The 72,089-nt window shown below is 38.4% G+C and overlaps 1 protein-coding gene across 1 annotated transcript; it reads left to right on the top strand.

Annotated features, from left to right (window-relative positions):
* The first annotated feature begins 27,763 nt into the window (after positions 1–27,763).
* Positions 27,764–35,203, top strand: ATMND1 (Mnd1 family protein). Its single transcript, XM_028220390.2, has 11 exons — positions 27,764–27,901; positions 29,176–29,256; positions 30,531–30,647; positions 30,852–30,890; positions 31,002–31,109; positions 31,214–31,276; positions 31,369–31,420; positions 31,569–31,613; positions 31,719–31,798; positions 34,416–34,508; positions 34,653–35,203. The coding sequence occupies exons 1-10, from the start codon at positions 27,899–27,901 to the stop codon at positions 34,485–34,487; spliced, it is 660 nt and encodes a 219-aa protein (XP_028076191.1). The 5' UTR covers positions 27,764–27,898; the 3' UTR covers positions 34,488–34,508; positions 34,653–35,203.
* Positions 35,204–72,089: the final 36,886 nt, after the last annotated feature.

Genomic DNA, 72,089 nt, shown 5'->3' with positions numbered 1-72,089 from the left:
GAAGCCCTCGACTCCCTCTATCTTTTTAATAAAGCAACTTGAGTTGAAACACTCTCTAAACAGATCAATCCTAAGAGAAAAGGTGAGTAGGGAGAGAGAGAGGTCGAACCTGGGGTTTTGAATCAAAAGAACATGAAAAGGACTGATCAAATCCCGCTGCTGTGTATTTAAACTGGACAGGCTCGCTCGAGCGAAGACTTGGTCGCTCGAGCGACCAGACACAGAGAAACTACGCTCGAGCCAAGGAAGCCTTGCTCGAGCCAACAACTCAAATGCTCGCTCGAGCGAAAGAAAGCTCGGTCGAGCGAAGAACTCAAACCCTCAGGTCTGAACCCAGACACACGCTCGAGCGAAGGAACTATAGCTCGAGCGAAGGATGAACTAACTCGCTCGAGCGAAGAAAAGCTCGCTCGAGCCAAGAATGCACAGCTACAGGTCCAAATCAAACACTACCTCTCGCTCGAGCGAACAACTCCTCGCTCGAGCGAAGAACCAAAAACCTGGACAGCAACTCTTGGTTTCTAAACCCAACCAACCTGAAACAAACCTGCCCAACACATCCTATAATTCCAAAAGAGAAAATAAGGAATAACAACAACAACCATATACAATGACAAAATCTACGGAACAGTCCGGATACAATAATTAAATGGGAAAAGACCAGGGTCGCTATAACCTCCCCCCCTTCAAAGAATTTCGTCCCCGAAATTAAGCATGAATTTTTGAAAACAGATTTTTCTCAATTTCCCAATGATATAATATAACCATAATAAACAACTTGACCCAATACTGGTCACTTCATCCTTTTATCAAGAGGTATCCCACAATATATATAAGATAATATATATTTCAACCTGCACCACTATTATGCATTATTCCCTTCAATGTTAACAATTTCCATAACATATTCAATTGCATGATTTATATAACACATCCAACAATGTAACCAACATATACAATGTTACACTAATCTTCTATAATGAAACAAGTTTCAAGATACAATTAATTACCATAACATACTCAATGTTTTACAACTTAAGACATATGTAAAGCTCTTAAGTTCAACAATATAACAGAATCTAGTTGTAAGATTACAAATCAACAAACATGTCCGGATATTTCTCGCGGACTTCCAATTCACGTTCCCAAGTGGCTTCCTCCACTCCGTGGTGTTTCCACAAAACTTTGACTAAAGGGATGGTTTTGCCTCGCAAAACTTGATCCCGCCTATCCAATACCCGAACCGGTCTTTCCTCATACGAAATATCCACATCAACCACTAAATCTGTCCAATCCAACACATGTGATGGATCCGGCTCATACTTCCGAAGCATACTCACATGAAACACGTCATGTACTCCGGACAACTGCGGCGGCAAGGCTAAACGATAAGCAGCCTCGCCAATCCTCTCAAGGATCTCAAACGGACCAATAAACCGAGGGGACAACTTCCCACTCTTCCCAAACCTCATCAAACCTCGTCTAGGTGATATCTTCAGAAAGACATGATCACTCACCTCAAACACCAAAGCTCTCCTCCTACGGTCGGCATACGATTTCTGACGACTCTGTGCTGTAACAAGCCTCTTACGGATAAGCTCAACTTTCTCCGTCGTTTCCCTCACCAACTCCGGACCCAACAGAGGTGCATCACCCACCTCAGCCCAACAAACCGGAGATCTACACGGTCGGCCATACAAGGCCTCAAATGGTGCCATACCGATACTAGATTGGAAACTGTTATTGTAGGCAAACTCCACCAACGGCAAGTGCCTCTCCCACGATCCACTAAAGTCTAGAACACAACCCCGAAGCATATCCTCAAGGATTTGAATAGTACGCTCGGACTGTCCGTCAGTCTGAGGATGATAAGCCGTGCTAAAGGTCAACTTAGTGCCTAAGGCGCTCTGCAAACTCTGCCACAACCTGGCAGTAAAACGAGGATCTCTATCTGAGACGATCGTCACTGGGACCCCATGCAATCTCACTATGTCCCGAATATACAAGTCAGCAAGATGATCTACCGAATCTCTAACACGCATAGGAATAAAATGCGCCGACTTAGTCAACCGGTCCACAACTACCCAAATAGCATCACTACCCCGCTGAGCCCTCGGAAGACCCACAACGAAGTCCATAGTGACATGCTCCCACTTCCACTCGGCAATAGGCAAGGGTTGCAATAAACCCGCTGGCCTCTGATGTTCGGCCTTCACTTGTTGACAAGTAAGGCACTTAGATACGAAAGCTGCCACATCTCTCTTCATACCCCGCCACCAGAACTGGCGACCCAAATCCCGATACATCTTAGTGCCTCCCGGATGCACCGCAAGGCGTGAATGGTGGAACTCTCGGAGTACTTCCTCTCGGCAAGACTTCGGCACAAACAGACGGTCTCGGTATCTCACACTCTGGTCGGAATACACCGTCAAACCCTTCTCTACCTTCCCACCGGAAATCTTCTCACGGAGAGATTCTACCTCAAGGTCACCTCTCTGAGCCTCTAACACTCGAGTCACAAGTGTGGGCTGTGCAACAACAGAAAATAAGGCCGCAGCCTCTACGGATTCGCCCAGAAGTAAGTCAAACTCCCCAAGTGCACCCAACATCTCCCATTCTCGGATGGCTATACCAGCCATATCACCAATAGGTTTCCTGCTAAGGGCATCGGCCACCACATTGGCCTTTCCCGGATGATAATGCAACTCAAAATCATAATCCTCTATAAATTCCATCCACCTCCTCTGCCTCAAGTTTAAGTCTTTCTGTGTAAACAAATATTTCAGACTCTTATGATCCGAGAATACCTCAAATCTCTCACCATAAAGATAATGCCTCCAAATCTTCAAGGCAAATATCACAGCTGCTAACTCTAGATCATGCGTAGGGTAATTCTGCTCGTGAATTTTCAACTGACGTGAGCCATAGGCAACTACTTTCCCTTCTTGCATTAACACACAACCCAGACCCTCTCGTGAGGCGTCACAATAGACTGCATAACCCAACCCTCTCTCTGGAATAATCAAGACCGGAGCGGTGGTCAGTCTAACTTTCAACTCCTGGAACGACTTTTCACAAGTCTCACTCCATACAAATTTGACTCCCTTCCGAGTCAACCTAGTCAAAGGCGAAGCTAATCTGGAGAAATCTTTTACAAACCGACGGTAATAACCAGCTAATCCCAGAAAACTACGGATCTCAAAAACATTCTTAGGCTGTGCCCAATCCTGCACTGCCTCCACCTTGGATGTATCAACAGACACTCCTTCCCCAGAAACAACATGGCCTAAAAACTTGACCTCTTCTAGCCAGAACTCACACTTCCCAAACTTAGCATATAGCTTATGGGCTCTAAGTAACTCAAGCACCACCCTCAAATGTGCCTCGTGCTCCTCCTCAGAAGGCGAATAGATAAGGATGTCGTCCACAAAAACGACTACAAACCGATCCAAGAATTCCCGGAAGATCCGGTTCATCAAATCCATAAAAACTGCCGGTGCATTGGTGAGCCCGAATGGCATCACCAAAAACTCATAATGGCCATACCGTGTACGGAATGCCGTCTTCGGAATATCCTCTTCCCTGACCCTCAACTGGTGGTAACCCGATCTCAAGTCTATCTTAGAGAAACAACGGGAACCCTTCAACTGGTCAAACAAATCATCTATACGGGGCATAGGGTACTTATTCTTGACCGTAGCCCGATTCAACTTCCGGTAATCTATACAAAGTCTCAAAGCACCACCTTTCTTTTTAACGAAGAGAGCTGGTGCTCCCCACGAAGAAACACTAGGACGAATAAAACCCTTGTCTAGCAACTCCTGGAGCTGAGTCTTCAACTCAACTAGCTCGGCTGGGGCAAAACGATAAGGTGCCATGGAAATCGACGCCGTGCCGGGCACTAGGTCAATAGAGAACTCAATCTCCCGATGCGGTGGCAAACCAACAAGATCCTCGGGAAAGACATCCGAGTACTCACAAACCACCCTAGGCAACACAATCTGAGTCTCAACATCCTCATTAATCAAAAGGTTAGCTAGTAGCCCACTAAGCTCACTCCTTCCTCGCCGAACATACCCCGGTGGCAACACATCACCAACCCGGTCCCCCAGAAAATGAAAATACTCCCCGCTCACGGTACAACAAGTGACCCTCTGGCGGTAGCAATCAATAACTGCCCGGTATGACGATAACCAGTCCATACCCAAAATAACATCGAAACCCCTCATAGGCATAACTACAAAGGAAAATGGGATTCTATGATAATCAACCTCTATATCACAACCCCTAACGCCTTGTTTCAAAATCAATTCACCCCCAAGAGGTGACACTACACAAATAGGAGATGCTAGCTGTGCTAACTCCAACTCCAAAACAGATGCAAATGCAGCAGACACAAAGGAATGAGATGCACCCGTATCAATCAAAACATTAGCAACCGAGTTGCAAAACAAGAAGGTACCTCTCACAACTGATGGTGCTGGCACAAGATCCTGCGCGGCAACAGCATACACTCGCCCAGACGACCTCTGATCAACCTGCTCAACCCTAGGAGCATAAGGTTGCTGTACTGACTGGGACGATGAAGCCCCCTGATTGGCCCTCGAGGCCTGACCTGACGGAGCTGGCTGCTGACCCTGAATCGGCCTCATACCGGATGCACCAGGTGTGCCACCCAACTGCGGGCAATACCTCTTCATATGCCCCGGCTGACCACACTGATAACACGAGAGTGGCTGGCCTCTACCCTGACTCTGGCTCTGAGATCGAGCCGAAGATGATGCTGCTCTCTGAACTCCTCCCCTCTGAGGACAAACTGGAGACTTGTGGCCTAGCTGGCCACACTTAAAGCAGGTAATGTCTCCCTGACTGCCTTTCCCCGAACTAGCACTCGGTACAGGAAAAGTCGATCTAGAATAGCTACCCTGAGACTGCTGGGGATTAAAACCCTTCTGTCTCCTACCATCACTCTGACCATCCTGGCTCCTCTTGGAGCCCTTCTGCCCTTCCTCCTCCTCCTGCATCATGATCTCCATATGGGCTGCAGCATCAACCATACGCCCATAATCTCGAATCATAGTTCCCCCAACTCTCAGCTTGAGGCCACGCCTCAACTTCTTCTCAAACTCAATACAACGACGTTCCTCAGACGCCACCAACTCAGGTGCAAACCTGGACAAACTAGTAAATGCAGCCTCAAATTCGGCCACTGAAGAACTCGCCTGCTTAAGCTGACAAAACTGGTCTCGCAGCTTCTCCCTGACTGCCGGAGATAAAAACTTCTCCTGGAATACATTCACAAAAGCCTCCCATGTACCTCCTATACGCCCCTTAGTGAACTTCCACCACTGACCCGCATCTCCCTTCAACTGAAAAGATGCCAAGGTCACTTTCAACCCCTCGTCTTCGATGCCAAGCATCTCAAACGTCTTCGTTGTCTGTTCGAGCCACTCATCTGCCTTAAGCGGCTCTTTAGGATCACCCACAAATTCATCCGGATTAGACCGGAAGAACTCCCTCTTCAGAAAGGAAGGTCCTGCATCTGCAGCAACAACCTGAGCTTGATTCTCAGCTCTGAGAATGCCTACTGACTCCCTGAATGCCCCTGCTATCTCTCGGGCTAGAGCGCCCATAGCCTGCTGGCCTACTGGCTCAGCCACATTGGCCTGGCCAACTCCCTCCTGAACTGCCGGAATCTCCTCTGGCACAGGCACCTCCTGCCTACCCGGCCTACCACGCCTACCGCGTCCTCGTCCTCGTCCTGACATCCTAATAAAGGAAACAAAGACATTAGCACATTAATAAATGTGCCGAAACTAAACACTCGCGTCCTAATGCATTGGACAACAATAATTCATTCCACGTAAGCACATAATCACATAAGCACCTACGAATTTCATTCCCGGATAATGATAGTCCCAATGCGTTACTATAGTTCCGGTTGGAAGCAGCAGTGATCAAGTGCCTTTCCAACAAGACTACAAGAAACTCAAGGATCCAATCAACATCCTAGAAACTACATTCCATACCCACATAATCACATAAACATGTTATCACATAAGCATATAACATTACACTAAGTCTCTATCAAACGAGACGAACCCAATGTGATACTAATCACTTCCCACGTACCCAAAGTATTCAAACCCGGTACGCTCTGATACCAAGTTGTAACGCCCTAAAAATTAACCCATTATATATATATCATTGACATTCATTATTTAAAGAAGATAATCTATTAATTCATTCATCAGAGTATTACAAAATAAAGCATAACATATAACATCGAATAAAATGCCCTACAGGCTTACATCTTTCCAAGCCAACACTTGGATACCAAAAATATGAGTTCTAACTCAATACAATAAAAGCCCTAGGCTTGTATGTTTACATGTACTTATAATTTAAGACAGTTATCTAAAAGTAGTCTTCTTCAATCCAGAAGCCAAACCCTCCCAAGCTAATTCCTTGGAGGTAGTTTATCACCTGAACCTGAAAATGATGTTCCCATAAAGGGTGAGCCACAGCCCAGTAGAAATATACTAAACCACATATAAGCAATGAGTAAAGCAGTAGCATTTAACAGATGGTTAACCAAAATAATCAATTACAACATTTTACAGACTCTTGACATTATTGCCAAAGATACATTTTACTTTCCAGTTTCATCAACATGGCTCAGAACCTGGCCAAACTTATAACAGTGAAATCACCTATATCATATTCACAATCTTCCAATATTATCAACAAATGAGACTCAAGCTCAAATCAAACACTTCATACTTCCAGATTGATACACATTTTAGTGCTGTATCAATAAAACACTTCTATAAATAAGCACACATAAAAGTGATGCTAATGGAGTCCATCCCCTATCTCCTCCCAAACAAAAATCCGGTTTAGAGGTCCATCCCCTATCTTCCCCTAAACCGTGGAGTACATCCCCTATCTCCTCCCACACACAAACAATATATGCAAATGCAATGCTCAATCATTACACATATTTTCTGTATCAATGCCATAGTCAAAACTAATGACTTAACCAATGAGATTAGTTTCAGTTATTCCTAATCCACATGCAATATCTACAACAATCACGACTATCCTCCACCGATAGCCCAAAACAGTTATTTCTAAACTGAAAATAATTATGTCAACAATTCCATAGACAAACAATACCAATTATCCAATTACGCCATTTAATCAATGAATTCCATGAATTTAACCCTCTTTTCCCAATTCCATGAATTACTTATACAAATAAATTCAATAATACAACTAGGGTTTTTTTCAAAATTTACCAAAGTATCCCCAACATATTAAAATACCAAAACTTAGGACAAAACCTATAAAATGGAGTAGGAAATCCCTACCTCGAAGAGAGTAACCCGAATGGAGAAGATGGAGATGAATGCCCAAATACAAAAGTGCTCCAAATTGCCAAAAGTTCAGATTAAATGGAAGCCCTCGACTCCCTCTATCTTTTTAATAAAGCAACTTGAGTTGAAACACTCTCTAAACAGATCAATCCTAAGAGAAAAGGTGAGTAGGGAGAGAGAGAGGTCGAACCTGGGGTTTTGAATCAAAAGAACATGAAAAGGACTGATCAAATCCCGCTGCTGTGTATTTAAACTGGACAGGCTCGCTCGAGCGAAGACTTGGTCGCTCGAGCAACCAGACACAGAGAAACTACGCTCGAGCCAAGGAAGCCTTGCTCGAGCCAACAACTCAAATGCTCGCTCGAGCGAAAGAAAGCTCGGTCGAGCGAAGAACTCAAACCCTCAGGTCTGAACCCAGACACACGCTCGAGCGAAGGAACTATAGCTCGAGCGAAGGATGAACTAACTCGCTCGAGCGAAGAAAAGCTCGCTCGAGCCAAGAATGCACAGCTACAGGTCCAAATCAAACACTACCTCTCGCTCGAGCGAACAACTCCTCGCTCGAGCGAAGAACCAAAAACCTGGACAGCAACTCTTGGTTTCTAAACCCAACCAACCTGAAACAAACCTGCCCAACACATCCTATAATTCCAAAAGAGAAAATAAGGAATAACAACAACAACCATATACAATGACAAAATCTACGGAACAGTCCGGATACAATAATTAAATGGGAAAAGACCAGGGTCGCTATATGTAAGAAGGACAGAAATCACATAATCAGATTATCATTCTATCCAAATGTAACATGCATTGAGCATTTGTGTATTATCAGTACACACTCTTGCATATTTTTAAGGTATAGATTTAGTTTTAAAAAAAAAAAAAAACATCTAAGGGAAGATAGAGGTTGAGTATTCTTACTTCAATGAAGTAAGAAAAATTCCAAGTGTTGAGCCTTTCTTCCCCTCTCTTCTCTCCTTTCCCTCTTGCTTTCTCTCCCTCTTTCTCTCCACTCTTTCTTTTCTTTCACAGTCGTGTGTGTATTATGGCTGATGGTGAGATCCCTTATGTAGAGAATATGGGAGCAACTTTTTGTTTTATTTTATTATTTCCTTTCTTTAGCAACAAAAAAAAAAAAAATTCTATTTGCTTGGAATTGTTATCCTATGCCATGCTTACTTCTCTAGGGATGTGGAGTGTGACATTGGGTAAACAAGCATGCCTTGCATGCGGCAGAGCAGCCTAGGGAAAAAGAAGTGGTAGTCAGCCACTTTTCTTGCAATTTGACCCCCTTTTTTTTTTTTTTTTTGAATTGAATTGAAATTGATGCCAATACAATATTAGTATATATATATATAACCTTTTATTATTATTATTTTTATTTTTTTTATTTTTTTTTATACAAAAATAAAAATCAATTGAATATATATATATATAACCTAGTCACTTAGATATTTTGCTCCCTACTATTCGCTTACTAACTGTTTAACTCATTTAGTTTCCACAACTATATTTAGATAAAAAAAAAAAATTATCACAGAAAGATAAATAATTTTTATTTAAAGGAATCTAATATTGGTATCAACCATGATGCTATTAACATTATAATTTGATAATTTAATAATTACTGTTACCTGACTTAATATTATTATTAATCAAACTAATTAGTTGTCTAAAAATTCAGGTCCTTACAAGAAATCCCTACCTTTCGAAACAAAAATGATTTTTTTCAACACACTGACAGCATATATACACGACTCATCGCAGCTGCGGTCTAATTCTTCGCAAGTGCAACATTGCCGACACTATAGGTCGTGGGCGCGATCCTACAGATACATTAGTCGCGGCGTGACCATGGGGTTCACAAGCACAATCAAGTTATTCGTGGCCTAACACCATGGCCCACCGCGACAACGCACTTCTTCCTTGGGCCAAAAAACTGAAAGCCTCATTTGGTCCCCAGCGCGACCAACCTAACACAAAATCCCTAGGTTTCTACTCAACAGTCAACCCGAGGTACTACAAAGGTTCAATCGCCCAGAAATAGCCAAAGTCACTCAAATAACCCCATGTCCTGCCAAAAAAAATTCAAATGGGTCGGATTTCTCTAATCTTGACCACTACAGCCCAAGCCCAAGCTCGGGGGTTCGGGTTGAACGGGCCACCGACAAGACGTTTTTACATCCATAGTTGGAATCTTGAACTTATTTAATTTTGAGTAAATAATAAATTTAAATTTTAAATTTTATTAAAAGTACAAATTCTATCTTTATGTGTCAGAAATTACATTCCACTCTTTGAGTTTTCCAATCACATAATAAATGACACTATCTGTTAATTAATCATTAAATCAAATTAACAGAGTGTATGATGTAAGTAATAATTTTTTTCAAAAAATATCTATATTAATCTTTATGAAGTTAAACACTTTATTTTCTTTCTTATTTCTCTTTCTTTATTCCCTAATTTTCTCTCAATTAGTAATACCACCTTACATAATCACCTCACTACCTTCTCCCACTCTCTATCAGTACCATTGTCATTATTGTTTACAAGTACTTGATATGTCGCCTATGACAGTTAGAGATTGTTGTGGTGGTGCAGAGAGAGATATTTGGTGGTGGGTGAATAAAAAGAGAGTAGTTGTGGGGATATATTTTATGAGTACTAACACATGGACAAGGTGACGCCGACGTGTCAGCCGAGATGCCACGTGTCCTGGTCGTGACGCCGAGGTTATCTTAGATAAGCCGAGGTTATCTCCAAAGATATCGGAATCCGGGATAAGCGGATAAGGGACAAGAGTCCTAGAATGAGGAAGGACTTCAGCCTGGATAAAGATAAAGCTCTTAGGGAGTTTATCTTTATCTATTGGAGAGTCCAAGATAAACACTAACTAAAGTCCATTGAAGCTAGGCTTCTATTGGGACTAAGATTGTATTGGCTATAAAAGAAGGGCACCCCCATGGGTCTCAGATACGTAATTTATATTCTGAACAGTGAGTTAAGCACTTGATTTATCTTTGAGAGATAACTGACTTGATCGTCGGAGTACCCCCGGGTGGACGAACCACCGCCGGGATCTCTTCTTTCTATTGCAGGTCACTCAGGTGCCATCTATTCTGCCAGTGCTCTCCAGCTGAATACTGAGTTGGCAGTGTGGTCAGAAATTGACACACACAATTTGGCACCATCTGTGGGAAAGAAAGGAGAATAGATGGCCAATGACGAACAGAAGGATAAGGTTGGGGATGAAACCCCTGCTGGGAACGGTAAACACGTTGATCCTAATATGGAGAAAGATGGTTGCAATGAGGAGACTCAGAACTAGAATCACGGAAAGAAAGACGTCGGCCAGGATGGTGACATGCCAAAGAAACTAGATCGAAGTGGGTACTACAACGAGGACGACCTCCAGGTATGGAAAGATAGATGCCTGCGGAGAGGCGAAGAGGTGAAAGAGATGGCGAACAAATTGGCAAACCTGCAATAGATCGTCAATTTAATGATGCAAAACAACGTCATGCAGCCATCATTCCCGCTGCAAGACACGCCAATTCTAGCGGCCAATGCCCAGAAGGGAGGGCAGAAAACAATCCCTATAGCCCCCCAGCACACTGGGAGTGAAAGACACTCTCACCGGCTTTCAAAGGAGGTCGGGCGAGGAGAGTCGAGGAGGGAAGAATCTCGAAGGACACATCGCACCAAGGAGGCAAACCTCAAAGAACATCGGCATGTTCAAAGGCAGGCGCCGTGCTTCGACACAACTAATGAAGAAAGGTCGAAGAAGGCTCACAACAAATCTAAAAGTAATGCACCAAAAAGATTGAAATCAGGAGATAGCCGAGCTCCTGGGCGGACAAAGGAGGACTTGAGAGATTACCTCAAAAGGAAGCAACAAGATGCCGAGGTAACCTCCCATGTTAAGCCGAAAACACCATTCTCGGCAGAGTTGGACAAATTTGAGGCCCCAAAAAGATTTAATATGCCGAGGTTCCAGATATACAACGGAAAGTCGGATCCCAACTTTCACGTCGGATTATACCTGAACTCGATGGCACTATACACTGGGAACGAGTCGTTGCTCTACAAAGTGTTCCCCTTATCCTTCAGGGAGATTGTATCAGATTGGTTTCACAAACTGCCAAAGGGAAGTGTGAAGACCTGGAAAGCCTGGCCGAGATGTTTGTGGCCAGGTTCGTGACAAACAAACTACAGCCATTAAGGGTAGACGCCTTGATGGCTCTGAGGATCAGTAAGGATGAAGGCCTTAGGGCCTACGCTAAAAGGTACTATGAAGTGTTCAACCGAATACCCAAGTGCAATCAAGAAGTGGCAGTTGTATCTTTCAAGAATAGCCTAAAAGATGACTGTCCACTACAAAAGTCTTTGGCAAAGACATTGCCAAAAAGCATGGAAGAGCTCATGGCCAGAATTGAGAAGTATGCCAGAGCCAAGGAAGACACGTCAGGAACTAAAGAGACAAAGCAAGAGAAAGGAAACGACTCGCCGAAGCGAGGCCGTGGTAACAACAGATCCAGCAAACAAGAGATAGGGCTGAGGGCTGCACAGGCAATCACAACTGTGTTCCGAATCCCAATTCACAAAGTCCTGGACAAAATCCGATCCCAGCCCTATTTTAAAGCACCAGCTAGGGTGCCAGGAGAATTTATGGGAAGAAGCCTTGGTAAGCATTGTGCTTACCATAACGAAGATGGGCATATGACTCAGGGTTGCAGAGCCCTAAAGGCACACCTGGAAGACCTGGTAAGGCAAGACCATTTGAGAGACCTTGTAGATGAGGCCAGGACAAGGGAAGAGCAAGCAAGATTACCTCAGGCACCAGTAGCGCCGCCTCCCCTAGCACAACAACCTCAAGCAGGAGGACCTCGGGTAATTAATGTAATTCACTCGAAGGTCAACGAGAACGAAATACGAGGGGAAACCCATAAGGTAAAACACTTGCAGCACGTGTACCAGGTCGGGGAGAAACGACATCGGGCCAAGGATTGCCAGGGGCCAATAGTGTCCTTTACAGAAGCCGACCTTGAGATGGTACAACATCCACATAACGATACCTTGGTAGTATCCCTCCAGGTTGGGGAGTGCCAAGTGAAGTGCATCCTAATCGACCAAGGTAGCTCTTGTGACATCATGTATGTCAGGTGTTACAAGGAGCTTGGCCTTCACCCAGACGACATAGAGCAATCCAATGGCCCAATGGTCGGGTTCAATGGAACGCCGACGTGGCCACTGGAAGCAACAAGCTTGGAGATGCAGGCTGGCACCAAGAAGATAAAGACAGAGTTCACCATAATCGATACACCCTCCCCTTACAATGCTATCCTGGGAAGGCCATGGTTGCATGCAATGAAGGTTGTTCCCTTAACATTGCATCAACTTTTGCGGTTCCCAACAGAGCATGGGATAGAAGAGGTCAGAGGAGATCAGCTGCAAGCAAAGAACTGCTCTATGGCAGCAATGAAATCCACCTGCAGCATACGAGAACCAGAAAGGGCAGAGATTGAAGACGAGGATGTGGAGGTCCTAGAGGACGTCGGCAAGGAGCCAGTCGAGAAGAATGAAGAAGCACTGAAGAAAATCCTCGTCCAGGAGGGAAATGAAGAATGCTTCTTCCTTCTCGACTCGGGCTTAGCCGAAGAAATGGAAAAAGAGTTGGAGGCTTTCTTGAGAGCAAACATTGAGGTGTTTGCCTGGACGCCTTACGAAATGCTTGGCATTGACCCCGAGGTCACTTGCCATAAACTGAATGTAAACAGGTCGGCCAAACCCGTAATCCAACGGGCAAGAAGACCGACATTGCTGCATGTTAAGGCAATAAAAGAGGAAGTAGATAGACTTCTAGAGGCCAGAGCCATTCGAGAGATAAATTACCCGACATGGCTATCGAACACAGTGGTAGTGAAGAAAAAGAATGGTAAATGGAGGGTCTACGTAGACTTTACCAGCCTAAACAAAGCCTGTCCCAAAGACAGTTTCCCTTTACCCAAGATAGACCAGCGGGTGGACGCCACTTTAGGGCATAGACGGATGAGTTTCCAGGATGCCTACAGGGGGTACCATAAGATAGCCATGCACCCCCCAGATAAGGAGAAGACTGTGTTTATCAACCCAAAAGGGCTGTATTGCTACAGAGTGATGCCTTTTGGGTTGAAAAAAGCAGGAGCAACTTACCAAAGATTGGTAACCAAGATGTTCAGACACTTGATTGGCCGAACGGTAGAAGTTTACATCGATGATATGGTCGTGAAGACCAAGGAACCTGCAAGTCATCTGGCTGACCTAAAAACAGTCTTTGACATCCTTAAAACATATCGGCTCCGACTCAATGCATCGAAGTGTGCATTTGGAGTTGGATCTGGTACGTTCTTAGGATACCTGGTAACCAGAAGGGGCATTGAGGCCAGCCTAGATCAGATCAAGGCCATCCTAGAGTTGAAGAGCCCAACGTCGACAAAACAGGTGCATATGCTGACTGGAAGGGCTGTAGCCCTAAATAGGTTCATAAGTAAAAGCTCAGACAAGTGCAAACCTTTCTTCAACTTAGTGAAGAAAGCAACAGACTTCTTATGGACCGAAGAGTGCGAAGCCTTCTTGAGCGACTTAAAAAAGTATTTGACCACAGCTCCAGTTCTCTCAAATCCTGAACCTGGAGAGGAACTGTTTCTGTACTTAGTAATTTCAGAACATGCGGTAAGTGCAGTGGTAATCCGAGAAGAAAAAGGGGAACAAAGGGTTGTTTACTATGTAAGCAAAACCCTGGCTGATGCAAAAACTAGGTATTTACCCCTAGAGAAGTTGGCACTGGCACTAGTAATGGCTTCAAAGAAGCTGAACCATTACTTTCAAGCCCACAAAATTATAGTGCTAACTGAGCACCCTTTGAAGTCCCTGTTGCAGCAAGGAGATCTGACAGGTAGAATAGCCAGATGAGCAGTGGCCTTGGGCCAGTATGACCTGGAGTTCAGACCCAGAATAGCAATTAAAGGCCAAGTTTTGGCCAACTTCGTGGCCGAGTTCACGCCAGAATCCATCGTACATCGGGCTCCGTTAAGCCGAGGTGAACGATATCCAAGCGAGCAAGGAGGAGCCCAGTCGAGGGCAATAGAACAAAGGACGAAAGAAAAACTCAGACCCTGCAGCATTTACATCGGCAACTCCTTTCGACTGTTTGTCGATGAGAGTTCAAATCGACAAGGAGTGGGGGCAGGTGTAGTACTGGTATCTCCAGATGGACAGATATTGGAACAGTCCATTCGTTTGGGGTTCAAGGCCTCAAATAATGAAACAGAGTATGAAGCACTGATTGCAGGACTGAAACTGGCAGCAGGAGTAGAAGCTGATGAAGTGATAGTCTTCTGTGACTCTCAGCTTATAGTCAACCAAACAACAAGTGAGTTCGCAGCCCGAGATAATAGGATGTCAGCCTACGCAAAGGAAGTCAGCAGGTTGGTGGCCTTGTTTCAAAACTGCCGACTGCATCAGGTTAGCCGAGATGATAACAGTCACGCTGATGCACTGGCCAATCTGGCTAGTGCAATACAACCTGAAAAAGCAAGGACGATAATGGTCGACTACTTATCAGGCCCGAGCATTGAACCACTGATCACAGAGCGTGAAGTAATGTGTGTGGACATGGGACCAAGCTGGATGGATGCAATAGTAGCATTTATGAAAGAAGGAAAACTGCCAGATGATCAGAAAGAGGCACACGAGATCATATTGAAGTCGGCAAGATTCAGTCTGACAGCAGAGGGACATCTCTACAGAAGATCCTTCACTGGACCCCTTTTGAGGTGTGTACATCCTTTACAAGTTGAAAATTTTCTATACGAAATACATGAAGAAATATGTGGAAGCCACGCAGAGGGCAGATCACTTACCCACAGGGCCATTACCCAAGGGTATTGATGGCCCTACATGCAGAAAGATGCAGAAGCCTATGTCAAGAAATGTGAAAAGTGCCAAAGGTTTGCACCATTGATACACTAACCAGCAGCAAACCTGAACCCAGTATCCAGTCCTTGGCCATTTGCCCAATGGGGCATGGATCTTGTTAGAAAACTGCCCCAAGCAACTGGGCAAAGGAAGTACCTACTGGTAGCAATAGATTACTTCACCAAATGGATAGAAGCTGAACCCCTTGCCAAGATCCGAGACGTGGACGTGAAGAACTTCATATGGAAAAACATTATCACCAGATTTGGGATTCCAAGAGCAATAGTTGCCGACAATGGAACACAATTTGACAGTAAGCTAATCAAGAGCTTCTGTGCAAAATTCAAGATCAAAAACTATTTTTCAACTCCAAGCTTTCCTCAAAGCAATGGACAAGCAGAAGCATCCAACAAAGTCATCTTGGATGGGATTAAGAAGAAGCTGCAAGCAGCGAAAGGAAAATGGGTGGATGAACTACCAAGTGTACTCTGGGCATATCAGACTACGCCAAGAAGATCAACTGGGGAATCCTCATTCGCCATGGCTTATAGAACAAAAGCAATCATTCCTCTGGAAGTCGGCACCCCAAGGATCAGAACCCAGGGAGTAGAGAATGGGACTAATGATGTATTATTAGCTCGAGATCTTGATCTGTTAGAAGAAAGAAGGGAGAAAGCTGCAATTCAGCTGGCGGCATGCCAACAGCAGCTTGCCAGTGCTTATAATAAGAAGGTTAACCCTAGGAATTTTCAAATCGGTGACCTCGTCTTGCGAAAAGTCGTCGGCAACAAGAAGGATCCTAGAGAGGGCAAGCTTGGCCCAAATTGGGAGGGGCCCTATAGAATCACCTCGGTATTGGGCAATGGGGCATATCGGCTTGAAGATAATGAGGGCAAAGAGTTACCAAGGCCCTGGAATACTTGCAATCTTAAGTTTTTTTATCATTAAATTTTCATGTTCTTTGTTATTATCCGAAGTAATAAATAAAGCTTGATTTTTCAATTTGTGACTAATAGGATAATTGATGATGTTTCTGGAATACATGCATGATGAGAACCCAAGTGGAACTTAAGTTCACATTAGAGGGCAGAGAGTTGGAAAATGGTTTTAACGCTTGTTGAAATTTAAATTTACAAGTTGAAGTTAAACCGAGGTCATATTTAACACTGGTTGAAATTTAAATTTACAAGTTGAAGTTAAACCGAGATCATGTTTAACACTTGTTGAAATTTAAATTTACAAGTTGAAGTTAAACCGAGGATGTGTTTAACACTTGTTGAAATTTAAATTTACAAGTAGAGGTTAAACCGATGTCGTGTTTAACACTTGTTGAAATTTAAATTTATAAGTTGAAGTTAAACCGAGATCATGTTTAACACTTGTTGAAATTAGTGAAAAATTTACAAGTTGAAGTTAAACTAAGGTTATGTCTAACACTTTTTGAAATTTGAGAAAAATTTACAAGTTAAGGCCAAGGTTGTATTAAACTGAGTACTTATGTACTTGCCGATGTAAACCGTTGGTGGGTATAGCCGAGGTATTTCACCCCGAGAAAATTACACAGTTAAAGTGTGCATTGAAGATATGCAAATATTCTAAGTATGGAATCATACAAGAACAGTAAAGAGAAGACAAAGATACAAGCATTCAGGAAAGGAAGTTGTATTAACATTCAAAAGATGGCATGTCGACCAAAGCTTACAATTGTTCCAAAAAGAAGAAAAACAAAAGTACAAAATACAAAGGAAAAGAACATCAAAATTAAGACTCGTCGGCAACACCAGATAGTTGGGTTTGAAGTTCAGAAAACTGCTGGGAGGACATCTCGGCAGCCTTCTCAGCCGTGAGCTCGGCATCTATTTCTTGAAGGGTTTGATCGAGGCTCTTGTCGGTGAGAGGCACATTCGATGATACCTTCTCAAGAGTAGCATCCTTGGGAACCTCCTCACCCTCCTCATCTTGAGTCAAGTCCAAGACTTGCTCATTTGGAGTAGGGGACTTGGCCCCAACAGCTTCCTTTGACTTCCTTACCAAAGCCTCCTCCTCAGATTCAGAATCATCGTCGGATTGGCTTAGAGTTGGGGGGAATAGAAAAGGAAAGACGTCAGTGTTCCTGAGGGGGGAGTCCTCAGGGACTTTAAGCTTTTTTAGCAAAGCCATCCAACCAAGGGTGAAACCCTTGTTGCATGCCTGCTTCACCTGACGCTCGTAGTCTGCCGTGACATCGGCCACCCCTTCAGCGTATGCCTTTTCATCTACGGCCTTGATTTTGGCCTCTTTAGTGGCCAAGGCATCTTAAAGTTCTTTCTGGGCCTGGGTCATCTTTTCCTCGGCCTCTTTCTTTTCGGCCTCGAGAACCTTCTTGATGGCCTCAGCGGCATCCGCTTTTTCTTCGGCGTCATCCTTGGCCTTGATAGCAGCCTCGGCCTGATCTTCCAAAGTCTTCATTTTTGCTTCAACCCTTTTATTGGTCTTCTGCAGACTAGCGACCTCCCTAGTCTTGTCGGCCAACGCCTTCTTATTCTCAAAAGATTGCATTGAGAAGGAGTGGGCGTGCTAGATTGCCTGAAGAAAAATGGACAGAACAGAAGTTATTAGAAAATTTTCTAAGTATAAAAAAGAAAGAAAGATACCAAATGTGAAGACTTACTTGAATAGAACGCTGGAGCATTAGAGCAAAGTTTTCATACTCGCTCATCTCAGAGTTTCGATCAAGATCGCTAGGAAGAAGCAAAGCGGTACTAAGAGCGACGCCGACATTAACGTCGTCGGCACTATCGCCAACTTTGACCGGCCTGTCCTCCAAAGTAATGGGTGGGGCCCAGGGGGGAGTCGGACTTCATGGAGCCCGAAGCTGTTGCAAAGGAAGACCTCGGCCTCTTTGATCTTGTGGATTCGGATGGTTGGGCTTCGGCTGGCCTCTTCTCGGCAGCAGATGAGGTCTTCTCACTCTCAGCCAATTTTGAAATTGGCAAAGTGTCCTCAGTATCAACCTGAGTCACCGTTGCCTTTGGCTGAGCCTTCTTTATTCTTTTTGGCTTTGACTTTTGTGGAGGCTGGGACTGCGTTAGTTGGGCGTCTACGTTGGATGGAATGTTGGCCAAGAGATCTATAGCAACTAATTTCTGGCGGCCAATCTAGGCAGCAAAAACAGTTCGTCGTCAGCATTGGTGTTGAGATGGTGGGATCAGATATGGAGCCGAGGTTGACGACTGCTCTGCTAGATCAGAGGTCGATCCTTGATCTGGCCGAGATGTGGAGACAGTTTGAGGAGTTGTGGCAGAATGGGGAGATTGGCTTTTCTTCCTCTTTGGGAGGTCGGGGAGTACTGATTTATAGGTTATGATGAAATTGAGAACCAAAGAGGCTCTACGCTTGTGGACCGGCAAGTCCAATAGTTTCTTCAAGTCTTTGCCGGGAAAGAAAGACTGACGAAAGCCCTTTGGTGGCTGAGGAAGGCTGCAAGAAAAACAGACATTAGAACAAACAAAGTATTGAAGACTTTAAAGACAAAGTAAGTATAAATACTGGGCTCTTTCCATTACCCTTTACAAAAACTGTTCGAGGAAGAGGGTAGAGGTGGAGGTCCTCATCTGGAGCAAACTCCTAGTTCCCTGAGATAATGAAGTAATCATCCCCAGCTCCCTTGTTGGAGTCTGGGAGGTCGGCAACAATTTTGTACTCTGTAGACCTCAGTTTAAAGTAGTAAATATAACCTGTCTCTTTTTTGAGGCCACACATGGTGTAGCAGTCTTGGATGTCGGCTAAGGTAACCCTAGCATTTTCTTGTTTGGCTAAGGCTATTATACCATTTATGACCCGGTAGGAATTGATGGCAAGCTGCATTGGGTTCAACTTTATAGTAGTGGATTATCTCACAGAAGAGGATATCGAGTGGGAACCTAAGACCACACTCAATAAAAGCTACAACAAGGAAAGGCATAGAATCAATTGTGGGCATGATAGAGTCATCCTCCCCAGCCAACCTCAAATGGACGTCGGCAGGGATGGAAAACTCTCGCCTAAAGTATTCTAACTTGGTCGGGGTGTCTACCCTATGCCTCCACATACCCATGACGTCGGCTTAAGGGGACGGTGTACGAATTGGAAATAAAGGTTCAGAAGACCTTGGCAAAACCTAAGATTCACACTGGGGTAAGAATTCGTGAAGATTATAGAGGGATTTGTTTCAGGTTTTCCTAGGATTCGTGTGTTCTGAGGCAAATCCCAAACCTAAATCTATAGAAACAAAGATTGGAGGCAAGAATCTGGAAGCAACACGACAAACAGAAACAAAAACAATGACTCAAAAACAAGAACAACGATGAACTATCAAGAGCACTATGATGAAGTATATGCAAGGGTGTGAGGCCAACAACAGTGGCAACAGTGAACAAATTTGTGAGCAATATGTGTATTCAAGACATGAATTGGGCAAAAGCAAAATCGTAATGTGCTCAAATACATGATTTATGAATCAAGAACTTGAGCAGAACATCAATAACAACCAATAATAAGGTAAAGCTTTCTCAGAAACTGAAACCAGGAAGAACAGTGGCTTACCAGAAAAAGTAAGGCCGGTGTAAAGATCGCCGAAATCAGACAACGGTTGCAAAAGCGAGAAAGTAGAAAAAATCACGCCGGAGGAGATGAATACAGCAAGTTGCAGAGCTAGGAAAACTTGAACAATGGCAGATCTTGGGAAAAAAGCTAGAGAGAGAAGAAGCTTCAGAAACGATGGTAAAGAGTGAAGAAACGAGGGGAAAGGAAGGAAGTTTTGTCAAAACTCGAAACGGCGGCAAAAAGGCAATTAATGTGCCTAAAAAAATGTATGCGTCAGACAGCGCATGCAACAAAAATTCGACATACAGGCACATATCGAGTACGATCCAGTAACGAAAGACGTGTGGCAAAAGCGGTTGATGTATTTTGCATAATAGCTCACACGCGTGATAAAACTCTTGGAGTTCTTGGTTTAATGAAGCAATGACATCAGCTAATTGGAAAATCTCGGCTAAATAAACTCGAATAAGCTAGGTTAAAAATTCTGAAACCTTGATGAGACAGGATTGCAAGACCTGGTTGTGTGAAGCCGATGTACTATGACCTTGGTAAAAGGATGATACAGCGAGACGGCCAACATGCTATATGATATGACGATATAGGTTCCATCACCTCAGAATGCTGAGGTAATAGAACCTAGGGGGCAGTTGTGGGGATATATTTTCTGAGTACCAACACATGGCCAAGGTGACGCCGACGTGTCAGTCGAAATGCCACGTGTCCTGATCGTGACGCCGAGGTTATCTCCGAAGATATCAGAATCCGGGATAAGCGGATAAGGGACAAGAGTCTTAGAATGAGGAAGGACTTCAGCCTGGATAAGGATAAAGCTCTTAGGGAGTTTATCTTTATCTATTGGAGAGTCCAAGATAAGCACTAACTAAAGTCCATTGAAGCTAGGCTTCTATTGGAACCAAGATTGTATTGGCTATAAAAGAAAGACACCCACATGGGTTTAAGGTACGCAATTTATATTCTGAACAGTGAGTTAAGCACTTGATTTATCTTTGAGAGATAACTAACTTGATCATCGGAGTATCCCCGGGTGGACGAACCACCGCCAGGATCTCTTCTTTCTGTTGCAGGTCACTCAGGCGCCATCTATTCTGCCAATGCTCTCCAGCTGAATACTGAGTTGGCAGTGTGGTCAGAAATTGACACACACAGTAGTATAATAATTTCATTTTGGTATTAGAGGATATTTAAGGTTTTTTTTTTTTTTTTTCCCTTCTTTTAGGTCAGTTATAGGAACTTTTTTGACAATAGAATATTTATAATTTCCAGAACTTGATGGGAGAATCTAAATTTTTGATAAACTTTAAGGATGCAGTTGTTGGGTTTAAAATGAGGATCAAGCTTGTTCATTTATAAATTATTGGGTTAATTTCACTTTTTATCTTCTAAACTATTATCGTTGTTTTTTATATTTCATTCTTAAACTATCAATCTTGTCTACAACTACCTAAAGTATTTCATTTCAGCTCATATGGTCCAATTGTAGACAACTCGTCCAAATCAATAACAATTAAGGCATAATTTAACATGTAAAAATGTAATTTTACAATATGGTCAACATTAATCATATAACCAATCACACATCTTCTTATTCATACTGTATTTGACAACTTACATCATATAATCAAATACTCATTTCAAAATAGTGAATAAAAAATTAAGTGCTTGATTGTACGGCTTCAATTGTATAGATTTTGAAATGAATTTTTTGCCAATCAAATTAAACTTTAATGGTTACTAATTTGAAATGACCTTTTTGCCAATCAAATTAGGCTTTAATGGTTACTCACTTGGACAGACTTTTTTTGGATTTTTCTAAAAAATTTTGCAAAAAATTAGAGAGATGATATAATCTAAATAAGTTAATAAGCCAATAAGCTGACTTTTTTCCTACTTTCCAAAATGGCCTAAATCATATGAACTTAAATCAGAAACTTCAAGAACTAAATAAACAAAAATTGACAATTTAGGGATGAAATAAAAGAAAAATGATAATAGTTCAAGAAATAAAAATGAAACTAATCCTAAAATATTTGTTTTATTTTTATATTATTTTATTACATAATAAACTTTAAAAAATAAAAATAAAAAACCTATACTATATATAAAATAACAAAAATATTAGAGATTTCAAATTTTCTACTAATGTTTTTACCAAACATGTGATCTTATAAACAGTTTAGCCCTTCGTTTTTTCTTATAAATCCAAAGGTCCCATTAAAGTGAAAATATATAAAAGGATAGTCACTGACATATTTGGATTTAATTTTTTAGGGATAAAAGTGATTTTCTTGAAATATAAAATAACACATTTGGGCAATTTGAACTATAGAAGTTTTGGATTTTGCCTCATTCTACAACAAATCCCACAATACAAACAAAAACCTAACACTCTAATGTAACACTCCAATAACGTAACACTTCAATGTAACACTCTAAAAAACTCATTGGTGTACTTTTCCCAAACCTAACAATGTAACACTCAAAAAAAAAAAATTTTGATGTACTTTTCCTAAACGTAATACTCCAATGTAAAAATATATATATATATATATATATATAAATATTTCTTAGTGTACTTTTTCCAATGTAACACGCAAAAACACTAAAAGACTCCTTAATGTATTTTTTTTCAAACGTAACACTCACAGTTTGAAATTATACATTTATTCAAAACTTATTAAGAAATATTTGTACTCCTTTTGGAATGGTTTAAAGAATCTTACATTCTTTTTTTTCAGTGTTACATTGGAGTGTTATCTTTAGAAAAAGTACACTAAGAAGGTTTTTTTTTTTGTTTTTGTTACATTGGAGTATTACGTTTGGAAAAAGTACACTAAAGAATTTTTTTGTGTTTTACATTAAAGTGTTACACTAAGGAATTTTTTTTAAGTATTATATTGAAGTGTTATGTTTAAAAAAAGTACACTAAGGAGTTTTTTTGTGTGTTATATTAGAATGTTACACTAAGGAGTTTTTGTGTGTTATATTAGAGTATTAAACTAAGAATTTTGTTAGAGTGTTACATATGGAAAAAGTACATCAATAAGTTTTTTTGTATGTTACATTAGAGTGTTACACTAAGGAGTTTTTGTGTGTTATGTTACATTAAGGAGTTTTTTTGTGTGTTATATTAGAGTGTTAGGTTTGGAAAAAATATACTAAAGGAGTTTTTTTGTGTGTTGCATTAGAGTGTTACAATAAAAAAAATTTTTGTGTGTTATTTTAGTGTGTTACACTAAGGAGTTTTTTTGGAGTGTTATATTAGAGTGTTACGTTTGGAAAAACTATAGTAAGGCGTTTTTTTATGCGTTACATTAGTGTTACATTTGGATGTTAATTAATGTCAATGTTACAATAGAGACGAACACTACAAAAAGGAACGAACACCACACCAAAAACACCACAAACGGGGTAACATCATCCACCTACAAATCACTCTACTAAATCCCCACAAAAAAAATAGAAACGTAAAAACCTATCTTACCCATGCACACCCAACATTAGGAAAAAGAATAATGCTTGGGACCCCCTTTTGGGGTCACCCCCTCACCCCCTTTGTCACGTGGCAGGTGGTGATTGGAGGAGCAGGAAAAAAAAGAAAAAAAAAAAAAATGTAAGCAATAAGAGAGAGAGAGGGGGTGAAAAGGGGTGGGGGGAAAATGGGGGATGAATCATTGTTGTAGGAAAAAATTCAAACAAAATCACACACAAGGGCAAACAAGTAAACTTTCAAACCCCAAATCAAGGAAATACAACATACCCAAAACAAAAATGACTAATTGGTTTGAAAAAAAACTTCTAGGACTAAATGGAATAACTTTTCTCCAAATATGATTTATGAGTAATTTTTTCTAAATAATAATAATTTCTACTTTCAAAACAAGTACAACTACTTGTTTATATATATATATATATATTGCCAAGTGAATTTTTTATTTCTCTATTTAAAAATAAAATTTATATAGTGTGGAGACTAGGAATTGAATCCAAGATCTTTTGCTTTGATAAATTAGACTCTTATCACTTAAAATGTACCTAACATATATATTTTTAAATCAAAATCAAAATTTATATTTACAAATTTAACAACATCAGGTTGGGGCGCTTTGCTTTTGTCCAAAAGTCTTTGTTTCTCTGTGTACCAAATGGATTTCTTATTTTTCTATTTAAAAAAAATAAAAATAAAAAATAATGAAGAGAGTTTGGCTCAAACTTAAGACCTTGGATCTAATAAATAAAATTTTTACTACTTAAGAGGCAAACAATATTGAAGTAAATTTTTGTTGGGGAATTTTCAAAATGGTTTTCAAAATGTATAGTTTAATTTTTGGGTGTTTTAACAACCATCCATGTTTTCTTTGGAAAGCATGAAATAAACTTGGGGACTTTGTCTCACATTGGAAAGAGAGCAAAACATGGAGCACTTAATAAAATGCTACATGGAATATTCTTTTGAATATGGAATTATGGGATGAAAGCTAGTGTGCATGCACCCATATTGCAAGGATGGTGCTTCGCACCACCCGCACACGCGCGGCGTGGGCAGTGGGCTGTGTGGCATTTGATGGCACACTTTGCACTTAGCACGGACGCATCAACGCTTTTCTATTTGCATCGGATAGGTTGGAGCGATGATGTGGATCCGTTGTGGCATGGGTGACGTGGAATACAGTCAGCTCCACATGGCAGTGACGTGTCGTCCGTTGGCTATGAGTCAACCGACAAGCGTTGTGTGTCCGATCTGGAGCGGGTTGATCATAGCCGTCGATTGGAGATGTGCGCGATCGTACGGATGAGATGGCACCCGATCGTGATCAGGTGTGATTAGTCAAGACATCTATTCGGCGTCAGAATGATCTGCACCATAGATCGTCGATCCAACGGTCAGATCTGATCGGATGTGATCAAGGGACATGACCATTTGATTAGATCCATCAAGGCCTATAAATAGGGCTACCAAATCAGCCATTTCATTCCAATCCAAAATCCTAAAAAGCATTCCTGCAATTCTCTCTCTCTCTCTCTCTCTCTCTCTCTCTCCCTCCCTCTTGATTTTGAATTTTTGATCAAGAGTTTCTTAAGCAAATTTCTATTTTTCTTATTGATAATCAAATTCTACAGATTTGACTATCAGTGTCTTGGTTTCTTGATTATATCAAGAGTGTTCTGATCTATTGTCGTCAGTGCAGACGCCGATAGACTAGATCTTTAGATCAGATTTTATTGTATCATGGAGGCAAATTTGTTGTAACCCCCTGCACACCATTTGGTAGGTACAAATATTGTCTTTAGGAAAGTGACTTAGTAACGTGACTTGAAGCACTAATTTTCTGTTCTATATAGACAAGATTATTGTCAAATTTTGAAGACCCGAAAACCACCATTTGAAGAATTCAAGACCCTTTGTTCCAACATTTTTTGTTTTAATTTTATATATGAATTGCACATGCATCACGTGTGCCAAATGCTAATTTATACTATATACGAAATATTTGCTTCTTTTTACGCGAAGTGGATTTCTAATTTCTCTAGTTTAAACAAAAAAAACATTACACACGTATCACGTGTGGCAGATGCTGGTCTATAGTATATATGAACTCTTTGATTCTTTTTATGCCAAGTAAATTTCTCATTTCTCTATTTTAAACATAAAAATGAAAAAATAAATAAATAAAGAAGAAAGTAAGACTTGAATTCAAGACCTTTGATTTGATAAAGAAAACTCTTATCACTTGAGTGATACACAATATGTAATTAATTTTGTTTTATTTGAATTGCATACGCATAGCGTATGCCAGTCACTAGTACTATCCATAAAGAGAATACATCTATTGGTGTCTTGAGATCCTTTGCCAAATGTATATCTCTAAATTACCAAAAATATGTGCAATTTTTCCCTTCTTAAAAATATTCAATATGTTTAGTTTCAATTTTTTGGATTCAATCTTTTGGAAATTAAGTTTTTTATTTTCTTGTATTTTTTTTGTTTTTAGTGAATATTTTTAAAATTTTAAGTATTTTTTTTAAAATTTTTTTAGATGCATCTTATTTATATGTATCTAAAAAGTAAGATATTTATAAATAAAAAAAATTAAAAATTAATAAATACAAAAGAATAGAAAAATGTACTCTCTTTTTTTTTGTGTATTTTTGGTAGTTAGTGAATTTTTTAAAGATTTTTTTCACAAATATTATACTTTTTAAATGTATTTATATTAGGTGTATCTAAAAATTAAAAAAAAAAATTTGCTTAACATATTAAAAAAAATTAGTGAAAACAAAAAAAAATATAAGAAACAAAAATTTTAATTTTTTGAAAAGTGAATCCTAAAACTAAACAAACTAATTAGTTCTTTTATTTATTTCATAAAATATCAAATAAAATGTTATTTGTAGGTTTTATCATAAGAAAGATAAAATTGGTGAAAATAACCTCTAATCATTTTATCAAATTTAGTTATAAAATTGGATATCAATAGTTATATGTTTGAAATTGAATCATACCTGTTTTAAAAAAATGGATGACAAATATAGTTTTAAGAATAGTCATTCGTTTTTTCTAGGATAATTTACACTAACGCTCTCTGAGGTTTCTATTTAATACAGATCCCCTTCTCACATTTGAAAAATTACAGTTACCCCCTATCAAATTAAAATGACATATTTGCCCCTTAGTCTTTATCATATAAAATAATAAAATAATTTAGATATTTTGTTCATGTTATTTAAAGGGAAATAACAATTATCTTCTTTGGTTTAACTCACACAAAAATTGAGTTTTTTTTAAAATTTATTTTTCACTTTTTTTTTTAAAATTTTTACTGAATATTTTAAATATTTAAAGTAATTTTTTTTTAATTTTTTAGATACACCTAATTTAGATATACTTAAGAAGTATAATATTTTGTGATTTTTTTAAGTTCACCAAATATAAAAATACAAAAATTTAATATATTATCTTATTTTGTTATATTCAATGAATTTTTTAAAAGTTTTTGTATAAATTTTATACTTTTTAAATATATCTAAATTAAATTGATCTAATCTAAATATAATGGTGAAAATAAAAATAAAAAATTATATTCATATATAAAAATTAATACAAAAAAATCATAAAAATGCTGTGATAATAATATTGTTGTAAATATAAATCATATTTATGCGTGTTTTGTTTTAAAGTGAGAAGTCACCATTAAGTTATGTTACTGTGTTTGAAAATTGTATATAAAATTTATGTTTGTATATCATCATTCAATAAGAATATATTTCTGTAAAATTTAATGATGGAAAATTGTAGAATGTAATCATGATGATAAGAATAAAAAATGGTAGAAAAAAGGATAAGATGATTATTTAGAAAATTTTAGGACATAACATCAGTAATTTAGGACAATTTGCAATGAGATTACAAATCTTAAGGAAGAGAATGCAATTTTTTAAATGTGAGGAGGATCTATATTAAAGAGAAACCTCATAGGGTGTCAGTGTAATTTACCATTTTTTCTAATACAAATTTTGATCGTATTGATTTTTTATATGAATATTCTACTCAATGAGTGCTAAAGAGTGAATGATTTGAATTACCAAAATTAGTCATAAAATGAACCTACTAATCCTAAGGCCTTGTTTTGGAATATGTTATTTTAATAATATTTAAATTTTTTACAAAAAGATGTATAAAAAAATTAAAGATAATAATGTGACAATTTATAATAATTTTTTACCTAAAATATTGAGTCTCCAAACAAGGTCCAAATGTTCTCTCAAATAAGAAAATCAACTTGAAACTTCAAAACACCAAATAATTACTCCTAATTTTAGGTGGAGAATAAATACAACAAAATATTTCCCGCCAAAATGATGAACACACGTTACGCGAGTCGTCTTCTTCTTCTTCAACACACATCCTTTCCACACTCAAATCTGGGCCTCTTTGTTTTCAACTGCAAGACAACCGCAACAAAAGCCTCGTTGCTATGGTAATTAATTCAATCTCTTCGAACCCTAACTTTGATCTGAATCAGCTCATACGCCTATCTAATTGCGATCGTGTCGATATATCTTGCACTTCTGTTTTGATTAATGCATTCACAGATGTTTCTGTTTAGATCCATTACAAATTTTTTAGGGTTTTATATCGTCTGATGATTTTGATATGGTTTAGAGCTCATTGTTTGATGATTAACACATTCTGATTGTGATTTGTGACTTTCCATCTCTGAATCTTTCTTTTCATATAAATGTGTTTGTGTTTGCATGTTTATGCATTTATGTATGAATGTTTATTAGGCCATGATCGAATTTAGATTATGATTTTGATCTTTCCTCTCTTTCTATGACTTTAATTTAAAGGAAATTTAGCTCACCATATCTATATATATATATATATATAGATGTTTGTACTGAAATTGAAGTACTGTGATTGGAAATTTCAAGCTTGATATTGGAATTGGTGGAGAAAATTTCAACTGATGTTTGGATCATTGATTTGGGTAGGGATTTGGAAAGGGAAAGGGAAAAGGCAAGGGAAAGGGGAAAGGTGAGTAAAATGTAGCTATATTTCATTCACATTTCACTTACCTTTTTCCTTTTCCTTTCCCTTTCTCTTTCCCTTTCCAAATCCTTACCCAAATCCATGATCCAAAAACACTCTGAAAGTCAGAATTAAGTAGGGGAATTTTCTAGGCTATGCAGTTTTATTGCTATGGGCTATTGTTTCATTTTTAATTTTGTGCTTTAGGATGGAATGGGTTTGGGTAAAGGATATCAGTTAGCTGCCAAAAGGGGCTAGCAATTTGAATTGAATCTTCTAGTGTAGTCTACTATGGTTTTTGCTTGGAAGTGAGCTATGAAAGTAGAATGAGAAGGGAATTGTTTTGAAGAGCAAATTTGGGTTCATAAAATATGGTAGTTTTGTATCAATGATGTGCAAATGAATAATTTGACAAGTATGAGATACTAAAACATTGTGGTTATTCATGGTCATTGAAAATTAGCTACAACTGTTTGAAAAATGGGTGTTGTTGTAGTCAGATGCATAATTTACTACCATAACAAATCTCATTTCAATTCTTTAGAAGTCATTCCCATTCCCTATTGAATTGTATAGTTTGTATGTTTACTTTGCCACTTGGCAACATTATTTTCGTAGCTTCTACTAGCCTTTTCTACTGTATTGACTATCAGATTTTGCTGCATTTTAATAGAATACATGCTGCACAATCTAACTTCTACTTCTTCATTGGTGGCGTAGTCTAAGAAAAGAGGTCTTTCACTGGAAGAGAAGCGTGAAAAGATGCTTCAAATCTTTTACGATTCGCAGGACTTCTTTCTTGTGAGTATTGTACCACTGCATCTTGTTCCAATTGGAGCTATTTGGTATCTTTTTCCATCTGATCATTGTTGTGAAAGGGCTATCATCAGATACAAGAAGAGGGGCTTTATATATTCTAGTTGACAAAACAGTTCTGATTGGCATGCTTCTTGTTATTCAACTTTTGTTGCAATCAGCTACGCTGAATGCATTCACTAGAGCAAGTTTTGCTCTCCCTTTTATTTCTTTTGGCTGGGGTCCATGGGGTCTTCAATATGAAGTGGGAATTGCTTGTTGAAATTTTGTCCTTGTTTTCTATCACCTGCATTGGGTTATGGATTGTCAGATTTCAGAATATCTTAGGAATTATATGCATCATCACCTGTCTCTTGCTTTAACTATAATTGTTAGCAACAGTAGTTTCATGAGCTTGTTGCTATATGAACCATCATAAATTGTGACAAACACAAGCAAAACATGCAAATCTAAATTTTTGTTGTAGTTCATAATTAGTAACTTCTATTTGTAACTGCAGATGTTTTGTCGTAGTTCATAATTAGTTACTCCCAACCAGTTATATGTTTATATGAATCTATTATTAGGTGAAGTGAGCTGGGGTATCTCTTTGGTATTGCAATGGGAAGTTGACCTTTCGAAATTATGAGAGGCTAATATATACCATTTACTTCCCATCTCCTCCTCATCATCCTAGTTGCACTATTGCTAGTGTAGTTAGACATGGCATGTGCAACCTCCATGGAGGTGATGTTAATGGCTTTTTTGCTGTGTTGGTAATTTAATTGTGAAAATATAAAAGAAATATGCCCACTCAAATGGAAGCTAAAATTGGCTATTCCTAAGTGGTAGTCGCCTGCTAGGAACGATGGACTAGACTATAAACCTTACCTTTGACATATTTGATTGAAATGGATGCCTCAGATGCAAACCTGCTTGCTCACACTTGGCAGCCCACCATTGTACCAAGAAAATACATTTACTGGGAAAGATAAGTTTTGTAGCACTTCTCATTCACGTGCTATAGTTCCTTGGTGTGCTAAGGTTGACATAAGGATTCCAATGCGTTTACCAACAAGAAGCAAGAAATTTTATTTTATTTTATCTTATTCTCTATATGTTTTCATTTTACATGTTATTGGATAATTTTTTATAGTATTATACTATATCCTTCTTTGGCATTTTATTTTGTTCTTGTAGTCCTGTTCCAAGTTTGAACTCGGTTGATCTTTTTTGTGACAAGATTCATGTGACATGTATGTTTTGTTGATGGATTTCAGCTCAAGGAACTTGAGAAGCTGGGCCCCAAGAAAGGTGTTATTAGCCAATCAGTAAAAGATGTTGTCCAAAGTCTAGTAGATGATGACCTTGTTTCAAAAGACAAGATAGGAACTTCTGTGAGTAAATCATGTGTGGATGGAGTTAAAAATGAGAATTTAATTTCCTTTTGGAACTCCACAGCTGACCATGATATGTTTTGCCTTGCATATGTGATTTTGTCTTGCCATTTGGAATAAGTTTCCATACTATGAAATTTATCTACACCATTCTGTTTAGTACATAATGATAATGTATATGGTTTCTTTCTTTGCAAATTTCAGGTATACTTCTGGAGTCTTCCAAGCTGTGCTGGTAATCAGGTAAAGTTGATGTTCTACAACCTAGCTTTATGTAGTAGTTTCGTGTCTATGTTCTTGATAGTCTACCTACCTATCTTCATATTACCTATGCTAATATGTGTTGTTTAACAGCTGAGGAATGTGTATCGGAAACTTGAAGCTGATCTTCAAAGCAGTAAGAAAAGGCTTGCAGAACTTGTTGAACAATGTGGTTCCTTGAAGAAGGGAAGGGAGGAATCTGTAAGTACATAAAGTTTTGTTATGTTGCTGTGCTTTGAACTAAATTTTATAAAGATGATAACTCTTTGGCCTTTGTCATATCTACATTTTTATTCTTTTACTAGGATGAACGGGAGGAGGCCTTAGGTGAGCTAAAAGCTATTGAACAGAAGTGTAATGAGTTAAAGGTTGGGGCATGTCCTTTCCTTTGTCATTTTTAAGCGCTATAACCTATCATTTTTTTATGTTTGTGACTATAGTCCGTTACTTGATTTTTTAGGATGAAATGGGACAGTATGCAGACAATGATCCAGCTGCCGTTGAATCAATGAGTTAAGAGAAGTCTATATTTTGATGCTTTAACTATGTTATTTAATGAGCAACATCCTTTTTCCTATGAGAACATACTTTAGTTTCTCAGCGATTCCTTAATTTTGTGAGCATTACGACATACTGATCTTTTAATTGTAATGTTCGCAGAGAAAGCTATAGAAGTTGCGCATGCAGCAGCTAACAGATGGACAGGTTTGCCTCTTAACCCATTTGATTCCCTTTCCTTTTTCTGGCCTGAAAAGAATAATTAACTTGTATTATTCTTTGTTTTCTTGGCCCTTATATGCAAAAACTCAGACAACATCTTCACAGTGCGACAATGGTGCTCAAACAATTTCCCTCAGGCCAAAGAGCAGCTTGAACACATGTACAAGGAGGTATCTTCCTTATTTTTTTAATTTACATGTGCATTTCCTTACAAACTGTGGAGCACAATTAAATCCACCAGCACCCTGCTATCCAAAAGTGACATCCCTCCTAATTGTGCTCTGTCAAGCTGAAATCTGTGGAAGGAGCTTACATCTGTAGTTTGTGCTTGAATCGTTCGTGGATTTGGATAGGAATTTGGAAAGAGAAAGGAAATGGGGAGGGAAATGTCAATGAAATATAAGCTAATTTTTTCTCCATTTCCCTCGCCTTTCCCTTTCTCTTTTGCTTTCTAAATCTCCATCCAAATCCATGATCCAAACACAGCTTTAATATTTGTGGGGAGGTGGTTTTGGAATACTCCTTTGATCCAGACAAGCCCTCGAGAGATCCTTGAGACGTCACCTGAAACAGAAGAACAACTCTGGTCAGTGGTGCTGGAATTAGCACTCCGACTAGCAAGTTGGCTTCTATGGAAAGATTAGTTGCTTTTGGTTTCTTAAGGTACAAGTTTTTAGAACATCCCTCCTCCTTCAGCCTCCCTCTCCCTTTTATAGAGTCATTCTCCTTGATATTTTCTCCATGTAACTTAGTCCTTCATCATCATTCTCTTAGGGCCCATCTCCCTACTACACTTTTTAGAAATGGGCAGTTTGGTCCCACTTAATGGGACCATATTGACTTACCTGATATACTCGGCTCTGACGTACGACACAAGCAGTGTTGTGAAAAGCGCACCTAGGCGCAAGGCGCAGCGAGGTGCACCCATTGCGCCTGAAGGGGACCTAGGCGAGGCGCATTTGAAGAGTCGCGCGCCTTGGACGTGACTTTGACCAGGCGTAGCGAGGCGCAAGGCGCGAGCCTGAAGGGGGTTTTTTTTTTTTTTCTTCTTGAATCTGATCTAACGGTTGTGATCTGTGTGGGAGAGGCTCCAACAACATAGGATTACAACTCATGTAATACAACATAACCCAACCCAAATCAGTGTATGACTCACTCAAAGCCCTAATCTATCGAAGAAGAAATCTGTCGACTTCGACTTCAGCTGAGCTCCTCTCTCGACTTCGACTGGGCTCCTCTCCTCTCTCGACGTCGACTTCGGCTCATCAGGTCAGTTCTTCTTCTTCTTCTTCTTTTCTTCTTCTTCTTCTTCTTCACTGCTTCGCTGTTTGCTTCTTCTTTGACTTGCTTTGTTTTTTTTTTTTTGTTGGTTTGCTTCTTCAACTTCGACTTCAACTCTCTTTCTCTCTTCTTCTTATTCTTATGCTTTTTCTTCTTATTAATTTCAGTTCAGTCTCTATTGAAAAAAATAAAAATAAAAAATACAAATAGGGCTTATATTACACTGAAATTACAAATTATTTTACATTGTTGGTAAAATACAAATTATTTGTAATTATTTTACACTGAAATTACAAATTATATTACACTGTTGGTCTGTTTTTTTTTTTTTTTTCCCTTTCTCTGTTAGGAAAAAAAAATTACAAATAATTAATTAATCACACATTACATTACACTAAAATTATTTTTCATTTTTCTAACCCTTTTTCTTGTCTCTCTTATCTCTCTTATCTCTCTTATTCTCTTGCTTCACTTATTTTATTAATTCTTTTCATTTATGTTATGAATTCAAATTTTTAAATATCAAAATTTAATTAAAAAACAATTAAAAGTAATTACATTCAATTCAAATAAAACAACTACATAAATAACTATTGAAAATAATTTTAAAAGTTATACACAATTTTATTGTCATGAAATTAATATGAAATTTGTTTCCAGCTTCAAACATATGAAAATAAAAAAACTAGTATGAAAAAAAAATCAACAAATTGCGTTTAATAATATTGTGTTATTTGTACAGTTTAAACAAAGTTGCTACATAATTAAAGTGCATGTAAAGTGAAGAGAAAGAATTGATGAATAAATTAAAGTTAGTGCATAATTATTCTATAATTTGTCTTGATTACTTTTTATTTTAAAATTTTTTTTTGTCTTAATACTATGAATGATTAATCTATGTTAATTTATCTATTTTTTTACTAAGACTGTGTACCTTACTTCAATAAAACCCGCGCCTCGCCTTGCGCCTAGGCCCCGAGAGACCGTCAGCTCCTTAGTGCGCCTTGAGCCTTTAAAAACACTAGGCACAAGTACCCTTAACTCAATGTACTCTCATTTTGTCTTTCATGTCTATTCGGCAATGACTTTCAGTCCAGTGGGCTTTGGCTTCATTCGGCCCATCTCGGATGGGCTTGGATGTACTCTGTTTGCCATTTTAGGTATATCTTTTTTTTGCTCCCACAATATCGATTGGAATACACCTTGGGATTATGTTCTTTGTCGGAAGTTGGAACTCTCTATTCCACTGGCACAAAGGAAATATTTAAGCCTTCGATACATCTGTATGATTATCCCATTGCATCTCATAATTTAGGTTCTATACCATATCAGAAATACCATGATTTTCTGTTATATTCAAATTGCCTATCAAACCTGTTAATATAGCAGAATCTTTAGTGTGAATAGGCTAATATAAGAACCCAATTTCTTCAGTCAGCTGCAAAGAATGTTTCTCATTTCCATTTCATTCTTGCCATTAGATACCTTTCTTATATCTTATTGCAGGTGGGAATAACGGATGATTTCGACTATTTGGAGTTACCAGCAATGCTCCCTCTAGGGCCAGTTGGTGATTAGATCCCCGAAGGCAATCCATAGGTATTGTAGATTGGCTTAAGACTCTTAATTTTTAACTGCAATTACTATACTAAGAAGCGCTTATTATTACACCAAATTATTTAAAAGAGAAACAAAATATGCAATTTTGTTTCTACTGTTTGATTGGTGTGGTCTTGCTTGTAGGGTCACGAATGGTAAAAATGGGTCACTTAAAGGACTTACAAATGTATGTTTGAGCTCAACATCAAGCACACTAGAAAAACGAAGAAAGAAAAAACGAGAACAGAAATGATCTTATTGATTAGTTTAAAACTTGAGGATGAGCTATTATCTGACAACAGATATCCTTTTTTACCCGTACCCATAAGCCCCCCAACCTTGACGAATGTGGGGGATGGAGAGAAACTCAACCAACAAACTTGTAAATTTTGGATGCTGCAAATATACCTTTTGCTTTCACAAAAACAGTTAGGAGAAACACGTTTAATTTGCACAATTGCATTTTGTCGGTGCTTTTTGCATGAGACTTGATCATTTTCTTGTTTGTGATGGCTTTCTTGATACTCATTATGAGTTAGATTTCTCTCAAATTAGCATTGTAATTTAGTCTTTTTTCTTAATTCTGTGAAAAAAATATTAGGCTTCACGCATGATGATGGTGTTTTGCTTGTTTTGTACAACTTGATGGTGAGCTGAAAGTAAAATAAAATTTCAAAAATTTGAAGATGACAAAATAAGATTTGTGTAGTCAATTTTAAGTGATTGGGGATTAAGACTGTTAAGTTACAGATATTCTTGACATTCTTATAATTTTTTCCCAGCACAACGTCATCAGAAGGAAGGAAAAAAAAAAAAAAAAACAGAATGATATAGATAAAACAATTCACTTTTTAGCAAAAAAAAATTATTTGGCATAGAGAATATGAAAACAATTAGGTGTTTTCAACGCTTTTTATTGTTTTTATTTATTATTTTTTTTTAAAGAAAAAGAGAAGAATAAGAATAGGCCCAAAATATTCATGATGATGTCTCTCAATATCACTGCATTAACCCAAATCAGATGGTTTCTTGTTCCCTGCCCAGATGGTGACGTCAAGGAGCCTTCCTTGGCTTGCGAAAGTTCCAACAAGTCCCTAACGTGTGCAGTAGCGACGCACTCATCTGCATCTTAGCTATTTGATTGAATGCATCATGAGATTCATTTTTGAAAATTTTAAGTAAATACGCTTTTTTGTTTAAAGGACATTGACTTGTACAGAAAGATATCAATCTGTCAAAAGTTTACATATTTGTTTACGACCCCGCTACGTACCTCAAAACTCGGTGGCTCGAATTTGGCTCGACACGAAAACGACGTCGTTTTGGTGTCCTTTTTTTTTTTTTTTTTTCTTTTTTCTTGTGTTTTTGTTGCAAAAGGAAGAAGAAAAAGAAGGGAGAAGAAGAAGAAGAAGGGTGGAGAAGAAGAAGGGTGGGTTTGCAGATCGGGAGGAGGGGGAAGGAGGAGGAAGAAGGAGAAGTGGAGGGGAGGGGGCCATAAAAATCGGGCTGGAGGAGGAGGCGGGGCTGCGCGGGGCTGCGACGAGCTGCGGCGGGGCTACGATGGAGGAGGAAGAAGAAGGACTGGAGGGGAGCTGCGACAACGGCGGGGAGCTGCGATGACCTCTCCTCTCTCTTTCTCCCTCTCTCCTCCTCTTCCCCTCTCTTCTTTTTCGAGCCATTTTTCGAGCTACCAATCTTTTTCCATTTGTTTAAGAGAATTTTATTATACGCATCTTATTCTTATATCATATATATTTTTAATTACGTTATTTTCTTCTTTAATTATTACATTATTTTGAAATTTTAATGATTTTTTTATGTTTGGTTATGATATATATATATATATTTTAGTTATCATTTAGAAAATATAAAATTATGTAATTTTCTTCTATAATTATCAGGTGCATATGGTACACATCTTTTAAGTGGTGTGTACCATACTCTTTCTCGTTAATTTATTTATTTGAATGTCACTTAAGTGTATACTTATCGCCTATTTATCCACCTATCCATTTAAATGTTATTTATTATATACATGTTATCTATATATTCATTTATATAGTGGTATTTTGGAAAGATAAAAAGTTAGTTTTTTTACTTTTTTTAGTTTATTTTGTCTTTTTGTGCGTAAAAAATGTAAGAGTTAATGTGACTCAAAATAAGTAAAAAATTAAAAATTGATTTTTTTTTTAGCTTCCCAAAAGGCCCTATAATCAACACCATTTATTTATACCCTAGCCACTGTCGCCGGCTATCGTCTGTCAATCGTCGAGGACCTTTCAACAATTTTCTAGGGCACCAACAACTTTTCAGGGCCTCCTTATTATCAAAATAGATTATTACTTGACCAAGTAACATATGGTTTCACAAGTTTGAATTCTTCACTAATTATCTCTTATTTTTTTATGGTTTCACAAGTTTGAATTCTTCACTAATTATCTCTTATTTTTTTAAGTTCGAATTTTTCACTAATTATCTTAGTTTTTTACACTCCAATGGTGTTAGAGGTCGTTTGAACATTAAAATAATAATAATAATAATAATAATAATAATCTGACTTAAAAAATCAAACAACTTAAAAAGTCACTAAATTATTTATTATTAATTAAAAAGATATTTTCGAAGTAAGTTTTTAAATAATTTTTTAAAGCATTGATTAAAAAAATTAAAAGGTAAAAAAAATACCAAAGAAAAAAAGGGGACAATTACAAACAAAAAAAAAATTAACAAAATAAATCCTGAGTTTTCAATTTTGTCAATTTAAACTCTAATCTTTTAATTTGTTTTCAAATCTAAATCATTTTTCTATTTTTATTAAGTAAAATTAACAGAAAAATAATATTTCAATCATTAAATTCAATGTAGATATACATAAAATGTTTAAAATACATTTTTTCATTGAGTTTAATAACCAAAATATTTATTTTTCCATCAATTTTACTTTATGAAAATAAGCAAATGATTTAAATTGAAAACAAATCAAAATTTTAGAGTTTAAATTGATAAAATAAAAACTTTATGATATATTTTTGGCTAACATGGGGTAGAGACACAGGAGAAAAGAGATAATGGGGTGGGCTATCAATTTTATTTTTGTTTTCATACTCATTTACTACAACTATTAACTATATTATTAAAACATTTATTTGCTCTTGAAATTAACAAACACTAACAGCCTGTTTGGATTGCAGAAGTTATTTGGTGGTATTGGTGCATGGTCACGTGGGGATTCAAGTGTATTGTGATTGATGGAGGGGATGTAGTCCACTATTTTGTGTTGAGTGATTGGGGAACATATGGGGATATGGTGGTTTGTGATTAGCCAAAGACATAGCTACGTGATGCCCCTGGACCAAGAAATAATTTTTCGTTTGGATTGAGTGATTTGGGAAGGGGGGAAAATAAAATGAAATGCATTTCTCTTGATGCGTATCACTTGTTTGAATAAGTAAAACAAAGAGAAATGAAGTGAAAAGGGAAAAAATGGAGATAAACTTATTTCTCTCCTTACTCCTATTTTGAACTCTTTCAAAAGTGAAGAGATTGAGGGAGAAATGAAACCAACTAAATACTATTTTGTTATAATACCAAAATTACCCTTTTAGATATATAATAAATAAGAAGATTAACACCTATAAAAAGTTAATTTAGTAATATAATATTATACATCATTTCATTTCTTTTATATAATTTTAATCGAACAATATAAATATATATATTTTTTCTCTTCTCTCTTATCCAAATAAGAGGTAGAGAAATCACAATCTTTTCCTTTCTTGTATTTTCTCTCATAAGTTATCAAACATAGTGTAAGGTTGTGATGTCCCGGGTTTCGGGCTTGAACAGTATTGTCTAGTGGATTAGTATGTACTTTCGGTGTTTTGTTCATCGCTTTGAATCATTGAAAATTTGTTCTACTCTTACGTAATCTCTCGTAACTTTTCGGGTTATATACTTTGAGTTTTAGGCATTGAAACCTGCCTTGGTTTGCGAAATCACCTTCTGAATTTCTGGGCAAAACTACTCGTGCGGAATTAAAAACCGCCCGAGCGGATCCTTTTAGGGTTTTTCAACATTTTCAGAGTTTTCTAGGCAGAAAACTGCTCGAGCGGATTTTAGGTCCTATTCGAGCGAATTTTGAGTGGTTTTCTGGGCAACTCACTAGAGCAATTCGCCCGTGAAGGGAAAAATTTTCGCTCGTGCGGAATTCAAACCGCTCGGGGCGGATTTCGGCGTGTCTGTCTCCATTTTTGTGCTCTTTTCCTCAAAACTGACACCCAAGAGATGTTTTGACCACTTTTTCAGCACTTTCTCTCTGTATTCATATTTGCTCTCACTTCTCTTTACAAACTCACCAAATTCAATATTCTCTCTAAGATTTATCAAGATCTACCAAGAATTTGAGAGGACTTTTTACACCAAATCGAAAAGGGCGGCGAGGGCTACGTTCACTACAACAAAATGCACTTTTGGCGACTAAAAAAAATTTAGTCGCCAAAAGTTGTGGAATTAGCGACTAAAAATAATATTAGTCGGCAAAAGTCAAATATTTAGCTACTAATTTTTTTTAGTCGGGGAATATTGATTATTGGTGACTAAAAAAAAATTTAGTCACTAAAAATATTACAATTGGCGACTAAAAAAAATTTTAGTAGCCGTATAGCTAGTTTTGGCTACTAAAATTGTTTAGTAGCCAAATGAAATGAAAAAAATTATTTTTTTATCTTTGGCGACCAAAAGTTTGGTCACCAAAAATATATTTTCAGCGACAAAATTTTTTTTTGTAGCCGTATAGTTAGTTTTAGCTACTAAAATTATTTAGTAACCAAATGAAAGAAAAAAAAATATTTTTTATCTTTGGCGACCAAAAGTTTGGTCGCCAAAAGTATATTTTCAGCGACAAAAAAATTTTTAGTAGCCGTATAGTTAGTTTTAGCTACTAAAATTGTTTAGTAGCCAAATGAAAAGAAAAAAAAATATTTTAATCCTTGGCGACCAAAAGTTTGGTCGCCAAAAGTATATTTTCAGCGACAAAAGAATATTTTAATAGCCGTATAGTTAGTTTTAGCTACTAAAATTGTTTAGTAGCCAAATGAAAAGAAAAAAAAAAATTTATTTTTTATCTTTGGCAACCAAAAGTTTGGTCGCTAAAAGTGTATTTTTAGCGACAAAAGAATATTTTAGTCGCCAAAAAACTAAAATATTTGGAGGGAGATTTCAAATTTTGGAGGGATTAAAAAGTAATTAGCAACTAAAATATTTAGTCGTGAATTGTTATTAATTATATATGTATTTTGTTTCCAACCCAAACCGTAACAAACCAGCAACTCTATTTACATTTTTATTTATTTATAGAAAATCATTAATATCATCAAAACAAATAATTTATATAATGTAAGTGAGATGTAGCTATAGTAGTCTTGACAAGTTATGGGTGAAAATAAAAAATAAAAAAAAAGAAGTAAGATTTTAGATTATTTGTATATAAAATATATATTCAATATAATTTAATAATCTAAATTACTTTAATATCATGTAATGACTAATAATTTGTCACGCCCCCAAAATAATACAATAAAGATAATTCATATGCAGAATAAATATGAGAAACAATATACTTTCATGTATTAGAGTTTACTGTTTAACAACCAGTTAAATGCCATGTAGGCTTACATATTTCCAAGTCATTGCTTAGTTATACAAATTGAGTCTCGCTCATTACATCTTAAGCCCTTGGCTTTACAAATAACAAACATACACACATAAGGCATAATTAAGAAGCTCTTGCTTCCCAAAACTCCATCCACGCTATTGCCTTGGAGGAAGCATCTTACCTGTACCTGAAAATGGTATTCCCATATAGGGTGAGCCAACAGCCCAGTGGAAATAATCTAACACAATTTATGAGGTTTAGCAAAGGTATAAATACCACGTACATAAACAATACCGATGCTGAAACATCCATAAGAGCTACATATCCATATGCCACCAAGACCAACCTTATTCCATTTTTCTTTAATTTCATTTCCAGTTCATAAATGCTACTCAATTCATGAGTTAAATTCGTTATCTTTCAACAATCAAAATGAGACTACAACTCAATGATTTTCCAATTATGCATAACTCAGATAAACACTTCAAACCTGCCATTTTACGAATATTTCGTCCGAAGGAATCAGCACCCATTTATATATAAAATTTTGGGTCTTCCACCCAAGACACTCCGGCCAACTTGCTTTAAATGGAGTCCATCCACTTTCTCATCCCAAACAAATATACATATGCAATGAATTTATAAACATAATCACATATGGAGTACACCCCCTTTCTCCTCCCAATAAACATACATATACAATGTATCTATAACATGGTCATATTCAATGACACCAACAATGGATTAGCATTAAATCACCTAATCTTCATGTAATTTCTACAACAATCATAATTATCCTCCACTGATAGCCCAGTGCAATTATTTCTAAAGAGATGTTCAATATCAAACTAAATAGTTTATTCAAAACTTCCATAGGTAAGATAATACACATCCAATATCACCATTTATAATCACAACCTTCTAATTTCACGTTTTCAATGTTAATCCTAATTATTTATGCAAAATAATAATTTAATCAAAATTCGGGCAGAATTTCCCTTTCACCAAATATCAACCCAAACACTAGAATCAACTATTTTGGCACAACATGATCTTCTATTCAAGTCTCATACTCGTTTACCTCATATTCATCAAAATCCCTCTTTTAATTTCATACTCAAATCGTAGATTTATCCAAACCACAACCAAATCTCATCATCTATATACAATAGCAAATAACTAAGCTAAAAATAATATTAGAGTGTAGAAAATCCCTACCTCAAGTTTTGAAGAAAATCTGAGATGAAATCCCAAAATCTATGGTGTCGAAACTCGATCTCCACCACACACAATGAAGCCCTCGAGGTGATAACCTACTTTGGTGAAGAACTTAGGCCTAAATCCCAATGGATTTGGAGAAATCAACGAGAGAAGATGACTTCTAGAGAGAGAAGCTCTAGACCTGGAAATTTGGGGAGTTTTAGAGAGAGAGGGGGTTGCAAAAAGTGATCTGAAATCCTAATTTACGGACCGATATAACAAGGTCACTTGAGCGTGAAATACACTTTCCCGTAAGCAATTTCGAATGCATTTTGCATTTTTGCTTTCGGTGAGCTGACCAGGCAGCTCGACCCCCGAAGTTGATCGGGTCAAAATCGGGATCGCTACATAATTTATATGTATATTTAATATTTTTATATATCTATATATGTATAATTCGAGTTTTGGGTTGCTCGGGTTGTTTGATGTCTTTGCCCAAGCTCGTCCAAATTTAATTCAGGCTTTTGAATTTTTACCCAAACCTGTACCGAATTTGAAAATATCTTCTCAAAGCCCTAAAAAAATTCGGGCTAGATTCAGGTTGGTTGGGTTGAGCCCGCCCAAGTTGCACCCTTATGTGATATTTTCCCTTTCAAAAATGTTAACAACACATAATGAACTTATCACATTGCACTAAAATTGAAAGTATGAGGTTTAAATAGTTCTAATTGAAATTACGAAAATTAAAGTGAAATGTAATTTACCTCATCCTCATTAACTGGGAAGTATGAATCCTTAGATTTGAATTTTACCAAGTCCTATAGTCCTCCCCCTTTCCCTACTAACATTCAAGTATTGTTCAAATTTTACAAGGACTTTTTTGTTCATAAAATTAAGCTTTGAAAGTTATTAATTTAGGTAGTTGTCTTCAATTGTACCACATAATTAAGTTGAAATAAAAAATTCTAATAAATAAATAAATGAAAGTGATAACTTAAGGGTGAAAATAATAATAATAACAATAATAACAACAACAACAACAACAACAACAACAACAACAATAATAATAATAATAATAATAATAATAATAATAATAATAATAATAATAATTTATGGGATAAAGGTTAAACAAACTTTTTATTTTTATTTTTTATATTTCCTATTAAAAAAATCATTTATATTCATGAGAAATATTAATATTGAGAGAGAGAGAGAGTGATTGAAAGACTAAACATAGACTTTTTATTTCAATGTCTTAAGCCTTACAATGCTACTCCATTATATAGGAGGTTTATACAATATGATCAGATGGAGGCCACGAGGCCACGAGGCCAAAAACACAAACAAGCAGGCCACGAGGCCACTACATATTTAACTATACATTAATATATATTATATCTATATCAGCATACACTCACCGAAAGCATATGAATTAAATAAAGCATATGAATTAAATAATCACCGAAAGCATATGAAATAAAGAAAAGGGCTTGATGCATATGGCATCTGATGAAAACGTGGCTTGATTTTCAACACTCCCCCTCAAGCAACGTTGTAGATGTTAATCATGCCCAATTTGTCCGTCAGATCTTCGAAGTTAACTTGAGCAAGAGCTTTGGTGAGAATGTCAGCTTTTTGACAGTTTGTTGGAGTGTAGCTGACTTGAAAAACTCCCTCTTCAATCTTTTCCTTGATAAAGTGTCGATCTATCTCCACGTGCTTAGTGCGATCATGATGAACAGGATTCTTAGCGATACTGATGGCGGCTTGGTTGTCGCAGTATAAAACCATGGGATGCTCAGATGGAACTCGTAATTCTTCTAACAGTCTGTTCAACCAGATTCCCTCACAGATACCTAGGGCCATAGCACGAAATTCTGCCTCAGCACTACTACGGGCGACCACTGACTGTTTCTTGCTTCGCCATGTAACCGCGTTCCCCCAAACAAATGAACAATAGCCAGAGGTTGATCTCCGATCAGTTACTGAACCTGCCCAATCTGCGTCTGAAAAAATCTCAATTTTTCTATTTGTTGTTCTTTGGAAGAAGAGACCCTTTCCCGGTGTCTTTTTTAGGTACCTCAATATTCTGGTCACAGCAGTCATGTGTTTGTCGGTAGGATTGTTCATGAATTGACTGACCACACTAACAGAGAAGCCGATGTCTGGCCTTGTATGAGAAAGATAAATGAGTTTTCCCACAAGACGTTGATATCTCCCTTTATCACTTGGTGCACTACCGTCACTTTCTTCCAATTTGATAGTTGTGTCCATAGGAGTTTCTGCCGGCTTGCATCCTAGCATCCCTGTTTCATTCAGTAAGTCTAGAACGTATTTACGTTGTGAGACGACTATACCTTTCTTTGACCTAGCAATTTCCATTCCAAGAAAGTACTTAAGATTTCCAAGATCTTTAATCTCAAATTCCTTTGTTAGGAATGTTTTAAGTAAGCCAATTTCCTCTTCATGATCACCTGTTAGAATTATGTCATCCACATAAACAATGATAATTGCCAATTTCCCTCCTAGGGAGTGCTTCACAAATAATGTATGATCGGATTGACATTGAACAAAACCGTACCCTTTTACTGTCTTAGTGAACCGTTCAAACCAGGCCCTGGGAGATTGTTTGAGACCATACAAGGATTTTCGGAGTCTGCAAACTTTGTTGAAATTTGATGTCGTCTCAAGTCCAGCCGGAATGTCCATGTAAACTTCTTCCGCTAAGTCACCATTGAGGAAGGCATTTTTTACATCAAGTTGGTGAAGTGACCAATCGAGATTAGCTGCCAAGGATAAAAGTACACGAACAGTGTTGAGCTTGGCAACCGGAGCAAAGGTTTCTTGATAGTCAATGCCATAGGATTGGGAGAATCCTTTGGCAACCAACCGAGCTTTATAACGTTCCACATTACCATCTGCCTTGTGTTTTACTGTGAAAATCCATTTACATCCAACGGGTTTCTTACCTCTTGGAAGATCAGTAATTTCCCAAGTACCATTCGTTTCCAGAGCCCGAACTTCCTCAATGACTGCTGCCTTCCACTGAGGAGACTTGAAGGCTTCCTGAATATTCCGAGGAATGTGTATCTCCGTGATGCTAGAAGTGAAGGCACGGAACGAAGGTGATAGATTATCATAAGAAATAAAGTTCCCAATGGGATGCTGAGTACATGATCTAACTCCTTTTCTCCAAGCTATGGGCATATTAAGAATACTGTTTTCGAACTCAGAATCAACAGTACTATCTGTGGTAAGAAGATTGTTACCTGGAATGTTGCTTGGATTAGAACCCGGTTCAGCCTCATGGGATTGTTGAGAAAGTGCTCCTTCCTCCATTTCCTCTTGGATGTGTTCATTATCCCGCAAGGCAACAATGAACTCGGAATTTTCGGCAGGTACAGATGGATTCAATGACTCAGGAGGTGTGGGATTTTTGGTGGTGATGGATGGCTCACTAAATGACTCAGGGGTCCAAAATTGATATTCCTGGGTTGGAGTCTCCCCCTGAATATCAATTTTAGGGTAGTAAGACTGGGTTTCAAAAAATGTGACATCCATGGAAGTGTAGAATTTCCTAGTGACCGGAGAGTAACACTTATACCCTTTCTGATGTGACGAATACCCAATGAAGACACACTTGAGCGACCGGGGATCAAGTTTACCTCGATACTGTTGATGGACATGAACAAAGACAGAACACCCGAAAATTTTGGGTGGGATGGTGGAGATGAGGCGAGTAGTGGGAAAGGATTTTAGGAGAAGTTGACAAGGAGTTTGGAATTGTAGTACCTTAGATGGCATCCTATTGATAAGATAGGCAGCTGTAAGAACAGCTTCCCCCCAGAAGAATTGTGGAACATTTGTGGAAAACATGAGTGATCTAGCAACATCTAACAAATGCCGATTTTTCCGTTCAGCGATGCCGTTTTGTTGTGGGGTGTCAACACATGAACTTAAGTGAACTATCCCTTTGTCTGCTAAAAAATCTCCTAGAATTGAGTTGAAATAGTCCCGAGCGTTATCAGACTTTAGAATTTGGATTTTTGACTGGAATTGTGTCTGAATCATAATTTGAAAATTTTTGAAGATTTGGCTCGTTTCAGATTTGTCTTTCATGAGGAAGACCCAGGTTAATCTAGTGTGATCATCTATGAATGTGACAAACCACCTAGTACCAGTTACATTTTTTATTCTGGATGGACCCCAGATATCACTATGAATTAGTGAGAATGGACGAGACGCTTTATAGGATTGAATGGGAAAATGGGACCGTACATGCTTAGAAAATTGACAGATTTCACAATCAAAAGGTTTTGGATTTTTATTAAATAATGAAGGAAATAAATGCTTGAGATACATAACATTAGGATGACCTAAGCGATAGTGCCACAACATAATTGCTCTATCGTTATTTTGACACGAAACCGAAAAAGAACTACCACAAATTGCCGTTTGAGGTTGTTCTTGTGGATAGTGGCGTTCCTTAAGGATGTAGAGTCCAGAGCATTCCTCAGCATTGCCAATCATCTTCCCCGAATCCAAATCCTGAAATTCACAATGAGTGGAGAAAAAATTAGTAACACACCTCTTTTCCTTAGTGAGTTTACTAATTGACAATAAATTACAGTTCAAGTCAGGAACAAGGAGAACAGAGTTGAGAATAAGATTCCTAGACAGCACAACTGAACCTGTACCGGCAACCTTTGATAGTGAACCATCTGCTATTCGGACCGTTAAATTATTTTGACATGAGTTATATGTATCAAAAATCGTTGCATCTCCCGTCATATGATCAGATGCTCCTGAGTCCACAATCCAAGGTTTTTTACGTTTCTTACTAACAGTAAAGGCATTCAAAGAATTACCTTTGTGAGCCAAGGTTCCGGATCCTATGATGTGGTTGGAAGACGAACCAGATTGTGACTGTAGTAGTTTCTGGAGCATCTCCATTTGCTCCTTGGTGAAAGGGCTTGCTTCAGGTTGTGGTGATGGTTCATTTGTACCTACATGATTACCTCGTCCTTCTTTCTCAAGAGGCTGACGTGGTTTCCAATCTACTGGCTTTCCATGAATCTTCCAGCAAGTTTCTCTCGAGTGACCCGGCTTTCTGCAATGATCACACCAAGGCCTACCTCCTTTATTTTTCTGACGGTTGTCGATAGGAGCGAATTGAGTCTTAAGAGCCGAGCTTTCTGCCATATTCAGTTGTTGATGAGATCCCATCATGAGTTTTTTCCGACTTTCTTCGCGACGGACTTCAGAGAATGCCTCTCTAAGGTTAGGGAGCGGTTTTACTCCCATAATTCTTCCTCTGATTTCATCAAGATTTGTGTTCAATCCTAACAAGAATTTAAACACACGCTTCCCTTCGACAATCTTTTTATATAACAGACCATCAGTAACACACTGCCAGTTATGAACCTCAAACGTATCAAGTTGACGCCATAGACGAGTAAGGGTATTGAAATATTCAGTTACCGTAAGATTGTCTTGACGTAAATTGTGGAGGGAGCTTTCAAGCTGGATGATTTCAGATGTGTTTTCCTTGTCTGAAAACGTTTCTTTTGCCATGTCCCAGATCTCTTTGGCAGTATCAAATGACAGAAAATTTTCGCCAATGTCAGTGGTCATAGAGTTGACGAGCCACGACATGACCATATTATTTTCAGCTATCCACCTTTTGTAGGTTGATGCTGTGGTTTCTGGTAGCGCCGAGGCTCCGGTGATGTAGTCATCTTTCTCCTTTCCCCGTATAAACATTAACATGGATTGAGACCATTGCAAATAATTTTGCCCATTCAGTTTATGGGCAGTGATCGGAAGATGAGAGGTTTCCATTTGATGAGAGGATGAAGATGATGAGATGATAATATCAGAAGAAGAGGAGGATGAGTTGATAGTCATTCCGAAAGCTGGACCGTATTTAGTCATGCAATAGAAGGATATATTTGAGTAGAAGAGAAAAATTCGAATATTGACTGAAGAGGCGAAAATGACGAGACAGGATTACACCTGCTCTGATACCATGAGAAATATTAATATTGAGAGAGAGAGAGAGTGATTGAAAGACTAAACATAGACTTTTTATTTCAATGTCTTAAGCCTTACAATGCTACTCCATTATATAGGAGGTTTATACAATATGATCAGATGGAGGCCACGAGGCCACGAGGCCAAAAACACAAACAAGCAGGCCACGAGGCCACTACATATTTAACTATACATTAATATATATTATATCTATATCAGCATACACTCACCGAAAGCATATGAATTAAATAAAGCATATGAATTAAATAATCACCGAAAGCATATGAAATAAAGAAAAGGGCTTGATGCATATGGCATCTGATGAAAACGTGGCTTGATTTTCAACAATTCACATGAAATATGTTTCTGTGGAATCCATTTTCATGTGGATTGAACGTGCAATTAAGCCCACAGAGCTCATCACAAATCTTATTCCAGTGGTTTAAATAGTTGATTTTATTCTTATCATATTTATTTATTTAAAAATAAATAATTTGTTTTAAAAAATATACTTAGAAGTTAGAATCCGCTTGACAACGGGCTATTTTACTAAAAACAATTGTCAAAGTCATTCAAAAAGTCAAAAACTTAAAAGAATTTCAACTCATATAAAAAAAAAAAGTTAAAGATTCCTTCTTATTCACTCTAATTTTTGCATTAGTTTCATTTGGTTTAACTTATTAAAACAAGCCCTCAATATAATTATGTTAAATTTGTAGATTTTTTTTTTAATCTAAAAAAGGTCAGTATAATTTATTCTTTATTTTGTTACACTTGTTTTCTTTTATATAGGAGTTTCTATCGTAAGATAATTTTATTAGGTTGATTGACATTTATAAGAGTTCATCTTCCCATTTTTGTGTTTTCCTCCTAATTCAACTCCCTTTAGGGAGAATTGAACTTATTATCTCTCCTTAGGATTAAACCTTTAGAAGAGTCATGCTTATGTAACGCCCATTTGGGAAACGATTTTTTTAGTAACTTTTTGACTAAAATTTAAGGTACAAAAAAATAACAGTAATGCTACGCTCACAAAGAACCAAATACATAATCAAACACATAAATTTTTTGAACTTTCTAATACTTTTTTTAACTTTTCCACTGAAATCAACACTTCCAAGCGTGGCTGAATATTAGAGAATTGTGGGTCATATTTATGCAGACTTGTTTAGGGTAAGTTTTATACATATATATATATATATATACGCAATAATCTTTGACTTTTTTTTTTAAAGAAAGTATTTACATACAGATCTCTTAAACTAAAAAAAAAATATTATTTTGATTCCTTAAAAATTATACAAACATATAAATAGATCTCTTAAATTATTGAGAAGTATACCTTTGCCCCTAAACTATAAAAATATATAAATAAATCCCCTAAACTATTGATATGTTTCACTTTGACTCCTTCTATTAGGGGATTCAATTGATACATTTTTATAATTAAGGAGTTTGTTTGTACACTTTTATAGTTTACATATGGCATTATTGTATATATAGATATTTTCGCTTATCTTATAAATAATTTATTTATTTATTTGATTTTATTTTTTTTAACCACTCTTATCATCTTGATGCCCTCTTTTTTTAACCGTTGGCCATTTGGTTGAGTTTTTTTTTTTTTTGGCCTGTAATACAAATTGATTATATATATATATATATATTTTAGTGAATTTTATAAATATTTATTTTTTAGATACACTTTATCTAAACATTCTTAAAAAAGATAATATTTGTGAAACTTTTTCTAAAAAAATTCAACAAATACAAAGAATATTAAACTTACTCGAAAAAGAGCTTTTCGAGGGCGAAAATTCAAAACAGCCTCCGAACGACCGTGTGACTCTCACGGATAGCTTCCCCATGACAAATAGGACTTGTGAGAACTGACGGAACGTAATTTGGACCCGTAGGTTGGGAGTTAGAGCCGAATGCGCCCTAAACTTAGTAGAAAAATGGCGTTTCGGGGGCGAAAATTCAAAACAGCCCTCGAACCACTGTGTGGCTCACACGGACAGTTCCCCCATGACAAATAGGATTTGTGACAACTAACGGAATGTAATCCGGACCTGTAGGTTGGGAGTTAGAGCTGAATACGCCCTAAACTTAATCAAAAAAGGGCGTTTCAGGGGCAAAAATTCTAAACTGCCCCCAAACAACCGTGTGGCTCGCACAGATAGCTTCGCCATGACAAATAGAACTTGTGAGAACTGACGGAACATAATTTGGACTCGTAGGTTGGGAGTTAGAGCCAAATACGCCATAAACTTAGTCGAAAAAGGGCGTTTCGGTGGCGAAAATTCTAAACAGCCCTGAACCACTGTGTGACTTACATGGACAATTCCCCCGTGACAAATAGGACTTGTGCACAGAATGTAATCCGGACTCGTAGGTTTGGAGTTAGAGCCGAATACGCCCTAAACTTAGTCGAAAAAGGGCGTTTCGGGGGTGAAAATTCAAAACAGCCCCCAAACGACCGTGTGGCTCACACGGATAGCTTCCCCATGACAAATAGGTTGGGAGTTAAAGCCGAATACGCCCTAAACTTACTCGAGAAAGAGCTTTCCGAGGGTGAAAATTCATAACAGCCCCTGAATACGCCTTACACTAGTCAAAAAACTCACAACACTTGGTTTAAAAAGTGACAACTTTATGAAAATAACACCTACATATTCTAATAATTGCCTTTATATATTTATAGGACGAAGAAATTACATATTACATTGTTTGTGCTCTTGGTTGGAATAAATATTGCATGATACATATATATATATATATATACATTCTTTTATTTCCAAAAAGACATTTCTCGATTGTTCTACCTTAAATGCATGTTAGAACATGTTCTAGATGGCTGACTGAATTGATATTTTGTAACTAATTCTAATGTTTCGTTTTTTGTTTTTCTTTGTAGATGGCTTTGTTGCATGAACTTGTGGATAATCCATATTGGTGTATGGAGAAGAATTTTTCCTTTTGTGTACAACTAATATAATACTTTTGTCATTCTTAGCTTTTGTGTAGTTCATTATTACTGATACAAAAAACTTTTGGCAATCAACAAATAATGACTGTCGTGGCACATAGATTACCTTCTGTCGTGGTACATATATACCATTTGTCGGCATACATATAGGACATTTTGTCATGGTCTATAGAAAATTTTTGTCATTGTACATATATCACCTTTTGTCATCATACAGATTATGATGATAATTTGTACCATGCCAAATGGTAATTTCGCTTGGTAGTAAATGTATTTTTTTTATACAGAGGGCTTTGATTTTTGTATGATATATTTTGTATGGAATTATTATTTTAGTTTGGACAATAGTTGATTTGTATGGACTTTGACATTTGAAGTTATTTATTTTTGGTATATGGATGCAAACTGTGGAATAATTGATAGTATGTATCATTTTGTTTATATACATATTACAGGTTACATTGAATATAGACAGGTTGTGGAAAAATTATAATTTTCCGATAAAACATAATATCATGTTTTTGGCGACTAAACAATTTGTAGCTAAAAAGAAATTGGGAAAAGACATTTGGCGACTAAAATTTTAGTAGCCAAAAGAAAATCAAACATTTGGTGACTAAAATATTTCGTAGCTAAAAACAAAAAACTAAGGATAAAAACACTTTTGCCGACTAAAATTTTAGTAGCAAAAAATGTAGAACTTTAGGTGACCAAATATTTAGTAGCCAAAAGAGGAACTCTTTGCTGACTAAAAATTTAGTAGCCAAAGATGTGGGACTTTCGGCGACTAAATTTTTAGTAGCCAAAAGAACTCTTTGCCGACTAAAATTTTAGTAGCTAAAAATGTGCGACTTTAGGCGACTAAAAGTTTGGTCGCCGAAAAGGGTTTAATTTAATTTAATGTCCAACTTTTTGGCGACTAAAACTTTAGTCGGGAATTGTATACATTTGGCGACTAAAATGATTTTAGTCGCTAATTACCTTTATCGACAATTTTTTGGCAACTACTTTTGCCACCAAATAATTTAGTCGCTAAAACCATTCGACGACTAAAAATTAACTTTTGGTGACTAAAAATTTAGTTGGCAAAAGTGAAAATTCTTGTAGTGGTTTATAACTGATTAGATCGTGTTTTTGTCGACTTTGATTTGTAGGGTTTCTTCCTCTTCATCTCCAAAGCTTGAGGGAGGGATAATCTTAGAGTTATATATACAATTTTTTGCAAGATTATTCATGTTTTAAATATTTTATCATGTTTTGAGTGATCAATTTGGGTTCTCAAGATTGTTAAATCGTTGAATTCTCAAGATTGCATTGTGCACAAATGTTTTCAAAGGATAAAGATATATGTTTTTGAACTTGGCATGGCTAGTGCATTCATCCCATGAGATTGTATATAATATATATACTTTGTTAACGTTTTCTACTGGCTTTTGTGCTCATCCCTTTGGGATTTTGTACAGGAAATGATGTGGTGATCCTGCCAAGTTAGAGGTATGGAGGTTTGTTTTGAGAGCACAAGGCTCTTATCTTTTAGTGTAATTATTTTTGGCAAGCCAAGGGCGTTATGTGTATGGGTTTGAAAACCACTTTTGTATAACCGGGCTTAAGTCATGGAATTTGTAACCCTTGAGGGCATTTATTTGTAATTGACTTGTTACACCACATGCTATAGATTCATATACTAGGAATGTTGAATGTATATTTGCATATGGAATACTTTTGTAAATCTGTTAATGATTGTGGGGGCCGAGAATTGGGAGTCGTAGAGATTCCAGATAGTCGAATTTGGGAGAGCTGAGATTCGAAGCACTCGGCAATTGGCTTGAAAGCTCAAATCCAACCCTACTCGGCCAAATAACCGATTAAGCAAGGGGCCGAGTGAAGATCAGTCTATTATAAAATGTGCCGAATATGAGGTGGGAAATGGATCTAATCCCGAGACACAAAGAAGAAAAGATATAAATAGAAGAAACATCAGCCAGAAGGAGGTATATGAGAATTGTTGTGCTAAACTTAGAATACAAGCATTCTTGAGCGTTGAGACTGACTTGTCCGTCGGAGTGCTAATTCTGGCACCCCCGACCGGAATGTTTATTCCTTTTCAGGTGACTAGAAGAGGATCACGAGCGTTTCCCAGGATCAGAAGAGTATTTTCAAACCACTTCTCCATAATTGGCGCCGTCTGTGGGAATACTCAAGCACATCCATGGCGAGCGTGACGAAAGATCCTCCGACAGTCACTGTCAACCCTATACCGCAAGATGAAACCACTCTAACAAACATGCTTGGAACAGAGACTATCACCGCAAGACGTGCCTTGAATTTTGCTTCACTCTCGACTTCGGAGCACAAAGCAATACAAGCGATCCTGGAACAAGCAAAGCAAAACGAACAAAGATTGGAGAACATGATCGCAGAGAACGAGCGTCTCCGTCAGGATTTGGCCTTGGAGATGGCGAAGTCCAAACAAGTTGCATACCAAGGCCCGGAATGACCCGTGAGGGCAGCTGGTCGACGATCTCGAGCCCGAGAACAAGATACTGATAGCAACTCTGACTCATTATCCTCGGAGCCCAAGAAGAAAGGACGATCTGAAATTTCCAGTTCTTCTGAAGAGAGTCCCCGTGCAAGGCGTAAGCGAAGAAGAAACAGCTCGGATGACGATCAACACGATCCTTTTGTACGACGGATTGCAAAGGCAGTGCTACCCAAGAAATTCAAAGCACTGTCATTCACCTTGTACGACGGTAAATTGGTACAAGATGGCCAGCTACAATAGTATGTCCGAAAAGACAACCCAACCAAAGCAATAGCCTTGACACAAGATTCACATTCGTTCCGCGTGATCCACATGATATACAGCCTGCCAATGTCATCGGCGGTGCACGCGATTCAATTGAAGTCTAACCCTCAAGAGCAACTCACTCCGGCTAAACGGCCCCATGAAGCCGAGGTTATCACTTTTGATGATTCGGATTTGGCCGGAGTAACACTGCCCCACATTGATCTCTTGGTAATTGAGTTACGTGTAAACCAATTCACAGTTGAGCGCGTACTCATTGATCCGGGGAGCACATCGGAGATTATGTACTACAAGACATTCACTAAACTTGGCTTTTCCGAATCGGATCTCTCTTCGGCCCCTTATCCACTATTCGGCTTCAATGCCAATCCAGAGTACCCGCTGGGGAAAATTAGACTTCCCGTTCGAGCAGGCTCCCGAACAGTGGATGTGGGATTCTTGGTCATCAAGCTGTCGTTGCCGTATAATCTCATCATGGGGCGATCCTAGTTGCATACTATGCGAGCCGTGCCCAGCACCTATCATCAGCTGCTCCGCTTCCCGACAGAACGCGGTATTGAGCAAATCCATGGCTCTCAGAAATTGACACAAGCATGTTATCTCCTTGTTGAGAAAACGCCAAAGGAACTACAGGTGAATTCCATTGAGTTGTCGGATCGAGAAAGCCTCGACGATGTTGGGCGGCTCCCAAATGAAAAGGCAACGGAAGACTTAGAACGAGTTCAAATCGATGGAAGCCCAGACAAGTTTTTCATGGTCGGCGCCTCCTTGAATCAGGCCGACAGACAGCAACTACTATCTTTCCTGCTCAGCAACCTTGATGTCTTTGCATGGACTCCGTACGAGATGTCGAGTATAGATCAGTCAGTTTAACAGCACCATTTGAATGTCGATCCTAAGTGCAAGCCGATCATTCAGAAAAGCCGGCGGTCAGCCGCAGAGCACACTGCCGCCGTTGTTGAGGAGGTTGACAGGCTGCTTGACGCCGGAGTAATTAGGGAGGTGACCTACCCTACATGGCTCTCTAATACAGTGGTTGTGAAGAAGAAAAATGGGACTTGGCGAGTGTGCGTCGACTTCACAGACCTAAACAAAGCCTGCCCAAAGGATTGTTTTCCTCTTCCCAAAATAGACCAGCTTGTAGATGCTACGGCGCGCCATCAGCGTATGAGCTTCCTTGATGCCTATAGAGGTTATCATCAAATCGCTATGCATCCGGAGGACCAAGAGAAAACTGCATTCCTCACCCCAAGAGGAACCTATTGCTATAAGGTAATGCCTTTTGGGTTGAAGAATGCAGGGGCAACCTACCAGAGACTGGTCACTACCATATTCAAGGAGAAACTCGGCAAAACTACGGAAGTGTACATTGACGATATGGTGGTCAAGTCCAAAGAAAAGCAGAATCATATAGCCGATCTGGAAGAGACATTCGGCATCCTACGCAACTATGGAATGAAGTTGAACGCTTCCAAATGTCTGTTTGGTATCGGCTCTGGCAAATTCTTGGGCTACATTGTCAACCACAGAGGAATCGAAGCCAACCCAAGGCAAATCACAACAATCCTAGAGCTCGGCTCCCCTCGTTCAGTAAAGGATGTTCAAAAGTTGATGGGGATGGCTGCCGCACTCAACAGGTTTATCAGTCGGTCCACAGATCGCTGCCTACAATTCTTTCATACACTACAGCAGGGCAAGGCCTTTGAATGGTCCGCCGAGTACGGAGCCGCTTTCAACGCACTCCTGACAACACCCTCTGCTGGCGACCCGCTCATTTTGTACCTGGCAATTTCTGACCGAGCCGTCAGCGCCGTATTAATAAAGGAAGAATTGGGAGAACAACGACCAGTGTATTATGTGAGCAAGCCAATGGTTGAGCCGAAACACGCTACCTTCCGCTGGAAAAGCTCATCCTAGCCCTAGTTATGGCAGTAAGGAAACTCATGCATTACTTCCAGGGGCATAGCATTGGGGTGCTAACAGATTATCCCTTCCGATCAGTACTACGCAGTGCGGAAGCATCTGGACGTGTTTCAAAGTGGGCTCTGGAACTTGGCCAGTACGATATTCAATTTCTACACAGAACCTCAATCAAGGGACAGGTGCTTGCCGACTTTATCGCCAAATTCACTGGGGGCCTTGCCGATTTCAAGTCTGATGTCGCCGACTTCAAGTTAGATTAAATTCGACCGAAGCCGAACTGGAGGATTTATGTTAGGGACATTTGGTAGTTGTATTGTGATGGATCGTCCAATCAACAGGGCAGTGGAGCTGGAGTTGTAATCATGACCCCCGACGGCGCAACAATTGAGCAGGCCATCAAGCTCGGCTTCGAAGCATCAAATAATGAAGCCGAATACGAAGCCCTTTTAGCCAGTTTGCAGAATGCGCATATTCTAGTTGCTCGGCGTCTGCTTGTGTTTTGTGACTCAAAACTGGTGATCAATCAGCTAAATGGGGAGTACGCGGCAAGAAACGACCGTATGGCGGCCTACATGAAAACGGCCAATTCCCTGTTGGCAAAATTTGATCATCATGAGTTGAACCAGATAACACGTGATCAGAACACCCATGCAGATGCCTTGACTTGCCTAGCCTCCGCAATCAACTCAGAGATTAAACGGACCATCGAAGTAGGATTCATCCCAGAGCCAAGCATTGGCCCTTCGGAGGAAGTCCAAATCAACGTTATAGAATCTGCACCAAGTTGGATGGATCCCATTGTTGCATTCCTATCTTCTGAACAACTCCCAGAGGACAAGAAAGAAGCACACAAGCTGCGAAACAAAGCCATGCGATACTACTTGAATCCGCAAGGAAGGCTTTATAAAAAGTCACTCTTTGGCCCATATTTGGAATGTGTGCACCCGGACAAAGTCGAGGAGCTTCTGACTGAGATGCACGAAGGCAGTTGTGGTGCCTATTCCGGCGAACACTCTTTGGCCCATCGAGCTATACCGCAGGGGTATTATTGGCTGACAATGAGAGCGAACGCCGAGTGTTATGCAAAAAAGTGTGAACAGTGCCAGAAATTCTCCCCATTAAACCATTTGCCTGCTGAAGAGTTGAACTCTATCGCCAGTCCTTGGTCGTTCGCCCAGTGGGGGCTTGATATCGTAGGACCATTGCCGAGGGCCCCAGGGAACAAGCAATACCTGATCGTCGCAACAGATTACTTCACGAAATGGGTCGAAGCAGAGGCATTAACACACATTTGAGATGCAGACGTTAAGCGTTTTGTGTGGAGGAACATCATAACACGATTCGGCATTCCCAGAGCTCTTATCTCAGACAACGGCACCCAGTTTGATTGTGACGTATACCGAGAGCTGTGCAGCAAATATGGTATTCGGCCTTACTTTTCTACGTCGGCTTACCCCCAAAGCAATGGCCAAGCCGAAGCCTCTAATAAATCCATCTTGAACGGAATCAAGAAGAGGCTGGAGAAAGCCAAAGGCAAATGGGTCGAAGAATTGCCGAGTGTACAGTGGGCTCATTGAACTACACCGAGAAGATCGACTGGAGAAACGCCGTTTTCCCTATGCTTTGGAACCCAGGCAATCTTACCCCTGGAGATCGGCCACCCGACACTCAAGTCGCAAAGTTTTGATACGAGCCAAAACAACATGATGCTGGCTTTGGATTTGATTCTAATCGAAGAATGAAGAGACCGAGCCCTTGCGTCCATGGCACGGTACCAGCAACAGCTGGCAAAGTCATATAATCAATGCGTTCAGCTGCGCCGCTACACACCAGGAGAGTTGGTCCTGAAGAAGGTGCTCCCAGTTGACAGGAAATCGGCCGATAGAAAATTGGGTCCTAACTGGGACGACCCCTATCAGATCGATTCGATCGCTGGAGTAGGGGCATATCGGCTCAAAGACATGTCAAGAAGGAGTCTGCCACGTCCTTGGAATTCCACGCATTTACGCAAATTTTATCATTAACCCGACTTGTGGGACATGATGCTTGTTCCGAACTGTTCGCCATGTATATCTCTTTTTCTGTAAAACAAAGATTCCCATTCACCTACTACAGAATCTAGTTCAAAGATATTCCGATTAAAGCCTCTGGATTCGGAGCTCCACCGGTGAATGACGTCTTTGGGCCGTTAAAGCCTCCGGATTCGGAGCGCCCTTTGTGGATATCAGGATTGGCCAAATAAAGTCTCCGGATTCGGAGCCCCATCGGCGAATGACGTCTTTGGGCCGATTAAAGTCTCCGGATTCGGAGCACCCTTCGTGGATATCACGATTGGCCAAATAAAGTCTCCGGATTTGGAGCCACATCGGCGAATGACGTCTTTGGGTCGATTAAAGCCTCCGGATTCGGAGCCCCATCGGCGAATGACGCCTTTCGGCCATTAAAGCCTCCAGATTCGGAGCGCCCTTCGTGGATATCACAATTGACCAAATAAAGTCTCCGTATTCGGAACCCATCGGCAAATGACGTCTTTGGGCCGATTAAAGCCTTCGGATTCGGAGCCCCACCGGCGAATGACGTCTTTGGGTTGTTAAAGCCTTCGGATTCGGAGCACCCTTCGTGGATATCACGATTGGCCAAATAAAGTCTCCGAATTCGGAGCCCCATCAGCGAATGACGTCTTTGGGCCGTTAAAGCCTTTGGATTCGGAGCGCCCTTCGTTGATATCACGATTGGCCAAATAAAGTCTCCAGATTTGGAGCCCTATCGGCGAATGACGTCTTTGGGCCGATTAAAGCCTCCGAATTCGGAGCGCCCTTCGTGGATATCACGATTGGCCAAATAGTCTCCAGATTCGGAGCCCCATCGGCAAATGACGTCTTTGGGCCGATTAAAGCCTTCAGATTCGGAGCCCCACCGGCGAATGACGTCTTTGGGCTGTTAAAGCCTCCGGATTCGGAGCCCCATCGGCGAGTGACGTCTTTGGGCCAATTAAAGCCTCCAGATTCGGAGTCCCATCGGCGAATGACGTCTTTGGGCCGTTAAAGCCTCTGGATTCGGAGCCCCATTGGCGAATGACATCTTTGGGCCGATTAAGCCTTCGGGCCGTGCGTAACACAATGATGTCGATTAAATCAGGCCAATCAATGTCCATTTACTTGTCTGAAATACGTTTCTTCAAACATGTATATAATAAAACACATGCAAGCACGTGTGTGCTGGAAAAAAAAAAATTATAACAAAACATTGAAAATAATTTTTTTTTATTTTTTATTATTCAACCAACCAATAATCACATAATTCTAGACGCAATCCGCGTTTGAACATTACAATGAATATTTTTATTCGGCGTCGCCCTCATCATCGCTCTTTTCAACTTCAAAGGCGGAAAAGGGCAAATGATCATGATGATCCAGGCCACATAAGTTGGAATCGACACCCTTTGCTCGGAGAGCCTCTGCAGCCTGAAGAACCGCGATCCAACCATGCTTAAAAGCCTGATTCTCTCATCGGCAGACCTCCTCAGCAAGTGTCTCTTTCGTTTTGTCAATCCCAACCTTCCGACCAGCATGGAAGCCCTGCTCGTAACCCTTGGCCCTCGTATTTTCTACGGCAAACATGCTTGCCGTATCTCGATCGGCGATGGCATGACTAAATAGCCGTTGGGTCACCCTCTCGTCCACAATCGGGTTAGATTGACCCGCTGCATGCGGATTGGCGACTTTAACCTTCCTAAGCTCCCTAAGCTCGCCCTCGGCTTTCTCCGCACGAGCCTCCGAACTGCGGACCCATTCATCCATTTTCTCCATCTCCCGCCGCGCAGCACGCAGACGCATGCCGTCTTTGTAGGCGGTGTATAGCCCTTTCACCGCCCCATGAATACCTTCTCGAAACACTTTGAAATCTCGTCGTCCAACCATCGATTGTTGGACTTCCGGTGGAAATATCTATCGAACGAACTCGACCGCTACACCCGGATCATTGACGATGGAATCTGCCTCAGTCATCGGTTTATTCCCCACGAACACCGCAAAACTCAATGGTCGTGGCGTCGCGTCTGACTTATTCCTCGGTCGTGGTCGCGAGGAGCTTCCCCGTTGATGCTTCTCTCTTCAAGGTGATCTGCTTCGACGGCTTAAAGGTTGACATTTTTCGCTTTCCTTGGACGTCCTTCCTCCCGTACGTGCAGGCTTGCTGCTGCGATTCATCGCAATATCTAGCTTAGCCAGCGTTCGTCCCTCTCCTCTGCTGTTGAAGAACAGTCTGTTTGACATTCGCCCTCGCCCCAAGCTAGTTCAAATCGAGTCTGATTAAGAATAAGTGGACCCACTGGCGCAAACTCACCCCATTTATTCGTAGGTATGCAGTGACCCCGAGGCAATTTCATTAACGCTTTTAGCAGTCTCCAAACGACGGATGCTGATTGATATGTGCCACAGCCACTTCATACACTAATTTTTGGCTTGTTAAAACGGCCTAATTATCTAAACGGAAATTATGGGAGAATGCCTTGAAGTCCATGCACTGGCTGGGGTAAGGGCAGATTTATTAATCTAACCGGCCGAACATCTTGGCCCCATGCCAATTGATATATGCCACAGCCACTTCATGCACTAATTTTTGGCTTGTTAAAACGGCCTAATTATCCAAATGACAATTATGGGAGAATGCCTTGAAGTCTATGCGCTGGCTGGGGCAAGGGCAGATTTATTAATTTAACGGGCCGAGCATCTTGGCCCCATGCCGATTGATATGTGCCACAGCCACTTCATGTACTGATTTTTGACTTTTTAAACGGCCTAACTATCTAAACGGCCAGATCATCTAGTCAGCAAGTATACAAAACGTTTTATCGAAAACAGCAACCAAACAATTTCGTTCATTAGTAACAACAAAATACAAAATGAATTTTCATTAAGTAAATTCGGCACAAATTGTAACCATTTTACATATTGAAATTACTAAACAAAAAGCTGTAAAAAGCTGAAAATTACATGCAAATCCTAAAACAAAAACAAGAGCCGCCCAAATTAGCCCTCGGAGTCAGACTCCAGTGACTCAACATCCACTTGCTCATATGGAATTGGCGTAGCCAATGTCACATCAGCAGCAGTAAGGGCTTTGAGCTAGCCGTGTTTAAATCCCCGATTCTCAAATTTGGGGACTTCGTCTACATATTCAACAAATATAGATTTTTTCCCAACATCGAATGCGCTGGAAGCCTTCAGGTCGGCTGTTTCCTTCGCCGCTTTCATCTCTTCCAACCCAACCTCCAATTTAGAGATTGCCTCCTGGGCCAATTTAAGCACGTCGTCGCTCGCATCCGCCCTCTTCTCGACGACTGATCTCAATTCTTCAGCATTGCGGGCTCTCTCCATCTCGGCCTCGGCACGGGCGCCCTCCGTCTATGCCTACTCCTTTGGCCCTCAACCTCTGCTTGTAAACGGCCAATTAGCTCGACGGCATCGCTGATAGCGACGGCCCATGTCGGCTATCCTTCCGACGGCCTGCAAAACAGGAAGTTAAGAAGAAAATAATATTTGCATAAAGAGAAAAGACAAAGTTCTGATATATACCAAAAGAGCCGATTGCGCAGCCAACCCAATTGCAACCAGATCAAGCTCTGCCCGAAAAGCCGCCTTGTCAGCAGGCAGTGAAACGGACGTCGCCAAGCTGAGTGCAACCGCTAGATCTTTGATTACAGAAGCATCGGAGGAGATCGGTGTATTTTTTATCTTGGGCTGAATAACAAAAGGTACAATCACATCTGACTCCTCCAAGCGAGGTCGTTTGTCGGCACGGTCTTCTTCTGAGCCAGCCTTGACATCGGCAGGGCGCTTCTCCACCTTTTGCTCAGCTTCTACACTTGCCTGCACAAAAGGTTCCGCCTCAGTAGTTTCGTTCTTTGTCGTCCTCTCAATAACAGGCAAGGAGGACTGGGACTGAGATTCGGCAGCCCGAATCTCCTCCGCCCTTCACCGCGCAGCCATCCTTTCCGCGTTCGCCTTCTTGGCAAGTTTAATGAGGCTCAACCCAGACATATCTTCTGGGAACGCGTTGGGAAAGTCCTCCAGACCGTGAAAAATATCGTCAAGCGGACGGTCCTCTTGACCTGAAGTGGATGGAGGATCAGCCGAATTGAGGCAAATGCTAACTTCAAAGCCTCGTCAACCTCAGTTTTGGATTGGTCTAACTCGGCGGCCTCAGCTACTTCTAGTCGCTCCAAATCTGATCCCTCGCAACCGACTTGCCTCAAATTTCTGAAATCAGTCAAGATAAGGGCGATAAGAAACTCTTCACCCTTCGAAATTGGGATATTTTCTGCCACTGAAAAGGTCATATAAGTCGGCTCGTAGCAGAGCAGAACGTGGGCCGCCCTCCCCTACTTCTGAAGACTCGGTTGGCCGAAATACTCGAGCGCAGTCTTGATTTCTGAAAGAACGGCGTCGTCGGTCGAGGTCAAGACTTTCTTCAAATCGTTTCCTGCAAAAGCAAAACCATGAGGTCCCAAAAATAAAGTTTTATAAATATAACAAGTAAATAAATAAAAGAAGATACTTGGCCACCTGGTTCACCCCTCCGTCTAAGAATACGATCAAGGCGATCCTCGCCTTCGCTGAATTCCCAGTTTCCATGGACGACGACCATAACATCATCGACTTGCTTCCCAGAGCTGGAAAGCATAGTCACTAGTTGATGGTCGGTGTCTTTGGCCCTGAGGAAATAACACCCGTGCCGACCAGAAGACTTGACCAAGGCGTAGCAATGCCGAATAGCGGGAATGCCAAGGTTAAGCCTAAGGCGGCGGTTTAGTGCGATAATCCCCATCACAATCCTAAAGAAGTTGACGTTGGGTTGGGAAGGGATTAACCCCCAATGGCAAAGCACGGCCCTAAGGAATGGGTGAAGGGGGAAACAGACCCCACTTTCTTCGATTGATAGAAGAGGGAAGACGATCGTGGTTTCATCATCCCTCTCCATATCGAGGGTGTCGTCTGCCACAAATGACAGACGGACGTCATCAGGAATGGAAAAATGGCGTCGGAGGTCAGAAATTCGATCCGGTGAGAGGAGATCTTTTAAATGTTTCGCCATTTTCCCCAGCCAATAGGATTATGCTAAGCCAGAAAACAAAGCAGAGAAGGAGAAAACTTACAAGAGGCGAAGGAGATAGAGAAGAGTAGGAAGTTGCAGAGGTAGTTCGGAAGGCAGTCTAGCGACGGGCGTCTAAAAGCGTGTATGCATTTGAAAAGACGTCAAAATTTTAAATCACAATAAATAGAAGTGTACGAAGAGGCGGGAAGTTGAAATGATAACCGAGAAGCGTGTGTACAGACATTTACGTTGGAATACGGTCAGCCGCCGAATCTCGGCTCTAACTCTTCGAGTTCGAAGCCAAACACTCTAGCCAACTGTCGTTAGTGGAGTGCTTGGGGGGCAATTGTGGGTGCCGAGAATTGGGAGTCTCAGAGATTCCAGATAGTCGAATCTGGGAGAGTCAAGATTCGAAGCACTCGGCAATTGGCTCGAAAGCTCAAATCCAACCCTACTCGACCAAATAACCGATTAAGCAAGGGGCCGAGTCAAGATCGATCTATTATAAAATGTGCCGAATATGAGGTGAGAAATGGATCTAATCCCGAGGCACAAAGAAGAAAAGATATAAATAGAAGAAACATCAACCAGAAGGAGGTATGTGAGAATTGTTGTGCTAAACTTAGAATACAAGCATTCTTGAGCGTTGAGACTGACTTGTCCGTCGAAGTGCTAATTCCGGCACCCCCAATCGGAGTGTTTATTCCTTTTCAGGTGACTAGAAGAGGATCACGAGCGTTCCCCAGGATCAGAAGAGTATTTCCAAACCACTTCTCCACAATGATCAATGAATACAAATGTTGGAGATTTGCAGATGATGTTAATATTGAAAACTTACTTATGTTTACATTTAGCAATAGGAGTTGGTGAACCTTTATTGTGTAAATTTTTGGGGTGTGACAAAGGTTTTGTTCGGCAATAATAATTAAAAAGTCATATTTTTAAAAAACAATTCTTTGTATTGAAATTTTGTAAGATTTGTGTAAAAAAAAAAGAAATTCAGGTTCGTCTAGTCTAAAAACATTTAGGGTAAATTACTAATACATTCTTTGAGATTTGCTTAAAATGCAATTTGTCCTTCATGATTCTAGAAATTACATCCAGCATTTTGAGATTTCTAATTTCATAAAAAATAACCCATGTTTTATTAATGATGTCAGAAATTTATTTCAATTGATAATTCATGTAATTTTATTATTGTATAGAAGGACAATTAAAATTTTCATTTTTTCAATTAATTCGATTAATGAAAACAATTATGACAAATAGATATTTATAATTTTCTAAACTGTGAGAGACAATTCGTATTTTTAAACAAATTTTAGATGACGTATTTATAATTTATTCAAATGTTTATAAAGTTAAAAAAAAAATACTACTTTAACATGTTCACTAGAATTGAAAAAATGTCAAAAAATAAAAAAATAAAAAAAATTACTACACCCAGACAGGCAAATTAGGTCACTTTTTTTTTTTATAAACATTTTTGTTCGTTAACACATACTTTAACACACAAATTAAAATATAGGGTTCTTTGTGCAAATTACATGAGATATTTTCAATTAGTTTTTTTTTTTTAAAAAAGAAAGAAAATGCTTCAGATCACCAATTTGAGAGCACCACTCGACCCCTAATGATGTGAAAATGTTCTCTCTCTCTCTCTCTCTCTCTCTCTCTCTCTCTCTTCGCTTTTTCAGAGTTTCTGAAAGGATGAGGCTTCTCTCCAGTCTACTGTATAAACTAAAGTGTACTATTAGGCCTGTGACGTCCACCACAGGTCCCGTTTCGATGATTGGAACCGTTCAATATGTAGAGCTCATTGAGTACTTCATGCTTTTAAAAAATCACATTGATTGGATATCGATATCCCCTTGATCGGAATACATTTTTGTTAACAATTTATTTTTAAAATCATATTTACCATTGACAAAAAAAAATTTCCAATCAAGAAGCTACCGATATCCGATCAATGTGATTTTTTGTAGGCATAAAGTACTCAACGAGTTTTAAACACTAAACGGTTTAGTTTATCGAAATGAGACCTATGGTAGACCCCATGGCCCAACAGTACGCTCCAGTCTACACAATGGACTAGAGAGAAGCCTCTTCCTTTTTGAAATCAATTATGTTGCCTTCTCTCTCTCTCTTTCTCTCTCTCTCTCTCTCTCTCAACATTAGACAACGACCTCTTGAATATTCTGATGAGCGGATCACAAAACTCATGCTTATGCATATATACTTATATTCATGGGTGTTCATATATTGATCTGTATATATATATATATATGTAATGGTTAATATGTTGCAATGAGAGGTACTGTTATCAGCTAGTAGGGGTGGGGGTTTGCGATAGTAGTTCTGGGGTGTTAGTGAGCGGCACCAACAAGTAGGGGTCACGGTGAGGTGGACTGTGAGGGTCTTGATGGTGTGGGTCATCGGAAGGACGCCTAAAACGAAGAGAAAGGATGTCGGCGGAGAGAAAACTGACATTGTGTTTGGTTGAGGGATTTGGAAAAGAATTTGGAAAGAGAAAAATAAAATAAAAGTATATGAAACTAGATGAAATGTGGATATATTTTATTTACATTTCACCTATCTTTTTCTTTTTCTTTTTCTTTTTTTTTTCCAAATCCCTTCCCAATGAAAAACTGTGTAAAATTAGGTAAAATTGTACATTTCACCTATCTTTTCCTTTTTTTTTCTTTTCAAATCCCTTCTCAAATCCCGCAACCAAACACAACGTGAGAGAATCGAATCCCCAGGATTTGAATTTAACAAGCAGTAGAGACTAAGCAACAAAAGGGGGGGGGAAATCAAACGGTTTCGTTTGAAAACAAGTTAGAAATTTTCAAATCTATATCATTGTTTTTTCCTTTTTTTTGCGATAGTGGGTTGCATCCCTTGGTAGTCACCGGAGGTGGTCCTCTCTACTTTGTTATTTTTTTCTGGAGAGAGAAAAAGGGAGGAGAAATAAGAAGATAAAAGAGGGGGTGGGTTTGCAATGGTAATGGTGGCATAGATGGGTGGAAGGAGAGAGATGGTGGAACGACATTGGAGAGGGTTGCCAGTGATGGTGGTGGGTTTGATAGGTTTTAGAGAGAGAAAGCAAAAGAGAGAGGAGATAGAGTCGTCGGAAAGAGAGGGGAGGGAGGGCATCGAAGTAAGAAAGATGGTGACAAAGAGAGAAGAGTCGGAGAAAGAGAAAGTTAGAGAAAAATATATATATATATATATATTTGTATTGTATTTTTTTTTTTCTTCAAAGAGTGCGTGAACACATGCATATCCATTGCAAAACTTCTTTGAAAGTGTGTTTCAAAGTCCACGTCATTAGGGATTATGGTGGTGGTGGTTGTAGTGGTGCTAGGGCTGTAAACGAACTGAGCCGAGCTGAGCTTTGCTAAGTTCGAGCTCAGCTCATTTACTTATCGAGCTCGTCTATTGAGCTCGAGCTCAGCTCGATAAGGAACTGGGCTCGAGCTTGGCTCAGCTCGACTCGTTATTATTAATGAAACTCAAGTTCGGTTCGGCACGGCTTGATAAATTTTTCTAAATATTATTTAATATATAAATACATATACATTTATTATATGACGAGCCAAACTTACGCGAGCTCGGGCTTGGCTCGTTTACTAAATAAATCGAGCCAAGTCGATCGCTTAACTAGCCAAACCGAGCTTGTTGAACAATTCGGTTCATTTACAGCCTTAAGTGGTGCTATTAAATTAGTGGTCTGTAGCAGAACTGTTTTTTAAATTTGTTTTGGAAGTCTATGTTTGTTATAACTTTATAGTTTATTATGTAAAAATAATTTCTCTAAATTTTAAAAACATAGTAAAGTTGAGAGATGAGCGTTTTTTACTTTTTTTACTTTTGGCAAATGCTAACAAGTACTCTCATGTATTGTTTAACGTTAGAATTAATGTAAAAGTGCTTTGAAAATTATCAAAAAAGATACAAAATTTTTTAAAATAAGTAAAAAAATGTTATGAAATTAGTGAAAAGTGTATTGGGTACTATTTTTCCACCTCTTTTTGTTGTTCCCCTGAGATACTTGATTGGAAGGTCATTTACTTTTTAGGGTACAATACAATGACATCTCTTGAGATTTGGAGAAAATACGATAAGTTGTATAATTTTGAGATAATTACATTGAGTTCTCTTGAATCAATAATTTATTAGTTATATGGATGAAAAATGATATTCTCTTTTACATGAAAATGCATATTTACGTTGTTTATTTTGATGTTTTTGCATCATCTATATTAGTTTCGATTCATTTAACTTTACCAAAAAAAAGGAGGTCAGCATAATTATTTCAAAATTATGAGCTTTACTGCATTATTTTCAAATCTCAAGGAGGTCAATGTAATTTACCTTACTTTGATTATCAACTTTCAATTTACAATAAATTACACCAAACATGTTAGGTGTTGTTTGGTGCAATTTATTTTAAATTAAAAGCTAATAATCTAAAAACAAAGAGTAAAAAAAAATAGTATGTCTAGTATGTCTAAAATTAAAAGTTAGTAACCTTTTGACTTTTTTGATAAAATATAAGATTAAAAAAATTAGTATATTTTGAATTTTTTTATTTTTTACAAGAAAACGTGTAAAAAGTAGAAAGAAAATAAAATTTTTGACTTTTTATATAATTCTTTAATTTTTTGACTTTTTAAATAATTTTTTGACTTTTTAAATATTATAGAGATTCTACAACTCAATTTATTTAAGTTATTTCTGTCTAATAAAGGTTTTTGTTAACAAGTATCCTTAGAGCACTAGGGACACTTGTTAAGAATGCATTAAATAAGATTAACAACCTCCACAATTATACAAAGTTGAGAAAGTAACAAATGTATGGGTAATTCTATTTACACATTACTAATCTTCTCAGTACACATCATTACTTTGTACACATACATAATAATTTTTAGAATTTGAAAATATCTTAGTTCATACCTTAACTTTCTATTACTAGTCCTACGATAACACACGATAACCCACACCCAAATATCTCTATCTTCAGAACACCATAGATCTCTATTGTCAGCGTTAAAAATCTCCATCATTGGCGGAGGGTTTCCTACAGCTAGTGCATTCTCGTCATTTTAGATCTCCATCGTCGCCATCATTTTGCCATTGGCTTTCAAGTGCATTATCGTTGTTTTAGATCTCCATCTTTGCCATCATCTCACCGTTGTTTCACCAGTGCATTGCTGGTGTTGAAGATTGTCATTCTCACCCTTTCATTCACACCTTTTATTCTCACCTTGATATGCTTTTCCTATCTTCTTTTGATTTGGTTACCGATTCAACTTCCATAGCAATTTCTATTTCGAGTTTAGCTTAACTTTGGTTGTTTGAACATAATATCATCGTACCAAAAAAAAATTTGAACAAATTTGTTGGGTTTTAGTAATTGGCAATCTCATTTGACAAAAAAATTTTGAGTTGTAATTTTATTTGCTCTTTTATTTCAGTGAGGCTATGAATGTTTAGATGCGAATCTAACTTAAATTGTGCCTGTGCAAAAGAGTTTTGCTGACATTCCGTATCTTGTTCATTCTTTATTTGCCACTTTGCTGACTATATACGGGGATCAAGCTGTTTGACCGCTCGAGCGGTCATTTGTGCGCTCGAGTGATGAAGTGACGCTTCTAGTTTTTCAGCCTACATTCAGAACTTCTAGAAAACCTATTTTACTGCTCAAGCAGTAGAAGTTGCACTCGAGCGGTTGGCCTATATGTTTTGCACTGCCTTTACTCAGACTGCTCGAGTGGTCAAGTGGTGGCTCGAGCAGTTAGCGCAACTCTATTTAGTATAAAGTGTGTCGTTTGCTGTTTTTAGGGTTGAACCCATACAGATTTCAAAGAGGAGTAAAATGCAAAGTATTCTAGATTGAAGGGTGTTTTTATATGAGTTTCCTTGATGTCTAGAAGATGATCGATTAATCAACGAATTACAAAGTGTCAAACATCAAGGATTAATTTTGTTCTTTTATTCACATAAAGAGAGAGGTATTCTTTGATGGATTCTAGGAAACTTGAGCTTGAAACTTTAGTGGATTCTGGAGTGACTCATCATCGTGGATTCGACATTAGCATTGTGAATTCAACGTTGGACAAAGCAATTCCGAGGTGAAGGTAGTGGTGAAAAAAGCATATCGGGTTTGGTTCAATTCAGGCGTGGATTCGCTAGGTAATTGATACTCATGTGTAATTCTTTTTTGTCTTCTTAGTGGATTGTTTTGTGATTTTAGTCCGTGATTTTTTTTTATTACAATTGGAGGTGATCCAATTGTGATTTTTTTCACGTTAAATCGTTGTGCCGATTTGTCATTGATTGTTTGATTGGGATTGATATTCACTGTTTTTAATTGAAATATAATCATGAATCAATATCTCGAGGGTATTTAGATTTTTCAAAATTGAATATATTCAAAATCTGTATGTTGAACAAAATAAATACGTTTGTACTTTATATGCTGAACAACTTCAACTCGTTCAGATTTATTATGTTGAATATATATTAAATTTTATATGTTATTTTTTATTTTATTTTTTTAATAAATGTTGAATACATCTACTTTTTGTAAAAAAGAAAGAAAATATACTAAAAACAAATTAAATTATTGAATTGAAAATTCTAAAAAATAAAATTCTTAAAGAATTAAAATGTTTAATTTTTTATGTATGAACATTTATAATTTGGTCAATCTTAATAATTTGAACAAAATGATTTTGTTCGAATAAAATAATTGAACATTGTCTAAAAGTTCAACTCTAGTTATCCGAACACGTGACGAGCAAAATCATCTTCCTAGCGATTATATGAACCAAATAAACAAAAAAAAAAAAAACTAAATTTCAAACTGACATTTTCATTATTGTGTTGTTCAAAATCAACAATTTTAGTGTCATCCATGGTGTGTAAATCTTCAAAACCAATTGATTTCAATATTCTTAAATCCTAAATCTTCAAAACTAATTTATTTTAGATGTTTTATTTTGGATGTTTATATGTCTATAGGTGATGATGGTATTTTTTGTTATTATATAAGAAATTTTTAAATGAGTAGAATACACCCCCATATTGTCTTTAATGGTCTTTTCATTTGAGAATATTATTAAAATATAAATTTAATCTGTTAATGATATATATTGAGAAAATTAGTGGCGTGTAAATAGAATTTCTCTAAATGTATTGTACTAAGTTTTTTTTCATAGTGGTACCAAAATACCCTTTTCTTTTCTTATTTTGCATTTCTCTCAATTCTATTTTTTTATATGATTGCTTCACAAATAAAATAATATTTTAAAAAAATATTTAAAATTACAAATAATATTTAAAAGAAAATTATATTATTCCAAAATTCTTGTACATTAGTGGCACTTTTATAAATAAAATACATCTTGATAAATTTTAGATTTTGAAATGACAAGTTCACATATCTTACTCACATTTAAATATTAAAAAGGCTCCCGTTTTGAATTTTGTCTTAAGCCCTATAAAGGGTTTGGCCGCTTCTGAATACACAAGTTCTTATAAACATTTTGTGTAAAATTTTTAAATATTTCATATTTTATTTTAGTGCCTCATTCATTTCCACTTTGTCATGGGCAAAGTTTTGCCTATGTCAAAAGGAAAATACAATTAAAAAGAATGTTTCGGTGACCGTTAGCTATGGCAGGTGCTGCATACTTTTCTAATTCGTTATTTCTTGCAAATAAAATGTGAAGCTTAGCACGGGTGGAAACGGAAAAGGTCAAGAAAAAATAAATAAAAATTTAAAATAAAAAGAAATACAAAAGGGTATTTTGGTACCACTGGAAAGAAAAAAAAAATTATTTAGTACAATACATTTATTACTTCCTCAACTTTCTATAATAGTAGAGGTTGTCATCTAATTTAACAAAGAAAAATGTCTCGTAGCTCAAATTTTGTGGCTCAAAAGTGGCTCAAATGGCCAAAACGACGTTGTTTTGGCCATTTTTATGTTGTTCTGTACTCAAAACGACGTCGTTTTGACCATTTGAACCACTTTTGAGCCACAAAATTTGAGCTACGTAGCATTGTCGTTTAACAAAGTATGGTAGGTATTTTAAATATTTTATCAATATTTTTATTGGATATGTCCCGTGGGACTTACATGGTGTATGTCTCTGTAACATGCCCGGGGGGTACCCGTGCGCGTTAAACAGTTCGGACCCCTGAGATCTCTTTGATCTATTCTCACGAGTACAATGTGAAACATAGATGAGAGTCCAGATTTGGCAACTTTTATTGAAAATCCATTTTATTACAATTTTGTCAAAAATGGACTGCGTCATCAGATCTCAGAGTCGCCACCTAATATTTATTTTGGGAAAATTAGGAAACCCATGACTCGTGCCAAGGCCACTGTTCGTCGTTACCAAGGATGCTTGGCTCGGAACCTTAGGTATGAGAGGGGAAGGTCAATAATGAGCACCCCCGCCCACCCGATCAAAGATCGGCCTTTACTAACCATGATATGAATTTTATTTTATTTATATGTTCATGTTCTGATTAGTTAATAAATCCTAAAATTTACTATGTGAAGCATACAAGTATAGACTATGTCACCCATTTTGGAACAACTTGATTTCATGTAGTTTTGAAAGAGTTTTGAAAATGTATAACTCAAATAAATTGAGTTTACAAACATGAAAATCAACATCATTCCAAATTAAGCGACACAACCTCCATCCACTGGCATTCATACAATTATATCACATAAGCAAATAGCCACATGGTAGGATGCTTAAACATAGTAAGAAAAACATACACAAACGGGATGCTAAAGCATAAAAACTTACATGTTTGACGACCCGCGAACAAGCTACAAAACAAAGTTAGTAAAACATGCATGATCTTATATACAAAATCCTAATGCAATTCACTCATGAGATGCAACTAAAGATTCAGCCTCTAAAATATGATATGTGAATCATCTCAAGAACATGAGGTAGCGCACATAATCACATAGGAATTGATTAAATCCACAAATGCAAACTTAGCCGAATCAAGATGCATGAAACATGGATGCGAAGCATAACTATGATGAAAAATAAATATGATGTTTATGTACAAATAAAGAAAGCAAGTAAAAGAACGGGATAGAAAGAAGCGGGGTGGGGAATTATTACAACGCTCTGAATAAATTATTACAAACCAGATAAGAGAGAGAGAAAGGAATATTACAACAAAATAAAAACCTCACAAACTCTCAAAAATAAAATAAAATAAAATAAAGAAACTTTATGTGCGCCGGAAAATATTTTGCTTGACGTAGGAAGACTGCTCCGTTCTGTTCGGGAAAACTTATTTTTGCGGGAGCACTATTCATCCCGAGAGACTATTCACTGCCGGAAGTTACTATTCATCACGACAATTACTATTCACCTTTCTTGATCGTTATTCATCTTACCAGGCATTTTTTTCATCCGCTGTTACTATTCATCGCCGGAGGTACTATTCATCGCCGGAGATACTATTCATCGATGGGGCTATTATTCATCGTCGGGGTTACTATTCACCGCCGGAAGTTACTATTTACCGCCGGAGGTTACTATTCACCACCGATCACTATTCATTTGGCGGGGTCACATCTTTTAACAAATTAGGTGGTTCGACCAACCATTTAAAGTGATAAAATTACAACAATTTATAAATAGTAAACTACAACATTTTATGTAAATTACAACAGTTTATATACAACCGTAAATTACAGCAGATAAAGTAATAAAATTATGTGGTTCAACCGACCATTTAAAGCGATAAAATTACAACAATTTATAAATAGTAAACTACAACATTTTATGTAAATTACAGCAGTTTATATACAACCATAAATTACAG

This window comes from Camellia sinensis, chromosome 13 (genome assembly GCF_055761805.1).
Source record: "Camellia sinensis isolate YWXY chromosome 13, ASM5576180v1, whole genome shotgun sequence".
Taxonomy (NCBI): domain Eukaryota; kingdom Viridiplantae; phylum Streptophyta; class Magnoliopsida; order Ericales; family Theaceae; genus Camellia; species Camellia sinensis.
The sequence above is the reverse complement of the archived record's forward strand: the minus strand, read 5'-3'. Positions and strand labels throughout refer to the sequence as shown.

Coding starts and splice junctions, on each gene's coding strand:
- ATMND1 (XM_028220390.2), top strand. Junction 31,614..31,718: donor AGCAGCTAACAGATGGACAG/GTTTGCCTCTTA, acceptor GCAAAAACTCAG/ACAACATCTTCACAGTGCGA. Junction 31,799..34,415: donor TTGAACACATGTACAAGGAG/GTATCTTCCTTA, acceptor ATCTTATTGCAG/GTGGGAATAACGGATGATTT.